This window comes from Emydura macquarii, unplaced genomic scaffold (genome assembly GCF_026122565.2).
Source record: "Emydura macquarii macquarii isolate MOO-44397 ecotype Brisbane River unplaced genomic scaffold, CSIRO-AGI_Emac_v2 contig_2966, whole genome shotgun sequence".
NCBI lineage: Eukaryota > Metazoa > Chordata > Testudines > Chelidae > Emydura > Emydura macquarii.
Genome location: NW_027133103.1, coordinates 1 through 61,281, shown reverse-complemented (window position 1 = coordinate 61,281; position 61,281 = coordinate 1). Strand labels below are relative to the sequence as shown.

At 48.2% G+C, this 61,281-nt stretch overlaps 1 protein-coding gene across 1 annotated transcript; it reads right to left on the bottom strand.

The window, feature by feature from the left end:
- Positions 1 to 2,701: 2,701 nt before the first annotated feature.
- On the bottom strand, positions 2,702 to 58,307 carry LOC137167691 (antigen WC1.1-like; the record flags this gene model as incomplete). Its single annotated transcript, XM_067569938.1, has 16 exons — positions 57,881 to 58,307; positions 39,460 to 39,473; positions 24,439 to 24,742; positions 20,025 to 20,339; positions 19,464 to 19,778; positions 15,757 to 16,074; positions 15,363 to 15,491; positions 14,609 to 14,920; positions 13,651 to 13,713; positions 13,250 to 13,564; positions 12,804 to 12,839; positions 12,298 to 12,435; positions 9,945 to 10,040; positions 4,886 to 4,969; positions 3,807 to 3,896; positions 2,702 to 2,845 (listed from the first exon to the last, which is right to left on the bottom strand). Coding segments are annotated over exons 1-16 (3,100 nt in total), but the record flags the coding sequence as incomplete, so codon positions are not given.
- Between the last annotated feature and the right edge of the window lie 2,974 nt (positions 58,308 to 61,281).

Genomic DNA, 61,281 nt, shown 5'->3' with positions numbered 1-61,281 from the left:
TTTAGGGAGCTGGAAGCCAGGACAGCTCAGGCTGCAGCAGCCCTGAGAATCAGCTCCCCTGTGTGCCCCACCTCGCAGAGCGGTCTGGGGGAGAGAGGAGAAGCTGCTCTAGCTGCTCTGGCAGATCCTTCAGTGCAGTGGTTCTCAGCCAGGGGTACGTGTGTCCCTGGGGGTACGTACAGATCTTCCAGGGAGTAGATCGGTGTTTTTACAGCTTGAACTGGCTCTGCTACAGTGCACGTGTCTGAGCTGGTACCCACACGCCAACATGGCTGAAACACGCAACTTCCCCTCCTGGGTGTTTCCATGCCCCCCGTTCCTTTCCATGGGGTGCTGGCCTGGCTCCTCTACGGCCAGAGACCCTGATGTGCAGCAGTTAGTGGTGTTGGGAGAGGATTTGTTTTCTCTGGCTAGTGACTGCCCCCAACGTTATTCCCACCAGCACCTTATTGCCTTTCGCTGCAGCTACCGTTCCCCAAATACGAGGAGGTGACTAGGTTGGAACGAGTGACCACAGATCAGACACTGCAACATTGCAGCCATAACATAGATGTGCAGATTTTAAGACCAATGGAGACAATGAAATAACCCAGTGTAACCCCCATACACAACACAGGCCACCAAAGTCACCCTGCACTGAGCCACAACCTGGATTAGAGCAAAGCCTCAGAGCCCTCAGGAGACTGAACTAGTGTGTGTCACAGGCAGAGAAGAGGAAGGACCGAGGTGCACCAATATCTGAGGCCCCTGCAATGGCAGGGAATTGAAAAGAAAGCCATGTCTGGGAAATTGAGATGTACTTTGCTTGTGTCTTGGCACCGATTTCACTGAGGATTCATCTGGAGAACACTTTTCTGGCTTCTCCACTGCTCCCAGTGCTCAGCTCAGCATTCATTTTAAACTCTTATCTGTAGATTGCCATGGAAATGAACATCCCACTGCATGAACACGATCGGTTGTACTGGGGTTTCCCATAACAAGTCATTGACTTGTCACTTTTTGTAGCCGTATTGGTTCAGTGGAAACCCAGACGCTGATTGACCCTCCCCTTTTCACTATTATTTATAAAATGTATTTATCATCCTAGGCAAAATATTTATGCTCTGTATTTATAACTAACAGGGAATTCTTTTCAGCATTTGTGAAATTTCAGGTGTGAATCATCCAGGGAGAATTTCCTATTTATCTCCTTGGAGTCAATGAAAGTTTCAAGTCTAAATTAGGTTTAGAAACAACCTTCTTGGTCATCTCCGAACGTTCTCTTGCTGGTTGCTAATTTTCACCACATGATGCTGAACTTTCCACTTAAACCCTCGCACCATCAATCAGCCTGCCATGCCCACTGGTGGCCCATCCTTGTCTCTGGGATTTGTTCAATCTCAGCGTCTCCCAGAGATGAGCCCTGGAAACGGCTCAGTTCATCTGGCAAGAAAAATGTACACTGCTGGGCAGATTTTCAGAAAAGATTTATTAAGAAAAAGGCACAAATTCAAGCAGGGATTACATTACAGGGATAAAAACTTCTACCCCATCCGATCAGTGGGAAATTACGCAGAGGAAATTTCTGAACCTTTTCCCACTCACAGTTGTATTTCCTGCAACTTCACACAAACCCTAATAAAACACCTGCTGTGTCTATCCACCTGGCAGGGACTGTCTCTGGGCCATCATAGCAGAGGGAGCTTTTCTGAGAGAAAGAGGACAAGCGTTTAGATCATCACAAGCTTATTTGGTCCAATCAAATTGTTCTGATGCTGATCCCTCAGTCACCATGTCCCACATCATCATAATGTGTGTCTCCAGGAGGCAGGAATGGGGTTTCCTTCTCCATCCCAGGGATGCCGTCACTCCTTGATGAGTGCAGATGCCAACCTGAAAATACCAAGGGAGACATACAGTCAGTGAATCCATTCTATGGCTATGTGTGGCCGCACACAGCAAGAGTGGATTGCACTTTATAGTATGGGTTAGGAAATGTTCCCTCTTCATTCTTCTGATGGGGTCCATGACAAGTTCTAATCTCTCATCTCTGTGCATGTTCTGGAAATAAAATCTTTGGTTTCCAAGCCAGTTAAAGTTGCCAAGTGACAAGTGTATTTACCTGTCACTTCATGTTCAAAGCCCAAACTCTTACAAGCAGGGAGCTCTTAGTTAAGGACATCCTAAAATTCACGCTGCCCTAACAATAAACATAAATATATTCTTATCAAGTACTAAGCAATGCCCATTTCATCACCACTCCATTTCCTCTGAGTTTAATGATGGTGTCTCTCCTCATGACACAACGGTGAGTGGAGATTATGGCCATGGATAATGGACAAGGCCCAGTTTTACAGAAAGTGTCTCGGCTCTTTAACATTTGCGCAGCGGGAGCAGGACTTTGGTTTATAAGATTCTGCCCAAAGGACACACATGCAGTAAATGGCTGGGAATCCAGGACATCAAGGGTGTGGGCAGCCACCCCAGGATTTACACCTAGAGACTGAGGGATCCCAGGTATCTTGCTGATTTCACCACTAAGTACCTCACAGCAAGGACCCTGCTTTTCCTGACACCATCGAGGCGCTGAGGGAATGAAGAGAAGGAGAGTTTTTCTCACAGGCATCGGCTTGGCCAGGGTTGTTCCCTTCCTGTGTAACCCACATTTCCAGCCATCCCATTCTGGAGAGAAACCGTGAAGTGCAAACAGTTCTCCACTCACCTGTGTGTGAATCCCTGTTCCTGTCACTCGTCCCAGGGCCTTCCTCATCATTCTGCCCCCAAACAGGGTCATCTTCAGGGTCAGACACTTCTCTGGCATCATCATAACCATCCCCTGTGACATCTGCAGGCAGGGCAGAGGCACCTGCAGTGAAGATGTGAAATGATTAAGAGAAAATTCACGGCGAACTGTGAGCTGCAGTTATCCCAGCTACACCGATCTCTGGGGCTCCCTTAGCACTTAACTTCCACCTTCGAGGCAGTAAGGGGAGCCCTTCTCTGCAACCCTCAGTCTCAGAGTGATTTTACATCTCACGTTTATTTGATACATTGCAATAGCTGATTGTGAGGATCCTGGGGCTCGCAGATGACGAGGGGGGGTTCTAGAAAGAGGTGACTGGGATCTAGTCCAGAGGAATCGCTCCACAAGGCCTTTTGTTCTAATCATTAGAAATAGAAATGGAATTGTCCAGAGAGTTTGTCCCCAGCTTCCAAAACTTGACATTATTTTAAAACGTCTTTTCAATGCCTTCTCCTGCTAAAGTTTACCTCATAAACTGCCATCCGTCTCCAACACACTGACAGCACTGGGAGCTGAGCTACCTAGTAAGGGTGAGCTATGGGCCTTTGGGTGTCGTATCTGTATGTCCCACCCACCCCATCACAGCGTGTCTGAAACTGATGTGTATACGCTGCAATAGCCACAGGCCAGGAAAGGCTGGCGGGGAACATTGCTGCACTGCAGAGGTCTCTGCTTCAGTGTGTTGTCTTTACAAATCGTGAGTAACCTTAGTGCTCACGGCAGTGAGGGTCACAGAGCAGTGACCTGAGCCAGGTACAGCGTGGGCAGCTCCTGTGCGAACTGCTCCTTCCGTCCCTGCAATGGGTCTGTGTCATGACCTAGGACATCACACGCTTCCCTACATCTTGTGCTCCACACAGCTCTTGTAATGCACCTGATCTGTGCCCCCAGCGTTACGCCAAGAGCAAATACTGCTTGGTGAACTAGTAGTTTTCTTAACAAACCACTATCGTCCCTACTGGGAAATACATGTAGTTATTTCAACAGGGTAACGTTGCTCCCAGGAGGGGGATTCACTGCTCACCTCGATCGTCCGGAGTCTGCGGGACGTCGTTCAGGGCAGGCTCCTCCACGTTATCGTAATCCAACTGAGACCCCCCAGGGGAAGCTCCCTCTAGAACAGCAAACACCACACTCAGCCCGTGTCACCAGGAGCCTCTCTTCAGTGCAGGTGCCCTTATAACTAGAGCTGTTTATCATGGCATGTGTGAGGAAAGGCGCAGGGGGCCCACGCTGAGAAGGGCAGAGCTCAGAGAACTGCAGTAGAACAGGAGTCCCATAAATAACGAGGGGCCAGGCCTGTCCGTGCTGAATGGAAGAGCAGCTCTGTTCTGTGTTTCAGTGGGGGCAGGATCTGGGCTGGGGCTGAGGTAACAGCTTGGAACTCGGGCGCTGCCAAGCCAGACCCGGCCTTTGTGAATCCAGCTGATCTCTTCAGACTGGTTTGAATTTTCCTTTTACGCTGGGGAGGGGAACCTCCCGCTGCAGGAATTAAAGCTCCCGCTGGAGGTGGCTGGCCTGGGCCTTTGTGAGCTGCTGCTCTACACCGGCCTCTCAGGCAGCCCAGGGCTCAGCGTGGCAGCGCTCCAGCCTGTCCGTAGAACTGGCTGCTCTGCGCAGTGTCTGCTCCACCCAGCCACAGGATAAACTCCCAAAGGGCCCGAGTTCATGGACCCCTTTGAGAGCAGCTGGGGTAGAAATGCCGCCAGGCTTATAATTAGAGATGGGCCCATGCCAGGAAGTTCAGATCCAGGGTTTTCTTCAGCCTGTTATAGTGACAGGTGCCAGCTGTCTGAGATCCCAGAACTGGGGTGAGAATTGGGAAATCCCCTCCCCCAAAGTTCTGGTGGGTTCTCAGTGAGTTGGGCTGAGCCCATCTGTAATTATCACACAGGACAATCTTCCCTCTCTCTCAGCGGTGGAGTGGAGCTTCATCCACGGACAGGGCCTTCTCATCCCACCTGAGATTCTGACAGGAATTTTGTCAGTCGGATTAGACATTGGGATCTCTGGCTGCTACTGCAGAAAGTGTCACAGGAGGAGAAATTCTGTTCTCTGCCAAGATTTGGGGTTCTCATTCAGAGTCTGCCCCTCCCCCATTACCTTGTTCTGATCCAGGCTCGTTTTCCCCCTCGCTGTCACCAGTGTAATACTGCAGCTTCGTCACTGAATCATCTGAATAGGAAACTGGAGAGACAAAATACATCACGTTGAGAACAGCAGAACTGTGGGCCTGGGAACACGTCCAGGCATCAGAGCAGCATTTCTGGTCTCAGTCTAGACCTCCTTCCAGAGAAGATATTGAATCACAGCAGCTCTGAGCCTTGAGAGGCTGATGCAGCCTTTCCAAGAGAAATCACCACTTCACTGTGGTAAATGGGACTGGGAGGATGCTACAGTCTGACCTGAAAGATGCTGGGAATTCCCATTGCCCGTGGAGTGAGTGAAGGACACGTCTCTTGGTATGCGTCCAGGGAAGTTCCACAATGGTTTTGGCCTCCTCAGTCACAGAGGGGACTTCTCCTTCTTAAGAGTAAATACCCACTTCCCCCATTAACCAGTGGATCAGCTCTCCCTGTTGTTTCTTGATTAGGCCTTCACAATGGCAGACCAGATGCCAGCTGAGAGCAAGGCCCCAAGATATCACCTGAACCCTGACAAATACAGAGCTGGAACCAGTCTGGCTCTCCTCTGTGTCAGTGTTGTTACAATAGGTGTCAGCATTATAAACATGTGTGTAGACTTTGTGGAATGCTTGGAAGTTGCTGCAGGCATTAATCTCACCTGTAATATCCTGTGTTATAAGGTAATATTTAAGTGTTTTCTCTGTAACTGTGAATCCCAAGGCAGGAGAGAAGCATTAACAAGTGAGAAATACCAGTTTGCCACAGGAGCTGTTATCTCCCGCCCAAGGAAAGAAGGCCCATCAACACCAGACAACACACCATGACACATCAGAGGAGAAAGGATTTTGTTGCTTGTTCTTCCCTCCCCACGGAAGAGGAGACTTCCAACTGAATTCCTCCCAACAGCTGATTTTGCAACTCCAATCAGAAGGGGAGAAGGAATAAAGAGTCCTAACAAGGAGGAACTGCATCTTTATGCTGCTTGGACTCTAAAAAGCAAGGATTACTAAGCATAAGCATAACATCCCCAGTGTTTGGCCTGGGTTAGCCCTAAAGGAAATATAGAACTTGCTTATTATGGAAGCTTCTATTACTTTTTGAAACTTCAGACTAACTTATTTGTGTGTGTATGTTTACATGCATTAGCCTTGTAAATAACTCTCATTTCTTTTCCTAGATAAATCCTCAGACAATTTATTATAGGATTGGCTACAAGTGTCTTTAGTGTGGGATCTAAGGTGAAATTGACCTGTGGTAAGTGACTGGTCCTTTGGGACTGGCAGTGACCTGAATACTGTTGTGATTTTTGGTGTAAGGGACCATCTATCACAAAGGAAAGCTTGCCTAGCTGACAAGATAGATCAGAGCACCCAAGGGGACTGTCTGTGACTCCATGGTGAGGCTGTTATAGTGCCTCAGGAGTTTACACTTGATGCTTGATGGGTGAAATCTAAGTATAGAATTGACAGCCAAATTGGGGTTTGTGCCCTGCTTCTTCACAGGCTGCCCTGAGTCTGGCACTCATGAGCACATGAGCCAGGGCCAGACAACTTGACATCGGCCAAGACAAGTTCTAGAGCAGAGCCTGTGATTCACTCTAACCACCTTGGCAGTGGTGCTGGGGGATGGCCTGAGAATGTTCCCAGAACCACACCACAGCACAGCCCTTGGGCAGGAAGTTCCCATCTGCCATTGAGACAAAACGGCACAAAGGATAAAAAGGGCCATAACTCAAAGTCATGAGGCTCTCCTGGGCTGATCTCTCTGCTCTGGGGGCAGGAGGGAGCCCACCCAGAAGACAAGGGACTGCGGTGGCAGGGGGCACAGAACATCCCCTGCCTCAATGTTCCCAAGTGGTTTTCAAATAATAGTTTAGCCTGGCTTCCGACAGTCGCTTTCCTGGCCCCTCACTGGTCACATGCAAGGCTGCAGGACGGGCAGGGTGACATTAACTGTCCCTAGAACTCGGATTTGCAGAGTATGGTGGGGAGGAAGCCCCTCTTCATTGGTCTACATGAATAACTGCTGGTCTCAGCAGAGACCCAGCTCCTACAGCATTCACAGCTAGAGCTGGAAGAGACACAGATTTTTTGGTTTGCTGGCGATTTAAAAAAAAAACAAAAATTAAAGAATGATTTACTATTGAGTCAAAAATGACTTCTTTTTTGGAAATTTTTGGCAAAGTCAAAAGTAAAAAAACAAAAAAAAAACCCAAAAACAAAAAAAGAGAAAGAATTCATATTGAATGAAAGAGTTTGGGATTTTTCCAAATGTTATTTAAATTTTTCTAAATAAAATTAAAGAAAATTTCTAAATGAAAAGTAATTTCAAATTGAAAAAAACAAAATGTTTTGTTTAGAAAATGTTGAAACAAACCAAATTTGTGTCTGTCTGTACACATGCATGCATTTGAGATAGTTTGGTGAAATTGATGTGAATTTGTAAAACGTTTCGTTATCTCTGAGTCTGTATTTTTCACTCTTGTATTTGTGTGGTGAGGAACACGTGTAATCACTCACAGTCGGCAGCAACATTGAACTCTTCTATTTTGTTTGTCAGGAGCAGCAAAACTACAGGCGAACTCCCCACTAGCAAGGAGAAAGCGGAACTAAACCCCAAGCAAAATCTCTTCCTCCTAGACAATAATTGGTGGATACTAACAGCAGCATCACTGGTGAGTGCTTTCCCCTACATAAAACTACAGTGCCCCCAAACATACAGAACACCCTACCCCCTTAGACAACATAATCATCCAGTCATCATGGGTGCTTTCGGCTGCATTGTGATCTCACTACAAAACTGGGCCGGGCAGGTGTTTTTGCTGACTAATTGAGCATGAACACTTGGCAAGACAGGAGGATTGTCCCCTTTGAGTAATGGCTTCTGAGACTGCAGAGTGTCAGAGGCTGGAGGCTGTACCAACAATGAAGAATCGATGGTTGGCTCTAGACAAGGCATATCTGCAGGCTCCTCTGGAGTAATGATGCTTGGAGATGAGCATCTTCTCAGCTGGTTGATGTGGTGATGCCAAACTTATCAGTTGGCAATCTGGACCTTATATGAGATGGCACCAGTGACCTCAATGATTGTTGAAGGAACCCACCTAGGTCCAGCTCCATAACTTCTAGCATATACATTTTCTTGTGGTATGAAGGAATGCAGGGTAGATGATGACAGGGAGGAATTGAGAGCCTGATCCTGCTTGTGTTGCAATTCCTCAGAGAGGTCACAGTTGAGACAGTCGAGACATGTCTTAACATGTTGTCCCATGGGTAGCTGGGCTGGGCTAATTCTGGTAGTTGGGCATGGAGTGACACGTTGAGCAATGACGAACCTGACGAGCCTTGTCGACCAGTCTCCCTTGATGAACCTCATCACAGGGTCTTTGGTTGTCTGCACCATCTGTTCGGCCTGATCATTTGCTTGAGGATGGCATGGTGCAATGGAGACAGCTAGAATGAGGTTGTTTTCGGTGAATTCCTTGAACTCGTCAGAGGTAAAAGCAGTTCCGTTATCAGACACGATAGTATCTGGTGACCGATGAGTCATGAATAGTTGATGCAGAGCAGTGATCATTGCAGTAGTAGTCGTAAGCACTTAGCATGACACTGCATCATTGCATTTGTGGTGACGTGATTGGAGGTGTTGGCTTGTTATTGGAGGGAATTCCTTGAAGGGTTTTGTCATCAGTACAAACCTCAAACAGAGACTGTAGATGTAATTGTAGAAATTCTTGACTGCAGCAATGGTAGCGAGAGCTTCTTTATCACTTTGTGCATAGTTTCTCTTGGTGGATGTTAAGGTTTTTGAATAGTAGGTGACAGGTGCCTCATTTCCCTCTGGAATGGGTTGGCTGAGAATGGCTCCAATGCCATCAAAGATAACAATAAAAGGCTGCTGTCTGTCGTAGTGGATGAGGATGGAGTCAAACGTCAGTAACTTCTTGACATTCTTGCTCGTGGATTGCCCGTACCTTGTTTTTGGTTGGGTGGATACGTGATGCATCCATAGCCTGAGAAGGTGACACTTGTAGCTCCAAATTCACATTTTTCCTTCTTGACTGAAATACCTGACATTGCAAATCAGTGCAAGACTTCTCGAAGTTGCTTTGCAAGTTCATCCTCAGCCGATACCATAATCAGGATGTCATCAAAATATGCTACCGCACCTGGCAATATAGGCAGTGATGCCTTCGTCAGCTCATTGATTTTGTTTAAGAAATTGAAATCTCTCAACAATGACAGACTGCATAGGTGAGGAATGTGCCTTCAGCACAGCTACGATTTCATCGTATGTCTTGGTCTTGGGCAAAGCAGGTACAATGAGAGACCTTATAATGTCAAATGTCTTGGACCCACAGACAGTCAAGAGAACAGCCCATTTCTGTCAGGGATCATCAGTCTTATTTGCTTTCTGAATAGGAATGCTGACTGAGGGTGACTCATGTCAAAGTCCTCAATATGTCCCAGCGTGGCCATTTCACGTTGCAGGAGAACAAGGTTGGTTCAGATTCCAAGGTGGCCCCTTTGCACTCGAATGCTTGCTGTTCATTTTTGAGATCATGGTTTTCTACTGGAGTGGTTCCAGAATCCTGCTGCTTGTGTTTAATCTACAATAGGATGCCCTGCTCATGGCCGGAAATGAGAGGTGTTGCATTTGTGTGGTGATGAACACATGTAATCACTCACAGTCAGCAGCAACAACTAACTTTTTGTGTGTAAGGAAAAGTTAAACCAGACATGAACTGCCCACTAGCAAGGAGGAAACTTCACTGAACTCTAAGCAAAATCTCTTCCTCCTAGACAGCAACTGGTGGGCACTAACAGCAGCGCCCTGGAAAATGCATGTTTCTGTATATAAATATGTTCCCCCAGGCGTACAGAACATTCACCTAAACTTTTTTTAAGAAAATGTTTTGCCCAACTCCAGTCACAAGCTCACAGGGCTGGAGCTGCAGTGATTTAGCTCTGGGTCAGGGCCTTAGAATGGAAAGTGCCTTACATATTTGCTCCCTGTTAGCATTGAGAAGCACAAACCTGAGCGACTGAACATCTCCTGCTTCTCTCTCATCAGGTTATAATCAATCTCCTCGTACACAGCCTCCAAGAAGGGATCCAAGGGTCTCCTGGAATCTGAAAACAAAGGGCAGTGTTTACACAGGGTGATTGAAACTAGAGATGGGAAACACGATGAGATCATCCACCCCTCCCCTGGGGCCAGGCCAGGACTGGTCCCTACAGCACAGTCCTACTGCTCTGTCCAGGCTAGATTTAAATGTCCCAGGTGACGGCGAGGACCTCCCTTTCCACAACACCCCTTTGATGATGGCTCCAAGGGCTAGTTCACTGTCAGGAAGTTTCTTCACATTCAGACAAAATGTTCCCTTTTTAATCTCAACCCATTATTCCTGGTTATTCCCCTTTGGAGCCTCTTCAATAATTCTTCCCCCAGGCTGGAGTTTACACCCGTCTGCAATATGATGATAACACTTTTTCTCATACACTTTAAGGCCAGAAAGGACCATCAGATCATGTAGTCTGACCCCCTGTACAACACAGGCCATCACATTTCACCCAGATACCCCCACGCTTGAGCCCAAAGACTCTGTTAGACTAAAACATTTCAGTCCTCAGGAGAATAAGTTGTCGTGTGCCACAGGCAAAGAACAGGAGGGACTGAGATCCCAGTACTAATGTCCAGTGCCCCTGCAATGGCAGGGAATTGATTAGCTGAGAGATGCCGAGATGATCCTGGCAGGCGATCCATGCTGCATGGTTCAGAGGAAGATGAAAATCCCCCAAGATTCCTTCTTTGCCAGTCTGACCTATGGAAATTTCCTTCCTGATCCTAAATCTAGTGATCGGTTTGATCCGAAGCATGTGGAAAAGATACATCATTTCGGTGTCTCAGAAAGATTATTCTCCGCACCACCTCAGAGACTCTTCCAGTCCATCCAGCCTGCCATTTCTAGCTGTGGCCAATCTTTAATGCTACAGAGGACAGCAACCCCTCCCCCGACAGATATGCGAGCAGGGAGGTCATACTCCTTCCTGACCCCTGAAGATGCCTATCTGAAACCTTGAAGCAAGAGATCTGGTTATAGACAGTGCCCTAATGCAAAACGTGGACTGTTTTGTGTATGTTCATGGCAATCCTGTTCTTTATCTGCTTTCCAAGGCGCTGGTAGCTAATACTTGTACAGTGTTTTAGAGACGTAAATTCCTCTTTAAGTGCCACTTATGGGTATAATACAGTGTGATGCCCCTTTCCAGGAGTTCTCCTTCCTCAGATTGTGCTTTCCACTGGATTTCTCTCTTCAGAACCATTCCACCCAGCTCCATTTTTGTACCCTTTTTGGTCTGACAATCTCCAATCTCTCTAGGTCCCTCTCCATGATGTCTTTCCTCACTGATACTCAGAACACATCCCTGTGACAGATATTGCAACCCCATGCATTATCTTTGGGAACCATTGTATTGAAATTGTGAATGGTTCATGTATGATTGAGTTTTACTCCAGGGAGGAGAGTTATCCCAGATCCTCTAGGAAGAAAAACCAGTGGATGATTATTAAGGTAAATTACTCAGATTGTGAGCAATGCAGAGAGGTAGCACTGCTTGGGGTGATTGGCATGGACTGGTTCAAACTAGGTTACCAGAGACCAAAAGACAAAGAAAGAGTTTTGGTATAAAGGGCTGAGTTTAAGTAGACTCAGGGCCTTCATTTTGATTCAGCAAATGGGCAGGACCTTCTGTCCTCCCAGCACCGAATGGTTGGAGGGACACTGGCCTACCAGGCTCCCCGCGTGGAAGATGGTGATTTCTGGTATATTCAGTAAGCGTGGAGGAATTTTGTTTTGTTTTACAATGTTTTCTCTGTGATGCTTTTTCCTAAGAATACGGTGTAATGTGCTGAGGCAGAGCTGGGTGGTAACTGGTAATTGCTGGCAATGCACTGCTCAGAGCCCTTGGGGAGAAACAAGCACAGCGCGGGGGCTGGCCTTTAGGCAGACTGGCTCCTGGGGATCTCACAGTGTAAGGCAGGGGGCTGTGCAGCCTTCAAAATCCCTGGTCAGAAGGGCTGGGACAGGGCGTCCTACCCAGAGACGGGATGGCTGGAGGCCTGAGGCCTGACTGGGCACTCCTGGAGTGGACCATGGGCGGATACAGGTTCAGTTCCCCTGAAACTGGGATGCTCCCTAGTTAGCATCATCTCCAGATTTCATGGCAGGGCTGTTCCACTGCCAGACAGTTAATGAAATATCAAATAAGAGAGGAGTTAACGGGCTCCCTTGGCCACCCCTCCTGGCCCGGTAACGCCCTCACTGACACCCTGCAGCACCCTGCTACTGCCGAGGCATTTCACACAGAGACACCAATCGGGACCCACCTCTGCGCTGGGCCCTGGCGCTTCGCACCTGCGCACCCAGAACGATTAAGACGAAGCAGAGCAGGGCCCCCAGGATAATGCAGACGACCACGGGCACCGTGACTCTCCCGCTGTCGGTCGCAGAGCGGCGCAGGGCAGCTGGATGGAAATAAACACACAACAGAGAGAGATTATTCTGTGAGAGGCAGGAGAGCCCCGGGGAGCTCCCCAGTCACTCATTGCACGGCCCAGGACAGCAGGTAACGGGCTGGGACACAGTCTATGCGCCATGGGGGCAGCTCACAGGCTGCTGTTTAAATCATGGGCCCAGCCCCGACAGCTAGAACCAGCAGACAGGAATAGCTCCCTTCGTACTGCCTGCAGCTCCCACCCCTGGGTCATTCCCCCTTCGATTTCACAGGCCAGGGAAAGGAGCTCCTTCCCTCAGGCTGCAGCCTGCAGCTCATCCCTCTGTCACCCAGCACCAGGGACATTTCACCCTGGAAGGGAGGAGGGGGATGTTTTACCTGTTGTAGTCGGTGATGCTGTCGTCTCTGTCACACCTGCAAAGGGAAGGGAGGAGAGTTGGAGTCTGGAGTGAGGGGCAGGTGACGTGTTTGTTACCAGGGGGAACGTCTCCTCTGAGAGTCTCTGGGGTCTCCATGTGTCACCTCTACACACTCCCTCCCAGCAGCACAGGGTCTGTATGTTAGTGACTTAGGCCCAAGTCCCCTGTGCTGAGGACTGTAGTAACAAACCAGCAGTGGGACCTGGGATGGATGCAGGGAACATGTGGGCTGATGCCTTAGTCAACCTGGGCCAATAAAGGTTCCACCCCACAGCATCCATGATACTCCTGCACACAGGGGATGGGAGGGGCTGGTCTGTGACCAAGTGGGTAGTGGGGGGCAGGCGGATCCATCCTCCTCCCAGATAATTACAGCACGGGGCAGAAACATCCCCTGTCACTCACCCGAGCAATTCACGGCAGCATCTTCCTTATGACCACAGTTGCTCTCACCCCAGGGCGTGGCAGGACAGTCCCAGAGAGATGACTCTGTCCCTCTGCAGTTCACCTTCTCCACCCAGATGGGACCAGTCCCCTCGCCGAATGCAGCCTCGCCCGGGGCAGATACGGCAGATCCACAGCCCAGTTGTTTACACACAACGTTAGCGTCTGCCAGGTCCCAGGAGTCATCACAAACTGTTCCCCAGGAGCCACGGTGCCAGACCTCCACTCTCCCCGAGCAGCTGTCCTCTCCTCCCACGACACGCAACTTCTCCTTGTCTGGAAATGCAGAAACCTCACATGTCACTGGGACAGCTGGGAAAGTCCTTAGGGACCAACAGGGAGACAGAGAGAAGCAGAGATACCTGTGCAGCTTGTAGAGTTCGGGCATTCGACAAACGGGATCTGAGTTGTTTTCCTTTTCCTTCCTATGGAGATAAACACAGAGGTGAGTGCACAGGACAGCATGTGAGACGCAGGCACTCCCACCATCCTGGGAGGGGGTAGGAGTGGGTGTGTGTGTTCCCATCTTGATGGTTCAACCCAAAAGGATTAATAACTACAGAGCTGCCTAGGGATGGTCTCAAGAGAGGTATGGAGGTGGAGGTGGATGGGGAGTGGCCAGGAAGGAGGCAGGCAGGCCGACCAGCAGGACCCCCAAGCAGCAGCAGCAGCAGGAGCTCCTCTGCACCAGCAGTGACTCCCATGGCATCTGTAGGAGAATGGAGATAGGGAAGCCCCAGAATACTCAGGGCTCTGTTCCCAGCAGATTAGCCAGAGTCATTAGAGGGCAATTAGGAGCAGCTGAGGCCAATTAAGACCCAGCCAGGTGCCTGATTAAAAACCCTCTGCCCCAGACAGAGAGTGGGGCTGGGTTGGGCCTGAGTGAGAGTGGGGCACTGGGAGAAAGGAGAGGAAAGGGGCCCTGACAGGACTGAGATACTCCCCCAGGCACAGGGGCCTGGGAAAGGAAGCAGGGCCTGAGAATCCAGAAGGATGGAGGGGGGAAATTAGCCCAGGGGAAAGACTACAGCTGTGAGTAGGGTGCCAGCAGCACATAGCTGCTACTCAAAGGGCCCCTGAGCTATGACCCAGAGAAGCGGGAGGGCCTGGGTCTCTACCCCCCCTCCCTGGGCAGACGGGGTAACTGGTGACGCCCTGGCCCACTACAAGAGGCAAAAGCGTGAGACCCACTACGGTGAAGCCGGCCGTTTGACACTACAGTAACAAACTGCAATAATTATATGAAACCCTTTCAGTGACCTAGACCTGACCATTGAGAGTGTGTGTGTGTGTGTGTGTGTGTGTCCATTTGCTATTTACCTTGGCAGGAGAGGTGGGTTTCTTCTGCTCTGCTACACGACTGTGGTTTCCAAGGGTCTGATGGACATTGCCACAGCGAACTGTGCTGCTCATTGCACCGAACACCATCCACCCAGGTGGGGCCGGAGCCGCTTCCATGTGGAAGGTTTCTCAAAAAAGTCACTGCGTCTCCACAGTCCAAGTGTTTGCATATAAGCACCATGGTGACTGCATCCATAGGACTGCTGCAAACACTGCCCCAAGTCCCATTGTAGAAAACCTCCAGCCGCCCAGCACAGTCACTGCCATCCACCAGCCTCAGATCCGTGAACTCTAGGAGGAAATGCACAGGTTGGGTGTGAGGTTTTCTGAGTGTGACACACACTGGGGTGTGACGGCTGAAATCCCAGAGATCACTAACAAACCTGCCCATTCTTCTACAGCAGCAAGATTCATCTGAGGAATCAAAGAGATTCTTCCAAAGACCAGTGACAGGCCCATGAGCACTGGAATTGTTATTTAAAAGACACCATTTACCAACAGTGACACACAGCGGTACCCAAGATTCACAAATTACTCCATGTTCTAAGGCTAAGGAAATAATGTGACATTTCCAGTCCCTCTTAGTATTAGCTGTTGGCAGTGCTGGTGGGTAGGTGGGGGTGAAAGAGAAATGAGATCAATTTTCTGTCATCTTTGGCTCACTGCTCAAACACCCCTATGCTTCATTAAGTCCCCTGCTGACCAGACTCACAGGAGCATTCAGAGAACAAACCTGAGCAGAGAACTCCTGCGTCCTCTTTGTGTCTGCAGTTGTGCCGGCCCCAATTCCTGGAAGGACACTCCCAGAGATATGATTCATTCCCAGAGCAGTTCACATCATCCAGCCAGATCGGCCCAGATCCTGGCCCATAATGAGCAGAGATAGTTGCATTGATGGCGTGTCCACATCCCAGTTGTTTGCAAACGACGTTGGAGTCTGGTAGCTCCCAGGCATCATCACAGATTGTTCCCCAGGTGCCATTGTAATAAATCTCCACTCTCCCGGCACAGCGACCTGCCCCATCCACCAGTCTGATCTGCCTGCTCCCTGCAGGGAGAGAGCCCAGCTGTTAATATGTATTTTCCCACTGAACAGAAAATGTTTGTGAGATTTGGAAATGAATCACCTGAGCAAACGACACCGACGTCCTCAGCAATTCCTGCCTGGGCTGTCTCAGGTGTGGAGATGTTGCAGAGAGTCAGATTAGCCTCATTTCCTGCACACTGGACCCTTCTCAGCCCCACGGGGCCCGTTCCTCGCTCAGACTTAGGGAGGGTATAAGCTTTCTCAGCGACTCCGCACTGGAGCTGCCTGCACACCACGGTGGCGTCGTTCATGTCCCACTGGTCATCCAGCACTCTGCCCCACACACCACGGAGGGAAATCTCTACTCTCCCGTCGCACCGGCTTTCCCCATTCCACAGTCTGAGCGACTCCCGACGACCTGGGCTCAGGAGAGATGGGACATACACTGAATAACACTCTCTGTGTGCACTAGAAATATTCCAGAGTGCATATGCAATGCTGGACCGTTTCTAAGTGAGAAGGAACAGCCCAGTGAGAAGAGTGTGTCCCAGTGTTAAAGGGAACAGCCTCTGGCAGAAGATACTTTTCATTTGACTCTATAAGTGGAAGGTGCTGTAAGGATTGCAATACTCTGAGTTTGACAGATGGGCTTGCTAGCAGACACTGTAAATGAGTGAGCGAGGACATTCCTGGGGATCACTGATTGAGAAAGACAAGCAGCAGAGTCAGTTCAGGACACACCCAGCTGGCTGTGTCTGGTACAGTGTGTACCAGGGTGGCAACCTGACGGAGGCTGTGTGTGTGCACTAGGTCCAAACAGCTCAAGGATCTTGGAAGCCAAATAACATTTCAAGTCTAAGAGTGAAATCCTGGCCCCACTGAAGGAAATGGTAAAACCTGCATTGACTGCAATGGAGCCAGGAGTTCACCCTAAGCCTGGACCAGGGGAATGTGTCCAACTGGTTACCACAGCCCCGCAGGAAGGACAGACGGGATCGTGGCAGATGGAGCTTGTAAGGAAGGGACCAGGTGGAGGAGTTGTACGGTATGTTAGAGAGCAGTATGATTGCTCACAGCTCCAGCATGAAACTGGAGAAAAGCCTTTGAGAGTCTCTGGGTTAAATTCTGAGGTGAGAGTAACCAGGCTGATGTCATGGTGGGTGTCTGCTGTAGCCCATTAGAGCAGGAGGATGAGGTAGACGAGGCTTTCTTCAGGCAATTCATGGAAGTTTCCAGATCACAGGCCATGGTTTTCCTGGGGGAATTCAGAGCAGTGCACAGACGATCCAGGAAGTTTTTGGAGAGTGCTGAGGACAACTTCCTGGTGCAAGTGCTGGAGCAACCAACTAGCGGCCATGTACCTCTTGACCTGCTGCTCAGAAAGAGGGAAGATTTGGTAGGGGAAGTAGAAGTGGGTGGTAACCTGGCAGCAGTGACCATGACATGGTCAAGTTCAGGATCCTGACAAAAAGAAGAAAGTAGAACAGCAGGATACGGACCCTGGAGTTCAGAAAAGCAGCCTTTGACTGCCTCAGTGAGCTGATGGGAAGGATCCCCTGGGAGGCTAGATGAGGGGGAAGGGAATCCAGGAGAGCTGGCTGTATTTAAAGAAACGTTATTGAGTGTGTAGGAAGAAACCATCCCGATGTGCAGAAAGAAAAGCAACTATGGCAGGCAACCAGCTTCACTTAACAGAGAAATCTTCCGTGAGCTTAATCACAAAAAGTAAGCTTACAAGAAATGGGAGCTTGGACAGATGACTAGGGAGGAGTATAAAAATACTGCTCAAGGTTTCAGGTTTGAAATCAGAAAGGCCAAAGCACAATTGGAGTTGCAGCTAGCAAGGAAAGTAAAGGGTAGGAAGAAGAATGGTTACAGTATGTTAGCAACTAGAAGAAGGTCATGGAAGTGTGATCCCTTACTGAATGGGGGAAGTAACCTAGTGACAGACGACGTGGAAAAAGCAGAAGTACTCAATGCTTTATTTGCCTCTGTCTTCACAGACAAGGTCAGCTCCACTGGGCAGCACAGAATGGGGAGGAGGTGAGCAGCCCTCTGTGCTGAAACTACAGGCTCAGGACTATTTAACAAAGCTGGACATGCACAAGTCCATGGGGCCGGATACAATGCATCCGAGAGTGCTGAGGGAGTTGGCTGATGTGATTGCAGAGTCATTGGCCATTATTTTTGAAAACTCGTGGTAATCAGGGGAGGTCCCAGACAATTGTAAAAAGGCAAATAAAGTGCCCCTCTTTAAAAAAGGAAGGAAGAGCATCCGGGGAGCTACAGACCAGTCAGTCTTAACTCAGTCCCCGGAAAAATCATGGAGTAAGTCCTCAAGGAATCCATTTTGGAACACTTGGAGGAGAGAAAGGTGATCAGGAACAGTCAGAATGTATTCACCAAGGGCAAGTCATTCCTGACCAACCTGATTGCCTTCGATGATGAGATGACTGGCTCTGTGGATGTAGGGAAAGTGGTGGAGGTGATATACCTTGACTTTAGCAACCTTTTGATACGGTCTCCCACGGTATTCTTGCCAGCAAGTTAAAAATGTATGGGGTGGATGAATGGACTATATAGAAGCTGGCTAGATCATTGGGCTCTAAGGGTAATGATCAATGGCTCAATGTTTAGTGGGCAGCCGGTATCAAGTGTAGTGTCCCAGGGGTTGGTCCTCGTGCCGGTTTTATTCAACATCTTCATTAATGATGTAAGGTGGATTGCACCCTCAGGAAGTTTGCAGATGACACTAAGTTGGGGGAACCGGTAGATACACTGTAGGGTAGGGATAGGATACAGAGCGACCCAGATGAATTGGAGTATTTGGCCAAAATAAATTTGATGAGGTTCAACAAGGACAAGAGCAGAGTCCTGCACTTAGGACGGAGAATCCCATGCACTACTACAGACTGGGGACCAACTGGCTAAGCATCAGTTCTGCAGAAAAGGACCATGGCATTACAGTGGACAAGAAGCTGGATATGAATTAACAGTGTGCCATTGTTGCCAAGAAGGCTAATGGCATATTGGGCTGCATTAGTAGGAGCATTGCCAACAGATGGAGGGAAGTGATTATTTCCCTCTATTCGGCACTGGTGAAGCCACATCTGGAATATTGTGTCCAGGTTTTGGCCTCAACTACAGGAAGGATGTGTAAAAATTGGAGAGAGTCTAGTGGAGGGGAAACAAGTATGATTGAGGAGCTGGGACACATGACTTAGGAGTAGAGGCTGAGGGAACTGGACTTGTTTAGTCTGCAGAAGAGAAGAATGAAGAGGGATTTGATAGCCGCCTTTAACTAGCTGAAAGGGGGTTCTAGGGAGGATGGAGCGAGGCTGTTCTCAGTGGTGGCAGATGACAGAGCAAGGAGCAATGGTCTCAAGTTGCAGTGGGGGACGTCTAGGTTGGAAATTGGGAAACACTTTTTTACTAAGAGCGTGGTGAAGCACTGGAATGGGTTACCTAGGGAGGTGGTGGAATCTCCATCTTTAGAGGTTTTTTAGGCTCAGCTTCACAAAGTTCTGGCTGGGATGGTTTAGTTGGGGTTGGCCCTGCTTTGAGCGGGGGGTTGGACTTGATGACCTCCTGAGGTCCCTTCTAACCCTAATCTTCAAAGTTTTTATGAATTTTACTTAGAAGGGATTCTCCTTCTAATAGTAGTAAGAAGAAATGTCCTCATGTATGGAGGGCTCCAAGAACCAGGGTATGGGCTGGGTAGCCAGTTAGGAGAGGCAGGGCATGGCTGCAGGGAATAGAGTTAGGAATTCAGTTAGGTCATTAATCCAACATTTCTGCTGCACTTACCTGAGCAATTCACACCGGCGTCATTGTCGTGTGAGCACTGAGAGACCCCCAGGGCAGTAACAGGGCAATGGCCCAAATGGGGTTCAGTCCCTTTACAGTGAAATGGGTCTGTCCAGACAGAGCCAGTTCCCTTCCCAAAATACCCTCCTCCCGGAGCCGATACAGCGAATCCACAGTCGAGCTGATGACAGAGAACGTTGGCGTCTGGTAAATCCCAGTGTGAGTCACAGACAGTTCTCCAGGCACCAAGAACCTGGATTTCCACCCTTCCTGAGCACGCTGAGCTGCCGTTCACCAGCTGGAACCCTGTGTATCCTAGGGAGAAGGGAGAAGGTGTTTAGAGAGGGAGCCCTGGAGCTATTTCATACCAAATAGTGAAAGAAGGGAAAGTCAGGGGGCATTTGATCCATTTCTAGTTACCTTGGATCATTTGGGTTTTACCAGAAGCTGATGCCAACCCTATTATCCTAGCTCACTACACAGTGAGATCATTATCTTTTCTGCATGCTAATCTAGAATACACATCACTGGGGGTTTAAAGACTTAGCACTGAATTCTTACGTGAGCATATGACTCCAACATCGTTTGCATGTGAGCATGTATGACTGATGTTCAGTATCCTGGGACAGTACGCGTGGTGTGACTCATTCCCCTCACATTGGAGTTTTTCAGTCCAGATCGGTCCATGTCCTTCTCCAAAGTGAGCTCCTCCTGGGATAGCTAGAACCGTTCCACACTTTAGTTCATTACAGATAATGCTGGCAGCTTTGAAATCAAAGTGGTCATCACAGACAGTGGTCCATGCTTCTCCATCTCTTATCTCCACACGTCCTGAGCAGGCACTATGTCCTCCAACCAGCCGGGGTTTAATGTGTCCTAGAGAGTAAAAGAAGGCAAGAATTTACCTAGGGATTTAGATGCCATGGGATTTAGATGCTCCACTGCCATAGAACTTTGGCTAAAGCTCATCCTGGTTCAGTGGCAAAGTGTAGGCAGCAATTAGAAACAAAAAATCAATATGTAACAAATGGAAAACAGTAGAATAGAGAGAAATCAATATACTATAGAAGTTATGATGTGTAGAAAATTTATAAGAGAAGCACATCAGGGAAAAATTCATGGGTGGCAGGGCTAAGGAGAATCAGAAGTTTTTAAAGTGTATTAGGAACAAACAAAACATCATAACAGTGGTGTAGTTCCACTACAAATGGAGATGGTACAATTATTAATAATGATGCAGAAAAGGCAGAAGTATTCAATAAACATTTCCGGCTTTAGATAGAAGCAGGATGTGTTTTCATATCATGTAAAGAGGATGAACTACTCTTCACTCTATTGGTAACTAAGGAGGAAGTTAAACAGCATTTACTAGGTATGAACAATTTTTAAATCAGCCGGCCTGAATAGCTTATAAAATTATGGTGTAATAAAAAAGCAGGGTTGGAAGAACTTCAAGAGATCGTCTAGGCCATCTCCATTCACGAACACAAACTTAAGTATACTTAAGCCATTCCTGACTGAAGTTTGTGTCATCCATTCTTCAAAACAACCAATGACAGGAATTCGACAACCTCCCTTGGTAATCTGTTCCAGTACCTAACTACCCTTACAGTTCAAAAATTCTTCCTAATATCTGACCTGAATCTCCCTTGATGAAATCTAAGCAGATTACTTCTTGTCCTACCACAGTGGACATGGAGAACAATTGATCACTGACCTCTTTATAACAACCTTTTATATATTTGGAGATTGTTATCGGTCCCCCTCAGTTTTCTCTTCTCTAGACTAAGCATGCCCAGTTCTTTTAACATTTCCTCTTTGGTGATGTTTTCTAAACCACTTATCATTTGTGTTGCTCTCCTCTGGACACCCTCTAATTTGTCCCTCATTCTTAAAGCATGATGCCCAAACTGGATATGGTACTACAGCTGAGACCTCACCAGTGCTGTGTGGAGTGAGACAATTACCTCCTGTATCTTACATTTGACATTCCTGTTAATACAACCCAGAACGACTTTTTTTTTCACAGCTCCATCATGCTTTTTCCATTTGTGATCCACTGTTACACCCAGATGATTTTCTGCAGTACTGTGGCCTCGCCAATTATTCTCCATTTTATTTTTGGGTATTTGATTTCTCCTTCCTAAGTCTAGTATTTTGCACTTGTCTCCATTGAATTGTAACGTATTCATTTCAGACCAATTCTCCAATTTACCAAGGGGATTTTGAGTTCTAATCCTTCTTCCAAAGAGCTTGCAACTCCTCCCATCTTGGTGTAATCCAGACATTTCATGTATGTATTCTCTACTCCATCATCCAAGTCAGTAATGAAAATATTGAGTAGTGCCAGACCCAGACCAGTGGTAATATTTATTTATCCACAGGAACATACTGATCAGAAAGAAAAGGGTTAAAGCAACTAAAGGCCTACAGGCCTATGTCTTACTAAAGCTCAGCATTGCCCTTGAAACCTGGGCTGGCCCAAACTATCCCACGTACCCCCGTTTCTGAGGACTGGTTTCAGTCTTTTTTCCTGCAGACTGTGCCCCTTCCTCTCTGTTAATCAGGGGTCCCCATTTAACAATTCCCAAGCTCTCTGTTGAAGATTGGAGCCACTCCCCAGGCTCCTCTCCCAGTCTTTTCTCCTGCTCTCATTCTGGTCTGCTTCTTGCCACTTCTACATTCAATTCAGGGAGCTTCCCTTCTGTACTACTTGGGCCCAATGGGGGAAGACAGACACTCTGTGACAGAGTGCCTGGAGTGAGCAGATGAGCCTGCACTCTGATTGGACACTGATAGGAAGCAGCCCAGGGCAGTGGATTTAGACTTCCTGCTGAGAGAGCCACCCCGTTCAGGGGCTGATGCAAACAGGGCCTTGGGCTGGGGCCTGGTGGAGAGGGAGGGCCTGGGTTCTCCTACCCCACCGCCTGAGACTGGGGTACTCGACTTGGAAAATGAGAGGCCTGAGATCAGGCGCACTAACCACTAAGGTGCTCAGCCCCTCAAACACCTTGTTACAAACCCAAATGTTATTCCCACTGTAAATTTGTAGCTCCAACTCAGATGCAGGTGCAGTTGTACAGAAAGGTGCACAGAAGGGACGTTTGCTGTGATACCCCTTGGTGTGTGTGCATCTTCCTGGTGAGGTTCTAAGAGAAGGACTCCCTCTGGTGCACTTGCTAGGTGTGAAGTACAAGCATCGCAGTTGTTATTACCAGGTTAGGGAGGGTGGTGAAGCACTGGAATGGGTTACCTAGGGAGGTGCTGGTATCTCCATCTTTAGCGGTTTTTAAGCTGTGGCTTGACACGAGGTTAGTCCTGCTTTGAGCAGGTGGTTGGACTAGATGACCTCCTGAGGTACCTTCCAACTCTAATATTCTATGATGACACTGGCAAAGGCCAATCTGTTTTCTGCAGAGTTTCGAAGTCCTAGCAATGAAGCTCATTTTTGTAATGTTCCCACTCACCCCATCTTTTTTGTTAGAAATACTAGGAAATTGCACACAACCCCGCTTCCCCCATCCCCAGGTGACGAGAACGTTAAGGTTTCTCACTGAAACACTCAAAATCCAGGAAAGGCTTACAATTAAACAGTACCCTTAGCTCCCATAGCCAGAGGGAGCTGATAAACTCTTGGAACTATAGGAAAATATTCTACTCTTCCTTATCCTGTTTTCAGGGGAGTATATTATTACTACTAAATGTTAAGAAAAGAGGAATTAAAACTAAAACGTAGGGGTCTGTAGTTGTAATATTAACTATTGCGTCACAATAAATGCCTCCATAATATGGTGTTGCTGTGCTGTGTAGGGCTGAGGTATGTTCTGACTGAGCCCTCTATGCTGCGCCAGACCTACAGGGTATCAGAGATTATAAACATTTCTATTATTGCTTGGTCCAAAATGTGAAAAGTAACAGAACAGACCAGGGAGTGCCCCAGGTTAAATCTAATTCTGGCCAAGCTGGAAGAATCCACCCATTCCTTGGTCACCCCATGAGGGTGGGAAAGGAGCTACATAAAATGCCCCCACATATCTGTACATCTGTGGCTGGGTGTCTAGGTCTGGATTTTAGGGTCAGGGTAACATTTTCAAAGGTGCCTCAGTGACTTAGGAGCCCACGTGACATTTTCAAAAATGACTCAGGGCCAGATTTCAAAAGCCCTGGCAGGTGCCTGGAAATGGAGACAGAGGCTTAGTGGGATTTTCCGAAACTCCTGGGGTTTGGCACCAGAAACATTTGAAAATCCCACTGGGCATCTATCTGCAGTTTTAGACACCTCAACATCTTGAAAAATCTGGCCCCTAGTCATAGTCTCAATGAAAGTCAGTGCAAGTTGGGCACCAAACTCCTGTTGGCTTCTTTGGAAATCCCATGGTACATTTATATACAGTTTTGTAAGACAAAATTAATCGTTATTAACAGACACATGATTTGCAAGCAGGCAAGTTCACTTATTAACTGAGTCTCATTAATTTTTCTAGGACAATGATGAAGTTTCCCAAATATTTTTACCCCAAAGCGGCGACTTCCAACCGCAGCCACAGACCCTGTGGGGCAGGTGACACCAGCACTACTAAGTCTCAACTCAGTAAACTTAGAAAACTACTGCATTATTATGAAACCTTTAGCCCTGCACAGCAGGCAAGCTCCTGGCCGGATCAGAGATCCCTCCCCCATGAGCCCCGACCCCTGGCCACGGGTCCCACAGCTGGGACCCATTAAGAGGAAAAGGGAAAGGAAAGACGTGGCATTGAAACAACTGGAAATACGATAATGAAAATGTTTCACAGTTACACGGGGGATCTTCCGTGGCCAGTGACATGAATAGTAATAATTACAGCTCAGCAATGACAGGACTTGCTCTGGTTTCTGTTCACTTCTCATTAGGCTCACGGGCACACGAAGTCCTCTGGGTTGAAGCCTTTTTGTCTCCGGGAATTTGCCTGTCAGGACTGAGTTGGCTGATTCTTACCTGAGCAGGTCACTCCAGCATCCTCTCCGTGATCACAGTTTTGCTCACCCCATCCCTTGTTCCTGCAGTTCCAGAGAGCAGGCTCAGTACCATCACAGGCAACGTCATCCAGCCAAATCTGTCCAGATCCTGATCCAAAATAAGCCAAAAGATGTGCACTGACAGCAGATCCACATCCCAGCTGCTTACAGACAACCTCAGCATCTTTCATGTCCCAGGAATCATCACACACCGTCCCCCACCGATCCTCGTGTTTAACCTCCACTCTCCCAGCACAGGGGCTGCCTCCATCCACCAGCCGCAGCTCGTCAGCACCTGCAAAGAGACACAGAGCAGGGTCAGAGCGAGCAGGGAGCCCCTCCCCAGCCTTGTCACAGCAGAGTCCGCGCCCGGCAGCAGGGATCCGCGCCCAGAGCCATGAGACGGGGACGTGCCCAGAGCTGCCTCGTGGAGCCACCTCCTCACTCTCAGGGCCTCACACGGGCTGTCAGTGCTGCAGCGCTCGCCATTTTATCACCACGCTGCCATTTGGGGGTTCACCTGTCTCGTGATAACAGGATGGAAGGCGCCAAGTCACCGAGTTTCCCTGAGTCCAAATGGCGCCAGCTCCTGTCACTGTCAGTGGGGCTGGACCTGGTGAGATGCCGCCATCTCCCCACAGTCTGTCAGCGTGTGGGGGAGTCACTCCGCCTGAGCAAAGATGGCTGCCAGCTCCCTCTGTTTGCAAGGGGACTGAAGCCCACAGGGAACATGGCTGCCCCTGTGTGGCTCAGGGGCTGGACAGGACCCAGGGACTGAGATGGGCAGCAGAGACCCTGTGAAAGGAGGGTGGGGAGTGAGGGGAGCAGGGCAGTGGGGGCAGGAGGCAGATTCAGGGGTTGCAGGGAATGGGGTGCAGACAATGACTGGGCAGGAGAGAGGAGAAGAGGGGTTTGGAGCAGGGGGCAGGAGGCACCGAGGGGAGAAGGTCTGCAAAGGGGGAGCAGGGAGGCAGAGTGAGCAGGGTGAGTCTGGAGTGGGGGGCGGCAGAGAGGTCACAAAGGGGGCAGACGGGAGTTAACAGGGAGGGAGCAGAGAGGGTCGGGGGGAGGGGAGGGGACAGGGATCTGGAATGGGGCAGGATGGGGCAGTGCAGATGGAGCAGAAGGGGTCTGGGGTGCCGGGAGAGGAAGGAGTGTGGGGTAAGAGTGAGCAATCAGGGGCAGGCGGGAGAGAGGAAAGGAGAGTGGGGTGGGGGCAGAAGGAGGGATGAGGAGAAGAGGGGCTCTGAAAGGGGGAAGGAGCAGAGGGGTGGGGACGGGTGACCTTGTGCAGGGCAGGGGAGAGGGGGCCTGCAGCAGGGCAGCAAGAGTGTGGGGAGGGCAGAGGGTGTGGAGCAGGGATGAGAGGGAGGGAGACAGGCTGGAGCAGGGGGCAGGAGGGAGGAGGGGTCTGGAGGGGGCAGTCTGGGGCAGCTGGAGATGGGGCAGTATTGGGGAGGGGAATGGGGTCAGGAGCAGGGAGGGGAAGGGTCAGGAGTGGGGGCAGGAGGTGGGGGTGGAAGGAGAGGGAAGGGGCTCGGGGGGGGATGTGCTACCCAGACTCCGGCAGAGAAGCTGAGCAGTCAGGCAGGGAATTGTGGCTCTTTGCAAAAGGCTAAACCAATCCCGCCCATCACGGTGCAGGACAGTGGAGGTGAGCGGCTGGTGTCCGTGTGCAGGTCTCCGATATCTCGGCCTGTAACTCACCCCGAACAGCAGCACAAGTTGTGTGTGCGAGTGTGAGCCCGGCTGTGTTCATTAGCTCAGTGGGTCTCCAACTCGTTCCCAGCCAGCCCTACGTCTGCCAGAGGCAATGGAGCAGGAGGGGAGAGTGAAGGCAGCGCTGGGCCATGGCCGGCAGTGCCCATCTCCGGGTGAGCTGAGGGTAAGCGCAGTCTGCAGCCGAGCAGCCAGGCAGAGTTGTGCAGTTTGGGTGCATTGAAGGTGACGTTGCAGCCTGCGATTCGCACCCCGCTCTGGCCGAGGAGCCGAGGGGAGTTCAAATGTCCAGAGACAGACTGAATAACGGGAATGGCTGGTCTTTACAGGCTCATGATTCTTGATCTGTGGAGCTTGGCAATGCTGCCTTGTGCGCCCCACCGGAGCTTCGTCCCCCTGCCTGCCCCACGCATTTCCCTCTGCCATGGGGCTCTACCCGCCCTCCTCCCATGGACTCTTCCCTCTTCTCTTCTCCCCTTTCCACCTAGCCCCTCTGCCCTGCATGTACAGGCTGCTCTCACCCGGATGAGCAGCACACTCTGCCCCATGCCCTGCCAGTGGCTTTTCTCCCAGTAGCCAGCTCTGAGTTCCACACACACCCCAGTTGTCTCTGGAGCCGTTTCCACCTCTGGGGGTTGTGGAGAGGCCAAACTGGCTGCTGGGAGAGAGGCAGTTAACAGGCAATGTGAGCATGGACCACTCCCTGCCACACAGTCCTGTGCCTCTGGCTGGGAGAATGGTCCCCAGGACAGATGTGAAGACCCAGGACTGTCCCTGGGAGTGGGAACAAGTGTGGGCATCATTGCAATGGCTGTGAGTGATGGCTACATGCTGATTTCCACCGCCACCCCTGGAACAGGCTGGATGCAGCGGTGGGTGGCTGAGCCAGGGACATGGAGCCTCCATGGAGCTTAGAGAACAGAGCAGTTCATTGCATAGCTCAGTGATGCTCCTGGGTGGCAGGGCCCCGGCTGTGACACTGCTGTAACTAAGTGCACACAAAGTCCTGTTTCCCTGCACACAGCAGAAACTAACAACAATCTGCAGTTTACTTGCTCAGAAATCCCCCAGCCTGCCCCTGCAGCGAGCTCCAACAGGCTTTGTTTGTTTGCTCCCTTCTAGGATCCTGCTCACAACTCCTTCCCTTGGCTTCTCCCTCCAACAGACACAGTCTGACTCCAGTATCCTAGCCCCTGCATGGCACCAAGGGAAACCTCTGGGTTCGCTCTGCCCGGACAAGCAGCCAGTGCCTTGGGCAGTATCCCCACTGCTTGCAACCATAGTTTGTACATACAGGATCTTAATTGCTCTGTTGTTGGAGACTAAATGAGGGTACTTGGCCCTGCCATTGGCTTTCCCGAGTGTGTGATTCTCTTTGGATCCACGACCCCCAATGGCAGCCATGAGCACCTTTCACGATCACAATCACAATTATAGACTGGGCATATCATATACCTGCACCATTTCTGTGACCCGAAATGGAATAATGACCCACGCCCAGAACTCTGAACAGCGGGGAAGTTCAGATCTGGGTCGGGGAGTGAGAACCATGGCTTTCCTCCGTCCCTGATATTTTCTCATTTGTTTGCCAGGACCCCACATAAATACACACGTTTGTTTTTCTGCACAATTTAAATGGGTCAGTAATTGTGAAACTCGATCGTCTGGCAAAGACTGACCTGGCCTCTACTCAGGGCTCACGGAGGAGCATTGGGGCACTGAAGGAAACAGAAAAGTAGCTACACGGTGATGTCCCCTACACTGTAAACTCCCCAACATCACTGTGTCTGCGTCACATGAAGCAAATTCAGATTTCCCACAGAATATAAAAAAAATCTCTAGGGGATCACGCACATTTGCTCATAAATCCAACAATAATTCCTCCAAGCTAAACATGTGCTTGGCATCTCTATATGACACTATCCCTCAAATAACTGCAATCATTTATTCCTCACACAGCAGCAATTGTCCATCTCCTGCACGGTCAGTCTGATCACCCCCGAGTCACCGTAGAATTCTTCACTTTTCGGTCATGTGCAGCTGCACCTGGGCTCTAACCCCAGCACCTTATATCTGAACTTTTGGGAAATTTGAAATACAAACACCAAGTAACCTGCCGGATGGTCTGTTTACTCAGGATTTTCTGGGTATCAGCCCCCTACTCAGTGCACCGTTACTGAGCTGTCTGTGCAATACACGTTAGGGCAGGTTTTTCTCTGACAATAATTGAGACTCATATTTCTGATGATAAACTTCAGCTTCAGTTTCTGAGGCTGGTGCAGCAGCACATGGGGTTCCCATAAACCAGCTACAGCTGTGCAGTTCACTCTCCTGCCCTGCCAGCACCTGGGTCATTCTCCTGCTGTTAACACCAGCCCAACAGGTTCCAATCGCTGCATTATTTAAATCAGATCTGGGACCCACTTTAGTTCCAAGCCAATCTTGGATCAGTTTTGGAGTCTTTGGGCCAGATTCATTTCCTGTGTTGCACCCACCTGTGCTGCCATAGCCCAGGGTCTGGGTCCACTCATTGGTGTTACGTCTGCCCGGAGTTGGGACACAGCTTGGCAAAGAGCCTGCAACCCCTCCCCACCCCCCAATCCTGTGCTGGGGGAAGGAGAGCAGCCCTGAAACTGGGCAGGGGCAGTCTGGAGGGAATGAAGCCAATGTGGCCGTGAGATGCCCTGTTACAGCACCTCTGTCGTGCAGCTTGTGCTGGTCGGGCTTCTCTAGGCTCCAGCTAGGATTCAAAGCTTCTCTGTTGCCACAGAAACCCTGGGGCAGGGAGGCAGGGCTCCTTCAGGATAAATCTTCCTGCTGGCACAACTTCCAGTACCCTTGTGTGCACAGGGCATTGCACACTGCACCCCAACACACTCACACTCACACTCACACAGCATCCCTCTGTGGGAGGAATCAGCTCTGGGCTCATTTGGGTCAAATCCTGCTCACCTCACACATGCAAAACTTCCACTGACTGCAGTGAGTGACTGGGGGAGTGAGGAGCCAGGACTTGGCCCTTGGAGCTGTTGGCTTTGGACCAAACAGACATTTCTGTTGGATCCCAAATTACGGATGTATTTATTTGGAGTTAAAAAACTAAAGCGAGGCCTAGCCAAGGCTCTAGGCACCCGGACAGCATTGACAGCACACGCAAATCCCAGCAGCATTGACCATATCAACAAGAACTCAGCCAGCCGGACACCTACAGAAACTCCTTCCCACCCCTCTCTCGTTATGTCAAGCGAAGCCTGGGTCCTCCCCAAATGCCCCATCAGAAACCTGTGTTTGCCAGTGTGCCAGGAAGTCATTAAATCTGGGGTATTTTAGCCAAAAGGGAAAAGCAAGTTCCCTAGTCCACTCACCCCTTTCTTTATAAAAGGGGAACCGGCCCGGCCATCCCTGCTGACCGCAGATGTGGCAGTACGTCACAAAGGGAGAGAGATGATCCCTCAGGGAGGCCAGGCCAAGGTCATTTAGGACTTTATAAACCACAACAAACACCTTAACCTCCACCCGGAGATGGGCAGCTGGAGCAGATCCTGTAGCAGTGCTGTAACACGCTCCCAGTGAGACACTCACTCAGTAAGTGAGCCGCATGCACCAGCTTCTGTCTCTGAATGGTTTTAAAGTGCAGCCCCTTGTAGAAGTCACTGCAATAATCTAAATTGGAGGTAACGGAAGCCTGGGGAACAGTGGCAAGGTCTGCACCTGACAGGAAAGGTCACAAACTCCTAACCAGACACAGACGGTCAAAAGCTGACTGTAAAAATTACCATCCTAGTTCCCGTTAACCCAGCTCCCCATCTGAACGAAAGAGGAGACTTACCTGCTGTGTCCTGACTTGTGAGGAGAAGAAGCCACAGCACCGCAGTGCAGAGATGTCCCTTCATTGCCAGCCTGACGTGCTGTCCCCTCCTCTCACTGCACTGGCTGCACCTGAACACCCGGCCAGGGCTCCTCTGTATCTGACAAGTGATAACAAAGCCACGGAAGGGAAATATATAGATTCAGAGGCTGGCACCAGCTGCCAGAAGGAACCAATAGCAAACCCACCTGCCTTTTTAGTTATTATCAGTGGTTTTATCTGAGAATTTCTGCAGCTAAAACATCCAATAAAACTTGAAAGCAACAAACATCACCATATATGAGTGATGAGCCCCCTCCTGACGTCAGCTTTACCACAGCCTCAGAGCATCGTGTAACCCCCCCCATCTATGGTGCAGGAGAGAAAAGTTCTGTACAAACTGTATCTGTGCTGTGTCTCACTCCGATAGATTCTATAGTGTAGTAAACATGAACAGGGAGACATTAGAGGCTGGTAATTTCATAAACTAATGAAGAAATCCCCGTGCCACAAGTGATCATTACCAGAGCAACTCCCGGTGTAGGGCACGGCCTATTGTAGACAAGGACAAGTCACTAGAACTAGGTTGTGCTACTCAGATCAGCTGTTGTAGAAAAGGAATTACCCCAGCGCCATCTGTAACACTGATAGTTCTTAGTGCTGTGTGCACAGTCCATGGCCATGTGTGATAGCCGTTGTCTTTGAGGTTTCCTGCCTGGACCATGATCACTAGTATTAGAAAGAGAGCTTAGTGCTTCCTGAGTAGGCCATGACTCTCTCTTGCGGTAGCAGGCTGTCCTGCACACACCAGGCCCTACAGTGCTGTCAGGAAGAGGAAGTCTCCTTGGAAACAAGTTGACTTCATTCACGTGAGACAGACAATAAATGAGCAGATGCAAAGCAAGGGGCGTTTAGAACAGAATCACGACTGGCTCACACCACACTTACCTCAGGCTGTTCTCTGAAGAGAACTCTTGAAAATACTTGAATTAAGGGAAATGTTTTTAATTCTTTACCTTTGAATTTTCTCCCATACTGCCCTTCCTGTATGCTTGCAGTGTTTACCTGATCCTCCTTCAACTCCGTCCTTGACACTCAGTTCAGTTGTGATTCTGGGAAATGACTCAACAAAGAATGGCTTGACAGGTGACTGGGTGTGGATGTGCCTCTTCCTTCCCTCTCCTTATTTTTACCCTCCTCCCTGCCCCAGTCCTACCATTCCCCCTCACTCTGCTTTTCCCCTACTTAAAAAAACAACAACAACAAAACATGAAATTGACCCAATTATCACCATGAGAATTTGTTTCTGTTATTTCTCCCATCTTCAATCCTGGATGTTCTTGAGGAAGCCTGACAGTAAACTTTCTGGAGCTGGGAGTGTATCTGTATCTGTGAATGAATGGGCCTTTGCTGTATTACCAGAAGGCTTAAAGAAGAAAGAAGCGGGCTGAACAAGTTAAAAAACTAAACCAACTTAGCTTAGCATGGAAGTGAAGGCATAAATAAAAATTATATATATATGGCAAGTTGTAGACAGGTTAGGTGATAGTAATGAGTGTATATGAGCAGTTAGGAACTGTAGAAAATTGATAAAGGAAGCAAAGGCCTATAAGGAGAAATCTATGGCCAGCAGAATTCAGAACAATTAGAAGGAAAGTGTAAAGTATATTAGCAACAAAAAGAATCTTAAAAATGGTATAGGTCCATTACTGGATGGAAATGGTAGAATTATCGTTAGGAATTCAGAAGGAGCGGAGTGTTGACTGTATATTTTTGTTCTGTATTTGGGAAAAAGGTCAGATGATTTAATCATATCACCTGAGGATGAGGATGATAAAGAAGAAATCCAGAAGAATGTTAAAAAGCAATTGCTGTTAGACATTTTAAAAGCTGCAGGTCTGGAGACGTTGCATCCAAGAGTTTTAAAAGAGGTGGCCAAGAAGCTTATGAATCATTAAGGTTGGTTTTCAATAACATTTGGAACACTGGGGAAGTTCCAAAAGACTGGGAGAAAGCTAATGTTGCACCAATAATTAAAAAGTGTAAAGCGCATGATCAAGGTAATTGTAGGCCTGTCAGAGTGACATCATCCAGGCAAAATAATGGACACTTCTGATATAGGACTCAGTTAACAAAAAATTAAATGAGTGTAACAGAATTAATGCCAATCAACATGGATTTATGGAAAATGGATATTGTGAAATTAACTTGATATCTGGTTTGGTGAGATTACAAAGTTTGTTGATAAATAGTGTCATTGTGGTAATGGATTAAACACTGGCCAGCTGACAGGTGTAGCCTTTGATAAGTTTAAGGTGAAAATTGCACAAGTCACTAATAGGAGGTTCTTTACTCAGGCAGCTACCTAAGATTACTATCTAGTGAGATTGGTGAATCACACAAATAGGAACAGGGAGACGCCAAGCAAATCCAAGCATAAGCACAAAAACAGATGCATATAACAAAACACTCCCAAGGCTGACATAGTCACAACCTCATGGAGACCATTAGAGATAAAGATGAAGAGAACAATAAGTGGCGAGCACCATAAGAGGCAGTGACAATCTGATTCCCACCTTCCTGTCATACCGCTGTCTCAACTAGGGTTGGTCTGACCACCTTTTTATAGGAGACACAAGGTAGGTGAGGTAATATCTGACACTGCAAACATCTTTTATCCCCTTTTTCCTTACATCCTCCACACATCCGGGACCATTTTATATTTAGGTCACAGCTCCATCCTCTGGTGTCCTTGTGTATTCCAAACTACATATTGCAAACTATTGCTAAATCTTATAACCTTTGGTTAATCAGTCAGGCTAATTCCTTTGCTACATAGACTATTATAACTACTACCTGGCCTCAGCTTATTGGCAAGTCTACCTTGGTTGTTATACAGCTTCTTATGTACACCTACTTGCATGTCTTGCATTACAGCCCTAATATCTTCTATTTTACTATCCTGAAGCATTTTAATATTCCTCAGTACATGATACATAAATTTAATATTGCACCCTCAGATCATGGGTTATGGGTAACACAGAACTCAAAATATAACTGTAAATAGGGATTTATCGTCGAGTGAGTGTGTTTCTACCATCAATGACCTGGAAGAAAAAATAAAGTTATCAATGATAAAGTTTGCAGATGACATAAGATTGGGGGAGAAGTAAATAATGTAAGGGGCAGGTCACTGATACAGAATGATCTGGGTCACTTGGTAAACTGGACACAAGGAAAGAATGTTTGTTTCAGTAGCGTCAAATGTGAAGTTATACATCTAGGAACAAAGAAACTAGGCCATACTTACAGGACCAGGGTCCTTATCCTGGGAAGCAGCGACCCTGACAAAGATTTGGGGGTCATGGTGGATAAGCAGTTGAACATGAACTCCCTGTGCGATGCTATGACCAAAAGAATTAATGCATCCTTTGATGTATAAAGAAGGAAATATCGAGTAGGAGGAGGGAGGTTCCATTATTTCTGTAGTTGGCACTGGTGCGACTGCTCCTAGAGAACTGTGTCTAGATCTGGTGCCCCATATTTAAGAAGGATTATCAAAGAAGGTTAGGGGGTGACTTCATCACAGTCTACAAGAACCAACATGAAGAATAAAACTTTGATAAGAGGCTCTTAAATCTTGCAGACAAAAGTATAACAGGATCCAATGGCTGGAAGGTGAAGATAGATAAATTCAGGTTAGAAATAAGGCACACATATTTAACAGTGGGGATAATCAAGCCCTGGAATGACTTACCGAAGGCTGTGGTGAATCCTCCATCATTGGCAAATTTTTAATTCAAGGTTGGATTTTTTCTGAAAGTTATGCTGTGTTCAAATGGCAATTAATTCAGGGAAGTCCTGCGGCCTGTGCTGGATAGGTCAGGCTAGATGAATGCAATGGTCCTTTCTGTGGTCTAGACAACATCCTACGTGATCAATGGAATTTTGCTTCACTTCTGCCTCACAGGAGACCAATGTCTATAATCAGTGAGGCTCTAGGAACGAAGATGCATGTCATATTTCCTACCTCCTCTCCCTGAAAAGAACGGGAGGCAAGGAAAGGGACTTATCACAGAGTGACTGGCCCCTGTTAGTGGAAATGGGCCCAGCCCCACCTCTCACACAATGAGCTCACATTCCCAGGTGGGAAGACTGGAAAAGGTCAGGTGACAAGTGGGTCATATGACACAATTAGTTTTTATTTAGCCCAGCAGCTTGTACAGAAAAGGGTGTAGCAGTGGTAGATGGCTGCAGAAACTGCAGAAAGCAAGAAGGCTCCTGCAGGAGACCCTGAGGTGGAGCGGGGAAAGGACTCCAGCTATGGGTGTGACTTGCTAAGGCAGAGAAGAGGCCAGGCTCCAGGAAAAGTCCTGGGAGTCAGCGCTCTGGCAGGGAATGAGAAAGACATTGTTTAGTGGAGTGTGAATCCCAGGGGGGTGAAGGAGACCAGTTTTGTTTGTGTTGTACTTGGACTCCCAGTGGGAAATATCCCAGAGAGTCAGTTCTCCCCTGAGAGTGAGCACAACTGGGAGCTGAGCGCAGGAGGGGCGGAAGCCCTTTACTTTATATCAAAATGAGACTTCGTATTTCCCCAGGTATTTGGACATGAAGTATCCTGAAGGCTGCTGAACTCAGAGAGTGACCCAGCCAGAGGGTGAGCGACACGAAACCTCGGGAGAGACAGAAAACCCAGTTGAGGAGACACAGAGGCAGAGGCACCTGCAGAGCCATCCCAAGCCATGCCACGGTGCTCAGGAAGCAGCGACCGTGTTGCAGGGACACTGGGAACACGCTGACCTGAATAGTAGAGCTGGGTGGGAAGCGGTTTTCCCATCCTGCAAATTTTCAACATCTAACATTTATATCCCCTCCCAGATTGGGACCATGGACTGGTGCTGCCCCCTCCTGGCCTGGGCGTGCACTTGTGGTCTTGGGTGGCCTTCAGTTTCCCTTCAGTTTCCAGCTGGGGTTATCAGAAATAATCCACTCCGCGGTGGTGGAATTAGGTGTCAGACGTGTGCCCCTGTTCTCCTGCCCCCAACACAATGCGTTGTCCACGGTGCATGTGGCTGTACAGGCTGCGCAGGTTGTATGCAGGTGGCCTGCTCAGGACACATCTGCCTGTGCCAGCTCATGCAGTTGTCCACTGAACACACCACGGCAGAGTTGTCCAGGGCCTGCTCTGGCTGCAGGCTGTGGTGCTCTGGAGAACAGTGCAGCCCTGGAGCTGACGTTTGTGCTTGTGGAGCTGGTGCTGTACTGGGCTGTGCACTGGTCATGGAGCTGGAGGTTGCCCCCTCTGGCCACTGGGTCTATCAGCAGCACCAACAGTAACTGCTCCTGATCCTTCTTCCTCTGGGCATGCTTGAGGAATTGGCTCAACATTCTCTCCTCCCACTGAGCGCCCCATTCCTCCTTCGCCTGCTGGTACTGCCGGGCGCCATCGGTCCTGCAGTGCGTGTTGCTGGACACCTCATCCCTGGCCCTCTTCCTTTCCCCTTGCTGAGTGAGGGTCCTGTCCCAAAGATCCTGCGGGAGAGGGCTGGTCCAGCTGAGGTGCAAGTGCCGGCCCAGAGGATGAAAGAGCATATCATACCTTTGTCCACTGGGGGAAAAAGCATCTCCCATTTTATGTTTTGCATCATGGCCAGGCCACAGATTGGTGCTTTCTGAAATCTTTGTATCCACAATAAACGTGGTGTATTGCCTTGTCCCTCCGAATAAGATCCTGCTGTTTATTTTACAAGTATAACACCAGGTGAGGGGAGCGCTGATTTCCCATCCCCTTGAGTGCATCAAGGAGCCTGCACCGGCCCTGTAGCCCCACAGCAACGCGCTCCGCCTGGTCCTTAGGCAGCAGCTCCCTTCTGCAGCCAGCGGGAGAGCAGCAGTGGGCCACTTTGAAAGTCCACGTGGGCCAGTTTTGGTCCCTGGGCCATGGGTTGGTGTAGGTTTATCTGTGGTCTTTGTAATAGGCCAGCTGTCATGAATGAGAGCCAACTGCTCAAGGAATCCCAGCTGAGAAGAAAGGGGAGGGGCTTCCCTAGTTCATTTTACTTCTGGCAAGAAGCCCATGAGCACAAAGATTGCCCCTAAAGGAAGCGTGAAGAATGTGTGGAGAACCCTTTGTGGTGAAGGTCCCAGTTACAGTAGGGGTGACTGAGGTTTTGGGCCTGGTTGATTCAGGTTTGGGGCAGACATTGATACCAGAGCATTTTAATCGCTCCCAGATTCCTAAAGTAGCTGAATTGTTCAAGTATTTTCATGGAGTTCTTCAGTCCTACCCTACGGCTAACTCAGGTTAACAGTGGGGGGTGGCAGGTTGAAATGTCAGTGCCCGTGGGCTGACACCTACCTCCACCACGGTATTGAGCCAGGACTGGGGACGCATGGAGACCTGTAACCAGTCTTCTGAGGGTGTCTGGGAATGCGGGTTTGGCACTCAACTTCAGGAACCAAGGAGAGATGCAGCTAGAGGAAATTTTCCCCTTTTCCGACCCCGAGCTGTTTGGTTCCAAACCAAAGTCCTGCCAGGGAGAGTGTGGTTTGGAGCATCCTAAAGAGCAGCCAGAGTAACAGCCTCCTCCTCGGGACAACCCGCTGGTCTTAGATACGGGGCTCAACTTCATCCAGAGTCAGAGGGAGGAGCCAATCTTTAGTCCATCGTATGGCCGGTTGGCCAGGGGAAACGGGGTGTTGGTTGATCTTGACCAGGATGCCTAGTACCCCCATTTTGAAGGTGGTGAGGGTGATCTGGGACAAACAAACTGGGGCCCACCAAACCCAAATCCTGGTCACCAGTTGTATCAGAACAAGGTGTTAAAACTGACCCAGGATGTACCATGGTCCTGTCACTTGGGAGCAGAGAACACCCAAAAGAGGGTACTGGCCCAGTTCATTTGGGCTGGGGTTTATTGCCATTGCAAAGATTATTGTGCATCCTGTCTATAATGCCGACTATAATGCCCCCCACAGTCCTCTTCCATAGGTGAGCAGCACTTTAGACAGAATTGGATAAACCTCTTGGGGTCTTTGCAACCAAGTTCAGGTGGGTGTTGGCTTATGTCGGTGATTATGCCAGTTGGTACCCCAAAGCTATAGCCCCGTGCTCACCAGTGTCACAGACATTGAGGATCTTGCTGCTTTGATCACTAAGTACCACACAGCAGGGACTCCGCTTTTCCTGTCAGCCCTGCAGGCACTGACACCTCTGCTTTGAGGGAATGAAGAGAAGAGAAAATGAGATCTTTTCTCACACACATTGGTTTGGCCAGGGTTTTCCCTTGCTGCGTTACCCATTCAGTAGAGACACTGTGAAGTGCAAACTCACCTGTCTGTGAATCTTTGTTCCAGTCACTCACCCCAGGGTCTTCCTCATGATTCTGCCCCAAAACAGAGTCATCTTCAGGGTCAGACACTTCTCTGGCACCATCATAACCATCCCCTGTGACATCTCCAGGCAGGGCAGGGGCCTCTGAAGTGAAGATGTGAAATAATTAAGTGATTATTCACAGCAAAGACAGAAAAACAATATGCTGCACATGCACCAGCTACACTGGTCCCTGGGGATCTCTTAGCTCTTAACTTCCACCCTGTAAACATTCTCCGGCGTGTGTTAGAGTGGTGGCCCTCCTTCGCCGTCAATCTCCAAGGGAGGCTGCACCTCCTGGCCCCTATGTCCTGTGGGGAGTTCTAGAGAAAAGGGGGAGGTTAGCAGTTCTGGGTCTCTGTGGCCCAGCTGGGCAATCCCACCGTCCTGAGCTCCCCAACCCTCAGGCAGGGCGATCCAGTAAGTTGGGGCCCGGACCCGCAGTCGGGGCGAGGCAGGCCAGGTAGGAGGTTTCTAGCCTCTGCAGGACAAGTAAACAGTTCAAAGCCCAGGTACTCAGGTGGGGCGGGCAGGCAAAGTGAAGCAGTCTCTCTCCCTCGACCGGGCGAGCAAACAGTGCACTGCCCAGACCCTTAGGGAGGGCGAGACAGGCAAAGGGGGAGCGGTCTCTAGCCCTTGGCAGGAGGAGTGAACCATTCCTGACCCAAGCCCTTGCCTCCTCCGTCCATTCTGCACCCCATGTACACCCTTATGGAGTGACTGGTGTATCATTCATGTTCACCCTTACAGTGTAACTGTGCATTGTCCAATGCAGGATATGTCATGGAAGGTGTTTCTGGAATGCTCATGACATACTGAACATTGTTGTTATGGTAGTGCGTTTCCTGCACTGTCACAGATGTACAGCTGTGAAACTCTGCTGTGTGATATTCCCAAGTGTGTGTCTCACATGGCTTGAATAGATCCAGGCAAACACAAAGCAAAGTGAGGGTTCACGCCTTGCAGAGGCATCACACAGGAACAATGGACTGGCCTGAGCACCTGATAAGGCAACACACCTTTGACTCAAGTGGAGGAAATCATGCCCGTTGTCGGACATGGCTGATCACCTGACCCCAGAGGGTGACGAGGAAACATGTTAAAGACAAGAGCATTTATTGTCTCAGGAGCTCTCCCTTGGAATCCATCTACAAAGCAAGAACAAGAAACTGACAGACGACCCAAGGCGGGGGCGGGGGAGCCCTGGCTGAGGGAGTCAGCCAGTCTGTGTGGGAAGATTAACCATCAAAACTGTCTGGCTACTGAAGTGTTACATGTAGCTTAGTATGCAGTTTGCTTTATTTCTGACTGATCAATCTGACTCGTATTAATCTGGCTGATAATCATTTAAAATCTCTCTGTACTTAACACAATTATTTGTTTCTTTTATCTAAAGCAGTGCATGTGGTTTGTCTGTGTGTAGAGCATCCGCAGGCAGGGACTTGAGGAACCACCTCCCACGGGGGTGCACACATCCCAGCTCCCGGAGAGGTGAGCGAGCTGAGACACCCCCACTAACCTCGCACAGGGAGGAGCCACGTCCCCCCGTTCCCCACGTCTCCCTCGTTATCACTACTCCAATGCAGCAGCAGCGCCAGGAGCTGGAGCAGGACACCCAGCCAGTGAGAGGAGCTCAACCAACCAACCAGGTCCTCGCAGCTGCCTGATAACCCTGTTGTAACCTTCCCCGAGGCAGTTTGAAAACCAATATGCTCAAGCCCCCAGCTGTGCAGGCTGATGGTGGGCTTCCAGTTCCCACGTCTGTACCTGGGACTCTGCCGTGCTCTCATGCACGGTCACCCCCTCCCCACTTCCTGCAGTGTGAAAATGAGACACTCCACGTTGGGGAGTGTGGCACGGGGACAGTGGGCTCTGTGCTCAGGGCAGCAGTGAATGCCTGGTCAAGTGCCTCACAGCAAGTGGATGTAGAAGGCATATTTCAGGGCCTGTGGTTTGTACCCGTGGCTAGTGGCACAGCTGCTTCAGAGGCTTGATGCTCTCCCTGCACTGCCCACCAGCCCAGTGGAAGCCCCCCTCCGCCAGCCTCTTTGACGTGGTCTCACAGAGGTGGATGTTCCTGGAGCTGCTGCTGAAATCATGATCTTTGCTGTGCTCACACCAGGGGTTAACCAGCTCCTTGGAGTGCTGCTCCTGCCAGCCAGCAGCACCTGGTGGGGTGGGCATCTTCTAGGCAGCTTGGCAGAGCTGGACAGACCCTGGAACAGGCCCTGTGGGAAATGCAGGGTTAAATGCCCACCAAGGACATATAAACCAATAAGGCTTCTGGGGTTTGGTGAAGACACTAGAAATTTAGCAGATGGTGGCTGCAGATGTCCTTGTAGATGGCACGAAGAAAATCAGTCTGGGCTGGGCCTAGTTCTGAGAATTCACGCAGAGGATGCGGGACGGATAAAGCACAACAACCAATATGATTGCAAGCAGAATCGTTTATTCCATTTTGCTTTCCAGCTTATATACCTTTTAATCACCTTTGCTTACAATAACCACGCAATTGCTGATTGGCTATTATATGATTTCACCTACTTCACACGGGAACAGCTTACATATTACTGGTAGCTTCTTAGCTCACACAACTATCTTGTTTACGACCTTGAATACTTTCTACTATCTAGTGGATAGCGGCCAAGTCCCGGGAACTCGCCGCCAGTGAGGCGCCTGAGTGAAAGTGGCCACCTTCCAGCTCCCTGTAGGCAGCCTCACTTGACCCGGTGTCCAGCACCAGGCCTGCTGTAAGTGTCCACTTAGGTAGCCATCAGGTCAGGGTACAAATAATACACTCCCACATCTCCCCCCTTTCTTTTAAATAGGCGCTCAACAAAACGCTCCAGACTACCTTGCAATAAGCAAATAAAACAGGGGACACAAATAAGGAAGAAAAGTACAATTCCCAAAATGATTATCCCCATATAACAAAATAAAACAAACCAAGAGGGCCAGCCAAAACTGCTAAGCCACTCCCATAAGGGATTATAAATTTGCATAATCTTATGCATATGATTTGCAAGGCATTGCAATAAAGCATGAACAAAATATAAATGATCTAATAAATTCATACAACACATGCCTTCAAAATCCTCACAACCGTGTCCCTGTGCCAACAAAAAAAAATCGATAGCTGCACGATTCTGCAGCCGTTAGGTCAGCATATGGATAATATACCCCCACAGCTCCCCCCTTTCTTTTACACTTCCCAGCATGTGGTCAGTGTGAGACCCCGAAGACATGCTCTTTTACATATTTATACAAACAAAACAAAACAAAACAAAAAAAATACATATACATAAATTCTTGATGCTTATAGATATATACAAAATATTACTACTATTACTATTAACTTATACATTTCTATTTTAAAAAATATACATAACAAATAACATATTAACAAAAAATTTCTACTTTTCTATTAAAATTGTCTGATCTCTCTCTCAGAAGGCTATATAACTAATTAAAACTAGTTGGCTCTCTCCTTGCCCTTTCTCTGACCCTGGCAAAAAATCAAACACCATGGGAAAGAGAAGGGGGGTGATTTCAGCAGAGAGCAAAACACTCAAAAAACTAAAATAAAATAACTATGGTTAAACAGACAATATTTTCCTACAATCCCCCCTTTGAGCCATACTGTAATACCAGTGTGGCTCACTTATAAACCTGAGCTAGCCTTTGCGTAAATTTAATAATTACAACTTAAATTAACATTAGCACAACAGGCACCCTGGCCTTAACAAACCAACTAAAAGCAAAGCAAACAGAGGGCAAAGTACCCAAACACTAAAAACAACAACAGGTAAAAATAACAATAAAACAAATTATGCACACAAACAATTACTTAAGCCAGAATAAATTTGGTAGCCATAAAATTAAGGCATAAAATAAATCTGTGACCCCATGAAATATCATCTTGGAAAATGGTATGGAATAATGATGTGATTTGTAAAATGTCATGTGCATTAAATTAGTAGTTCTTTCAGTAATTTTGACTGAATTGTCCATAGTCAAATGATTTAAATCAGATTGTCTATGAGCCTGCAGCAATTAATTACAATTGATTATTTACATATTTACAGACCAATTATTTGGGAGAAGGGCCTGTTTTTCCTTCAGAAGGCTACAAAAAAAATTCAAGAATTCTCTTCCTATAACACTTTTCACACTTTCAACTGTCCCTCCAAACTCTGTAGTGTTAACTTCTCACTCTCTTTCCTACATGGTGTTTAACACAATCAGAACCACGGGTATACCTTCTTCAAAATGCAAGCGAACATGACTACAAATCCAACAGTTAGACACATTGAAATCTGTTTGTAATTGATTAATTAATTATAAAGATGTGTCAGTATAGTCCAAGAAGCATTGTCTTTTATGGTTTAGTTGCTTGGGTTGTAATTGTACCTCAAAGTCATCAGGTTGTTGGTCTTCTTCCCCATGGACCTTGGGGATTTTCTCGACAGGTGTACCGTTAATCAGGAACTTGAATCAAAATAAAGTCATCCAGATAAGGCCAATACAGAACATCCAAAAGATCACTAGCCATACCCATTTAGGGAACCAGTGATCTGGGGAGTTTTTAAGTCTTTGGTGGTAGGGATGACATCTTGGTATATCCTCTTCGCTCTGGAGTGGTTTCAAATCCTCTTCGCTCTGGAGTGGTTTCAAATCCTTTTCACTCTGGAGTGGCAAATCCTTTTCTTGAGCAGGGGAGAGGTTACAAGCACTTGCACCCTGTTCCACTGACCTTGTCATTACAGGTGCAGAGGTTCTTTTACAGTGTTAGGCATGTATTCAGGACTGGTAACCTTGGCACTTTACAACAGTGTTAGTGGTGAGAAGTACCTGGAGTGGGCCTTTCCAACGCAGTTTCAGGGCTGTCTGTCTTGGTGGACCTTTACGTGAATCCAATCACTGGGCTGTAGATCATGACATGCTTTTTGAGGGTCTTGGGGAAAGGCTTCTTGGACCTGTGAACAAAAGGCCTTAACACACTTCATTAATGCTTGACAATAAGTCAAATCAGTTTCATTAGCTAAATTAATATCCATTAGGTGAATTGATACTGGTGGAGAGCTAGAAAGCCTCACGGGTCAGCCCATTAGGATCTTGTGTGGTAAGAGTTCAGTCTTTTAGTTACATGATGATTTTATACTTATAAGGGCTAAAGGCAGGGCATCTGGCCATTTGAGGCTGGTTTCATGACAAATTTTGGCTAGTTTATTTTTTCAGAACACCATTCTGTCTTTTCACTGCCCCTGCAGACTGAGGGTGATGTGGGCAATAAAAGTTCTGTTGGATATCAAGAGCCTTGCAAACTTCTTTTATAACTTGACCTGTTACTGTTGGTAGACAGACGGATCCCAAAGCAAGGGATAAATTCCTTCACAAGCCTTTTGCTGACTATAACAATATCAGCCTTTGCACATGGGTAAACTTTTACCCATTCAAAAATAAACATACAATTACTAATACATATTAGACTGGACCAATATAAACACAAAACAACATAAATATGGCCTAAAATGCAGAAAGGACTGCAGCCTTAACAGCAGAGTCTGTTACAACATACCAATAAACTAAACATTTAACAACAACAATAATAAAAAATAACTATACAACATTTATAAAGCAGCAACATAAAATTCATTTAATATGGAAGCCTCCCAAAGTGGGGAAGCCTTTTGTTTTTAGAGTTAACCATAATTATGAACAACACCAAAGGCATAATGGGAATCATTAACAAATTTACCTTCGGTCAGGATACAAACTGTAGTTACAGGAAAAAAATTAGCTTCTTGATCAGGGTTCACAGAAGGGAAAGGGTTACTTTTAATTACCTCATGTTAAAAACAAACAGCATAATCAGCCACAAGAATACCTTTAAAATTTCTTTGACAGGAGCCAATAACATAGAAAATCAATTTTGGGTTCTACAAAAGGTGGATAACAATGAGGCAGGATTAAAAACTGGACATCGGGTGAGTGTAATATGACCTGCAAACAACAAAAGAATTTCATATTTTGTTAAACAAATATGAGGTACAAAAATAATAAGTGGAGAGCCAAAAATCAAAGTTTCCAAGGTTTTACCCAAGGCAGCTACAGCTGCAATGGCACGGAGACAAGGTGGAAGCCCTGCAGCTACAGGGTCCATGGCATTATTGTAACAGGCAATAATCTTATACTTATCCCCACACAATCTTACACAAAGCAATAAATATTTTCCAGGTTTTCTAACAGGAAAAATTGGGGTGTTTTAGAGGATTCAAATAGGCACAATAATTCCTTGTTTAAGGAGAGATGTAATTACAGGACATATTCCTTTTGTATGCTGGATATTTCAAAATCCTGTCCCTATTCAAAAAATACAGCCAAAATAGAATTTTCATTTTCACAAGGAAAATAACAAATTAATCCCATCTGGTAAACAATAAATAGTACAATCAAATTTTACAATATAAATGTCTACCTACCAGGTTAACTGAAAAATAAAAACTTAAAAGAAAAGCATGCTAATTAAAAATAGATCTCAAAGAAACAGATAGTGGTTTAGACACTAGATGAGGCATTAATTGGTTTACATTCTTCCTTGATAAGGGAATAGAGAAAACTCCTAAACTTTTAAGGTGGATCTGCTGACTTCAGTGTCTAGAAAGTGTTTATAAAACATTTTACTGGTTTTCCATCAATAAAACAAAACACATAAAAACCTGATTAATCTATTAACAAAAAGGGTGCATTAATGAAGTTACTATTTCTCAAACTGTCCTAATATAAAGGTTGAGTCTGGTCTCGGGGAGGAGGTGGTGGTGGCCCAAACATCCACTTCGACTGGCCAGATCGTCTTGGACATTCTGCTTTCCAGTGTCCCAACTGTCCACAATAGTGGCAGGAGGAATCTCCTGGGGCCAAAAAGGTACCACGTCCTACTCCCCAACCCCGGCCTCAACCTCTCTATATACTCTTTATCTAAATTTTCACTTTTTCCTTTTTGGAGTCCTTTAGACTCCTTACCCGGGACTTATGCAGTCTTTCTTTAGAGTTTTCACCCTGTTTGCATTTTATCTTTGGCCCCCCTTTCTCCTTTTGGCCATAAACCATGTTGTTCGAACCAAAATGCTTAAGGGCCCGATCCTTATTTTTTACAATTTCCCATTATGTTTACCCACTCCCTCCCCCTTTCTCAAAGGTTTTTAGAAACAAGAGAAGAGAAACGGAGAGAGAGATAAGGAGAGAGAAACAGAGAAAAAAAGAAAAAAAAAATCTCTCTCTCTCTCTTGAAACACTTAAGGTAGCACCTAATTACAAACAGTTTTTAAGATCCTTTTCACACACTTATTATACCACATAAGAGAAGTCTGACTGCCACTCAGTACTTCTGTACTTCTTCAGAGAAACCTGCCACTTAGTATTTCTTTCATTTCCCATGGTAGAGGTCTCTTTAGGAGTCTTATTTTCCTATGTGCCAGTATTTATCACACGCTTCGGCCGTCACCGACCAATCTCCTCGCGGAGGTATGGAACTGCGGTCCAGGTCTCCACACTCACTTCGTTCCCTACTGGCAATACATGAGGCGTCTCATTTCCCACTTGAAATATTTCTCTCACTGCCGCTTGTACCCCCGCTTCAGCCGCAAGGTTCTTCACCATCCTCCTTGCCTTATTCCAGGTCTGACTTAAGGCAAAGGCTTCCTTGTTGCCATGGGCTACCGACTCCCATAGGTCGGAGCCCAAGTATTCCCAGACAGTCTTATCAAATACAGTACTTGATTTTACAAAAAATCCCCTTCTTAGTTCCCACTTCAATAAGCAAGATAATTTATCCGGGGACACCTTTTCCCCTTGGCGCTCCGTGATACATATAAAAAATTCAAGCACCGTTTTTTCTTCAGCTGATGCAGCGTTTCCCATACTTAATTAATTAGCCGCTCACCTTTGAGCTCAAACACGTCCCTCTCGGACGACCACGCCTCTGGACGACCACGTCTCTCTCGGACAACCACGTCTCTGGGCGAACACGTCTGCCTCTGGGCGACCACGCCTGCCTCTGGGCGACCACGCCTGCCTCTCTGGGCGACCACGCCTGCCTCTGGGCGACCACGCCTGCCTCTCTGGGCGACCACGCCTGCCTCTGGGCAACCAGGAGCTGCCTTCACCGCAGTATCTCCTGTGAGCTCATACACGTCCCTCTTGGACGACCAGGAGCTGCGTCCAGCGCAGTACCTCCTGCAGCGGCTATAACTCCCGCGTTTCTTCTCCCTGCCCGACGCACAATCCAATCCACTTGAATTGCAATCACGTCGGGGTCACCATTTGTCGGGTTCCAATGCTGATAGCAGAGGACGAGGGAGGATTCCACTGCTGATGGCAGAGGATGCGGGACGGATAAAGCACAACAACCAATATGATTGCAAGCAGAATCGTTTATTCCATTTTGCTTTCCAGCTTATATACCTTTTAATCACCTTTGCTTACAATAACCACGCAATTGCTGATTGGCTATTATATGATTTCACCTACTTCACACGGGAACAGCTTACATATTACTGGTAGCTTCTTAGCTCACACAACTATCTTGTTTACGACCTTGAATACTTTCTACTATCTAGTGGATAGCGGCCAAGTCCCGGGAACTCGCCGCCAGTGAGGCGCCTGAGTGAAAGTGGCCACCTTCCAGCTCCCTGTAGGCAGCCTCACTTGACCCGGTGTCCAGCACCAGGCCTGCTGTAAGTGTCCACTTAGGTAGCCATCAGGTCAGGGTACAAATAATACACTCCCACAGTGTCGGATATTGCACCCCCATGCTGTGTCTTTGGTGCCATATTGTATTGGAGGTTTGAAGCATGAAAACTTGCAAAAGCCATTGCACTGAAATAGGCCAGACAGCCTGGGCTGTAGAACATTCATACCCCTTTAAAATGAGGCAATTTATGTATTACTATCTGTAGTAGCGTAGAGTTCCGAAGGCCCCTGAAATGAGCAGGGTGAAACCTTGTTATGGGTTGAGTTAAAACCCCACTGAGATAGATCAGTGTGAACTCACCCTGCAGTTAACGCAGCTGTAACCATAAGCACCCCCTGAGATAAAAGGTGTCTGTGAACCCACCCAGGAGCTTTTAGCTGAATAGTGTATTAGGTAGGGGAGTTGGGGGAGGAGAGTTCATACAGAAACTGAGAACAGACAAGAACAGAGGGAGAGGCAGAGACAGAAGAGCCGAGCAGTAGCCTGTGAGTGAGCACAGTGTGACCTTGGGAAAGCAAGAGAGAAATACTGAAAATATGGTTTTGGATGTGACACACCTCAGAAATGTTCCCTTCAGGAAGAGTTCACCTATCTCCCTGTCAGGCCATTTGCGTATTGGGTATTGTCTGCCTCACCACAGAGGCCTATCTGCAGGCAGAACCAGAGCGAGTCAAAAGATTGTGAAATCTACAAGGGAGAAAATCTGCAGAAAGAAAGAAAACAGCAGAGGTGTTAGACGAGAGAAGTTGGGAGCAGGCCTCAGAGGCCTACAGCAAGCCCTGCAATAGATTGCGGTGTGCAGTTGCTCTAGCAGGACACGCCCCATGGCCACGATGCACAGCTCAAGCCTGTCTTGGACTGGTCTCCATCTTCCAAACCTCAAGGGTTCAAACATCCCGGGTCAGGTCCCAGAATCATGAGACTGGCTTACAAATCATGAGATGTTTTAAAACAATAGTTTGGGTTCTTGTCCTTTGCCTTCTGTGTCGGAGACTTTCAGTGGCCTCTCGGTGTTCCAGCTTCTCTCCAGAACCACGAGGGCTAGACCATCGCTGTGTTTAAATGAAGGCTGAGACTCTCATGCAGTCTCTGGACTCCAGGAGCTGGGACTATATAATCATGAGCATTGGCAACACTGCAATGTTTTCTTCCTACAGACACTCGAAGTGCCAGGACACAGGAGCCATGCTAACAGCAGAGGGGTCTCCTGGGAAAGGATTCAACCCCCGCTTTAGGGAGCTGGAAGCCAGGACAGCTCAGGCTGCAGCAGCCCTGAGAATCAGCTCCCCTGTGTGCCCCGCCTCGCAGAGCGGTCTGGGGGAGAGAGGAGAAGCTGCTCTAGCTGCTCTGGCAGATCCTTCAGTGCAGTGGTTCTCAGGCAGGCAGGGGTACGTGTGTCCTTGGGGGTACGTACAGATCTTCCAGGGAGTAGATCGGTGTTTTACAGCTTGAACTGGCTCTGCTACAGTGCACGTGTCTGAGCTGGTACCCACACGCCAACATGGCTGAAACACGCAACTTCCCCTCCTGGGTGTTTCCATGCCCCCCGTTCCTTTCCATGGGGTGCTGGCCTGGCTCCTCTGCGGCCAGAGACCCTGATGTGCAGCAGTTAGTGGTGTTGGGAGAGGATTTGTTTTCTCTGGCTAGTGACTGCCCCCAATGTTATTCCCACCAGCACCTCATTGCCTGTCTCTGCAGCTACCGTTCCCCATGTATGAGGAGGTGACTAGGTTGGAACGAGTGACCACAGATCAGACACTGCAACATTGCAGCCATAACATAGATGTGCAGATTTTAAGACCAATGGAGACAATGAAATAACCCAGTGTAACCCCCATACCCAACACAGGCCACCAAAGTCACCCTGCACTGAGCCACAACCTGGATTAGAGCAAAGCCTCAGAGCCCTCAGGAGACTGAACTAGTGTGTGTCACAGGCAGAGAAGAGGAAGGACCGAGGTGCACCAATATCTGAGGCCCCTGCAATGGCAGGGAATTGAAAAGAAAGCCATGTCTGGGAAATTGAGATGTACTTTGCTTGTGTCTTGGCACCGATTTCACTGAGGATTCATCTGGAGAACACTTTTCTGGCTTCTCCACTGCTCAGTGCTCAGCTCAGCATTCATTTTAAACTCTTATCTGTAGATTGCCATGGAAATGAACATCCCACTGCATGAACACGATCGGTTGTACTGGGGTTTCCCATAACAAGTCATTGACTTGTTACTTTTTGTAGCCGTATTGGTTCAGTGGAAAACCAGACTCTGATTGACCGTCCCCTTGTCACTATTATTTATAAAATGTATTTATCATCCTAGGCAAAATATTTATTCTCTGTATTTATTGCTAATGTGGAATTCTTTTCAGCATTTGTTAAATTTCAGGTGTGAATCACCCAGGGAGAATTTCCCATTTATCTCCTTGGAGTCAATGAAAGTTTCAAGTCTAAATTAGGTTTAGAAACAACCTTCTTGGTCATCTCCGAATGTTCTCTTGCTGGTTGCTAATTTTCACCACATGCCTCTGAACTTTCCACTTAAACTCTCGCACCATCAATCAGCCTGCCATGCCCACTGGTGGCCCATCCTTGTCTCTGGGATTTGTTCAATCTCAGCCTCTCCCAGAGATGAGCCCTGGAAACTGCTCAGTTCATCTGTCAAGAAAAACGTACACTCCTGGGCAGATTTTCAGAAATGATTTATTACGAAAAAGGCACAAATTCAAGCTGAAAACATTACAGGGATAAAAGTCAGGAAACATCTACCCCATCCGATCAGTGGGAAATTACGGAGAGGAAATTTCTGAACCTTTTCCCACTCACAGTTGTATTTCCTGCAACTTCACACAAACCCTAATGAAACACCTGCTGTGTCTATCCACCTGGCAGGGACTGTCTCTGGGCCATCATAGCAGAGGGAGCTTTTCTGAGAGAAAGAGGACAAGCGTTTGGATCATCACAAGCTTATTTGGTCCAATCAAATTGTTCTGATACTGATCCCTCAGTCACCATGTCCCACATCATCATAATCTGTGTCTCCAGGAGGCAGGAACTGGGTTTCCTTCTCCATCCCAGAGATGCCTTCACTCCTTAGTGAATGCAGACGCCAACCTGAAAATACCAAGGGAGACATACAGTCAGTGGATCCATTCTATAGCTACGTGTGGCCGCACAGCAAGAGTGGATTGCACTTTATAGTATGGGTTAGGAAATGTTCCCTCCTCATTCTTCTGATAGTGTCCATGACAAGTTCTAATCTCTCATCTCCGTGCATGTTCTGGAAATAAAATCTTTGGTTTTCAGGCCAGGTAAAGTTGCCAAGTGACAAGTGTATTTACCTGTCACTTCATGTACAAATCCCAAACTCTTACAAGCAGGGAGCTCTTAGTTAAGGACATCCTAAAATTCACGCTGCACTAACAGTAAACAAAAACATATTAAACAGTAAACAAAAACATAAGCAATGCCCATTTCATCACCACTCCATTTCCTCTGAGTTTAATGATGGTGTCTCTCCTCATGACACAACGGTGAGTGGAGATTATGGCCATGGATAATGGACAAGGCCCAGTTTTACAGAAAGTGTCTCATCTCTTTAACATTTGCGCAGCGGGAGCAGGACTTTAGTTTATAAGATTCTGCCCAAAGGACACACATGCAGTAAATGGCTGGGAATCCAGGACATCAAGGGTGTGGGCAGCCACCCCAGGATTTACACCTAGAGACTGAGGGATCCCAGGTATCTTGCTGATTTCTCCACTGAGTACCGCACAGCGAGGACCCTGCTTTTCCTGACACCATCGAGGTGCTGAGGGAATGAAGAGAAGGAGAGTTTTTCTCACAGGCATCGGCTTGGCCAGGGTTGTTCCCTTCCTGTGTAACCCACATTTCCAGCCATCCCATTCTGGAGAGAAACCGTGAAGTGCAAACAGTTCTCCACTCACCTGTGTGTGAATCCCTGTTCCTGTCACGCGTCCCAGGGCCTTCCTCATCATTCTGCCCCCAAACAGGGTCATCTTCAGGGTCAGGCACTTCTCTGGCATCATCATAACCATCCCCTGTGACATCTGCAGGCAGGGCAGAGGCACCTGCAGTGAAGATGTGAAGTGATTAAGAGAATATTCACGGCGAACTATGAGCTGCAGCTATCCCAGCTACACCGATCTCTGGGGCTCTCTTAGCACTTAACTTCCATCTTTGAGGCAGTAAGGGGAGCCCTTCTCTGCAACCCTCAGGCTCAGAGGGATTTTACATATCACGTTTATTTGATTGTGAGGATCCTGGGGCTCGCAGATGACGAGGGGGAGTTCTAGAAAGAGGTGACTGGGATCTAGTCCAGCAGAATCGCTCCACAAGGCCTTTTGTTCTAATCATTAGAAATAGAAATGGAATTGTCCAGAGAGTTTGTCCCCAGCTTCCAAAACTTGACATTATTTTAAAACGTCTTTTCAATGCCTTCTCCTGCTAAAGTTTACCTCATAATCTGCCATCCGTCTCCAACACACTGACAGCACTGGGAGCTGAGCTACCTAGTAAGGGTGAGCGATGGGCCTTTGGGTGTAGTATCTGTATGTCCCACCCACCCCATCACAGAGTGTGTGAAACTGATGTGTATAAGCTGCAATAGCCACAGGCCAGGAAAGGCTGGCGGGGAACATTGCTGCACTGCAGAGGTCTCTGCTTCAGTGTGTTGTCTTTACAAATCGTGAGTAACCTTAGTGCTCACGGCAGTGAGGGTCACAGAGCAGTGAGCTGAGCCAGGTACAGCGTGGGCAGCTCCTGTGCGAACTACTCCTTCCGTCCCTGCAATGGGTCTGTGTCATGACCTAGGACATCACACGCTTCCCTACATCTTGTGCTCCACACAGCTCTTGTACTGCACCTGATCTGTGCCCCCAGCGTTACATCAACAGCAAATACTGCTTGGTGAACTTAGTAGTTTTCTTAACAAACCACTATTGTCTCTAATGGTAAATACATTTAGTTATTTCGACAGGGCAAAGTTGCTCCCAGGAGGCGGATTCACTGCTCACCTCGATCATCAAGAGTCTGGGGGATGTCATCTGATGACTGGGGGACGTTGTTCAAGGGAGACTCCTCCACGTTATCGTAATCCAACTGAGACCCCCCAGGGGAAGCTCCCTCTAAAACAGCAAACACCACACTCAGCCTGTGTCACCACAAGTTACTGTAATCCAACTGAGTCTGTCATGGAATCGTAGAATAATAGGGTTGGAAGGGACCTCAGGAGGTCATCTAGTCCAATCCCCTGCTCAAAGCAGAACCAACCCCAGTTAAACCATCCCAGCCAGGGCTTTGCCAAGCCAGGCCTTAAACCTCCAAGGGTGTAGATTCCACAGCCTCCCTAGGTAACCTATTCCAGTGCTTCACCACGTGCCTAATGAAAAAGATTTTCCTAATATCCAACCTAGACCTCCTGCACTGCAACTCAAGACCATTGCTCCTAGTTCTGTCATCTGCCACCACTGAGAACAGCCAAGCTCCATCCTCCTACACTTCAGGTAGTTAAAGGTTGCTATCAAATTCCTCCTCATTCTTCTGTTCTGCAGACTAAACAAGCCTAGTTCCACAGCCTCTCCTCGTAAGTCATGTGCTCCAGGCCCCTAATCATTTTTGTTGCCCTCCTCTGGACTCTCTCCAATTTGTCCACTTCCTTTCTGTAGTGGGGGCCCATAACTGGACACAAACAGAGCAGAAATATTACTTCCCACAATCTGTTTGCAATGCTCCTACAAATGCAGCTCAGATATGCTGTTAGCCTTGTTGGAAAATCAGGGCACACTGTTGACTCCAGCATCTTGTCCAGTGAAACACCCAGGTCCTTTTCTGCAGAACTGCTGCTTAGGCACTCGTTTCCCGGTCTGTAGCAGTGTATGGGATTCTCCATCCTAAGTGTAGAAACTCTGAACTGTCCTTGTTGAATCTTGTCAGATTTATTTTGGCCCAGTCCTCCAATTTGTTTAGGTTACTCTGTATCCTATCCCTACTCTCCAGCGTATCTACCACTCCCCCCATCTTAGTGTCAGCTGCAAACTTGCTGAGGATACAATTCCTCCCATCTTCCAGATCATTAATGAAGATGTTGAACAAAACTGGCTTGAGCACCGACATCTGGGGAAGTCCACTTATTACCAGCTGCCAACTAGACATTGAGCCATTGATCACTATCCATCTGATAGTCCATTCATCCATCCTGTGCCTTCCCCCATTACCTTTTTCTGATCCGGGCTCATTTTCCCCCTCGCTGTCCCTAGAGTAATGCTGCAGCTTTGTCACTGAATCAACTGAATAGGAAACTGGAGAGACGAGAAACAGAAATTCATCATGGTGAGAACAGCAGAACTGTGGGCCTGGGAACACAACTGGGCCCTGGAGCAGGATTTCTGGTCTCAGTCTCGTCCTCCTTCCAGAGGAGATGCTGAATCACAGCAGCTATGAGCCAGAAGAGTCTGACACAAAATGTGATAAAAGTGACAGGAGATGCTACAGTCTGACCTGAAAGACGCTGGGAATTCCCATTCCCCAGTGGGTGAGTGAAGGACACTCGTCTCTGGCTATAGATCCAGGACAGTTCCACAATGGTCCTGGCCTCCTCAGTCACAGAGGGGACTGCTCCTTCTTAAGGGTAAATACCCACCTCCCTCATTAATCAGTGGATCAGCTCTCCCTGTTGTTTCCTGATTAGGCCGTCACACTGATAGACCGGACTTTATCTGTGTGTGCAGGTTTACCTGCTTTAACCTTGGAAATAACTCTCATTTCTTTTCCTAGTGAATACATCCTTAGACAGTTTATTACAGGATTGGCTACGAGCATCCTTGGTGTGAGATCTAAGGTGCAATTGACCTGGGGTGAGCGACTGGTCCTTTGGGACTGGCAGTGACCTGAATACTGCTGTGATTTTTGGTGTAAGGGACCATCTATCACAAAGGAAAGCTTGCCTAGGTGACAGGATAGATCAGAGCACCCAAGGGGACTGTCTGTGACTCCATGGTGAGGCTGTAATAGTGCCCGAGGCGTTTACACTTGATGCTTGATGGGTGAAATCTAAGTATAGAATTGACAGCCAATTTGGGGTTTGTGCCCTGCTTCTTTTCAGTCTGCCTTGAGGTTGGTACTGACACACGTGAGCCAGGGCCGGAGACCTTGACGTCAGCCAAGACAGGTTCTAGAGCAGAGCCTGTGAATCACTCTAACCATCTTGGCAGTGGTGTTGGGGGATGGCCTGAGCATGTTCCCAGAGTCACAGCACAGCACAGCTCTTGGGCAGGATGTTCCCATCTGACAGTGAGACAAAACGGCACAGAGGATAAAAGGGTCGTGACTCAAAGTCATGACACTCTCCTGGGCTGATCTCTCTGCTCTGGGGGCAGGAGGGACCCCACCCAGCAGACCAGGCACTGCAGTGGCAGGGGACAGAGAACATCTCCTGAATCAATTTTCCAAAATGATTTTCAAATGACAGTTTAGCCTCACCCCCGACAATCACTTTCCTGATTCTTAACAGGTCACACTCCAAGGCTGCAGGAGGGGCAGAGTGACATTAACTGTCCCTAGAAATGGGACTTGCAGAGTATGGTGGGGAGGAAGCCCATTTTCATTGGTCGACATGAGTAACTGCTGTTCTCAGCACAGACCCAACTCCTGCAGCATTCACGGCTAAAGCTGGGTGAGAAACAGAATTTTTGGTTTGCTGGAGATTGTAAAAAAAAAATTTTAATGATTTTGTGTTCAGCCAAAAATGACTTTTTAATTTTTTTTTTGGCAAAGTCAAAGTAAAAGAAAAACGAAAAATTCATATTGAATGAAACAGTTTGCGATTTATCCAAATGATATTTAACTTTTTAAAAATAAAATTAAAGGAAATTTCTAAATGAAAGTAATTTAAAATTGAAAAAACAAAATGTTTTGTTTAGAAAATGTTGAAACAAACCAAATTTGTTTGTGTGTGTGTGTGTGTGTTTGGAACAGTTTGGTGAAATTGACATGAATTTGTAAAATGTTTCGGCATCTCTGAGTCTGTATTTTTCACGGTTGTATTTGTGTGGTGAGGAATATTTGTGATCACTGAGTCAGCAGCAGCAATAAACTCTTGCATTTTGTTTCTCAGGAAAAACAGAACTATAGATGGACTGCCATCTAGCAAGGTGGAAGCTGTACTGAACCCTGAGCAAAATCTTTTTCTCCTAGAGAAGAACTGGTGGGTGCTAACGGCAGTGCCCCTGGTGAGTGACTTCCCCTTCATAAAATTTCAGTGGCACCTGTGCGTACATAATATTCACCTAATTTTTGTGTAACCAAACATTTCCCCCAGCTCCAATCACAAGCTCACACGGCTGGAGGTGCTGTGATTTAGCTCTGGGTCAGGGTCACAGAATGGAAAGTGCGTTAAATATTTGTTCCCTGTTAGGATTGAGACACACAGACCTGAGTGACTGAACATCTCCTGCTTCTCTCTCATCAGGTTATAATCAATCTCCTCATACACAGTCTCAGAGAAGGGATCCAATGCTTTCCTGGAACCTGAAAACAAAGTGCCGTGTTTGCATAGGTCATTGCAACCAGAGATGGGAAATACAATGAGATCATCCCCTCCTTTCCCCTGGGGCCAGTGCTGGACTGGTCCCAACAACACATTCCTACTGCTCTGCCCAGGGTAGATTTATATGTCCCAGGTGACGGTGAGGACATCCCTTTCCACTGCACCCCTTTGGTAAAGGTTCCACAGGCTCGTTCATTGCCAGGAAGATTTTTCACATTCAGCCTAAATGTTCAGTTTTTAATCTCAATCCATTATTCGCGGTTATTCCCCTTTGGAACAGCTTAAATATTTCTTCTCCCCCATGCTGGTGTTTGCCCCCATATGCAAAATGGTGATGAAACTTTTTCCCCATAGAGTTTAAGGCAGGAAGGCACCATTAGATATTCTACTGTGTTTTTTAAATGTTTTCTCGGTGATGCTTTTTCCTAAGAATACGGTGTAATGTGCTGAGACAGAGCTGGGTGGTAACTGGTAATTGCTGGCAATGCACTGCTCAGAGCCCTTGGGCAGAAACAAGCACAGCGCGGGGGCTGGCCTTTAGGCAGGCTGACTTCTGGGGATCTCACAGTGTAAGGCAGGGGGCTGTGCAGCCTTCAAACCCCTTGGTCAGAAGGGCTGAGACAGGGCGTCCTACGCAGAGATGGGACAGCTGGAGACCTGCGGCCTGACTGGGCACTCCTGGAGTGGAGCACGGGGGGATACAGGTGCAGTTTCCCTGAAACTGGGATGCTCCCTAGTTAGCATCACCTCTAAATTGTATAGCTGAGCTGTTCCAATGCAAGAAAGTTAATGAAATATTAAAAAAGAGAGGAGTTAACAGGCACCCTTGGCCACCCCTCCTGGCCTGGTAACGCCTTCACTGACACCCTGCAGCACCCCTGCTACTGCTGAGGCATTTCACACAGAGACACCAATCGGGACCCACCTCTGCGCTGGGCCCTGGTGCTTCGCACCTGCGCACCCAGAACAATTAAGACGAAGCAGAGCAGGGTCCCCAGGATAATGCAGACGACCACGGGCACCGTGACTCTCCCGCTGTCGATTGGAGGGCGGCGCGGGGAAGCTGGATGGAAATAAACATGGAAGAGATTATTCTGTGAGAGTCAGGGGGGCCCTGGGGAGCTCCCCAGTCACTCATTGCACGGCCCAGGACAGCAGGTAATGGGCTGGGACACGTTCTGTGCGCCATGGTGGCAGCTCACAGGCTGCTGTGTAAATCATGGGCCTGGCCCTGTACAGGGAGATTTTGAATAGAGCAGTAAAAGAGCCAAGGACCACATAATCGTGTATCATACTTGTTGCTCAGAGCAGCCAAAAATGATAGGCCTTTCAGCAGGTCTGTGCAGCTTTGGCATGACTAAGGCAGGAGGGAAGAGGAGCCCCTTTATAACCTTTGCCTGACCCTGCTCTCCCTCCCTGCTGCTCTGGTGGACGTGCTGGGATCTGTGCTTCAGGAAAAGACCAATAAGCTTATTTATGCATGTCCTGTGGGAGATGTTTGTCCTGGCCTCAAGATACGCAAATTCTGTCAGAACATACCTGGCTAATTAAGTACTCTGGTAACCTTAGGTCTTGCTTTTGATTTTCTTTTCGTGTTCCTTGTCCTGTGATTGTCTGCTAACGAGGATAAATGGGGGGGAGGGGATCTCTGCTTGGACTCAGTGGTGAGTGGGTGAGTGTGTTTTTTGGATCCTACAACAACAGCTGGAAGATCTGGACAATCAGAAAGCCGTCGCTGTTCCCACTCGAAAGCTGTCCCAGACTTCGGTAATTGTTAAGGGTTGAGGGTTGGGTGTTTTACTAACCTGTTGCGGACGTGTGTAAGTGCTTGAGCCTAAGTAAAAGTATTCTTCAAAGTAAGCGCACGCTCGTGTGGGGCTGGAGCCTGAGTAAAGGTACAGCTTTGTAGTAAGAGCACTGCTGTGTTACACTGTTTCTACCAGTCCAGCTATCGACTGGACGCCGTGTCTCCATCTGACTTATTTCCTGACACCACCTCGCACAAAGTAAAGTTACCACGAGCTTTGGGTTGGCAGAACCCCAGGTAACGGCCCCGTCAGCCAGAACCAGCAGACAGGAATAGCTCCCTTCATACTGCCTGCAGCTCCCACCCCTGGGTCATTCCCCCTTCGATTTCACAGGGCAGGGAAAGGAACTCCTTCCCTGAGGCTGCAGCCTGCAGCTCAGAAAGGATGTGGACAAATTAGAGAGAGTCCAATGGAGGGCAACAAAAATGATTAGGGGGCTGGAGCAGATGACTTATGATAAGAGGCTAAGGTAACTAGCTTGTATAATCTGCAGAAGAGAAGAATGAGGGGGACTTGATATCAGCCTTTAACTACCTGAAGGGAGCTCCAGAGAGGATGGAGCTAGGCTGTTCTCAGTGGTGGCAGATGACAGAACAAGGAGCAATGGTCTCAAGTTGCAGTGTGGGAGGTCTAGGTTGGATATTAGTAAAAACTATTTCACTAGGAGGCTCTTGAAGCACTGGAATGGGTTACCTAGGGAGGTGGTGGAATCTCCATCTTTACAGGTTTTTAAGGCTCAGCTTGACAAAGCCCTGGCTGGGACGATGTAGTCAGGGTTGGCTCTGCTTTGAGCGGGGGGTTGGACTAGAGAACCTCCTGAGATCCCTTCCAACTCAAATCATCTATGATTCCATCCCTCTGTGACCCAGCACCAGGTACATTTAACCCTTGAAGGGAGGAGGGGGATGTTTTACCTGTTGTAGTCTGTGATGCTGTCATCTCTGTCACACCTGCAAAGGGAAAGGAGGAGAGTTGGAGTCTGGAGCGAGGGGCAGGGGGAAGAAGTTTTGTTACCAGGAGGAATAAGTCCCTGGGGTCTCCAGTTGTCACCTGTTCTGATTCCCACACCCTCCCTCCCAGCAGCACTGGGTCTGTATGTTAGTGACTTACGGTCCAAGTCCCTCATGCTGAGGACTCTAGTAACAAACCAGCACTGGGACCTGGGATGGATGCAGGGGCCATGTGGGTTGATGCCTTAATCAATATGCACCAATAAAGGTTCTACCCCACAGCATCCATGATGCTCCTGTACACAGGGGATGGGAGGGGCTTGTCTGTGACCAAGTGGGTAGTGAGGGGCAGGCGGATCCATCCTCCTCCCAGATAATTACAGCACGTGGCAGAAACATCCCCTGTCACTCACCTGAGCAATTCACGGCAGCATCTTCCTTATGACCACAGTTGCTCTCACCCCAGGGCGTGGCAGGACAGTGCCAGAGAGATGACTCTGTCCCTCTGCAGTTCACCTTCTCCACCCAGATGGGACCAGTCCCCTCGCCGAATGCAGCCTCGCCCGGGGCAGATACGGCAGATCCACAGCCCAGTTGTTTACACACAACGTTAGCGTCCGCCAGGTCCCAGGAGTCATCACAAACTGTTCCCCAGGAGCCACGGTGCCAGACCTCCACTCTCCCCGAGCAGCTGTCCTCTCCTCCCACGACACGCAACTTCTCCTTGTCTGGAAATGCAGAAACCTCACATGTCACTAGGACAGCTGGGAAAGTCCTTAGGGACCAACAGGGAGACACAGAGAGGCGGAGATACCTGTGCAACTCATAGAGTTCGGGCATTCGACAAATGGAGTCTGCAGTGGTTTCCCTTTCCTTCCTATGGAGATAAACATGGAGGTGAATGCACAGGCCAGCACATGAGATGCAGGTTACGTAGGGTTTATTGGTATTTCATACGGCTAGTGGCAGCACTTTACAAATTGGCTTAAAGCCTAAATCTGAGATACTGAATAATTAATTAGCTACTGAGATGTTACTGTGGATTTCGCAGTCTTTAAGCAGCTCCCTGCTGGCAGGTGTGTGTCTTTATGTAACTGGTAAGACAGTATCTGAGTCTACTCTAGTTGTCCCTGCAGACAACACCCCTGAATCCACTGCCCAGAGGCTGGAGTGTAAATAGATGCCTGAACTGAAACTCACCCTCATTAGCGCCGGAACCAATAGAAGAGGGCTGGTAATATTGAGAGGGGGCATTACAGGAGTCCCAGGTCTGAATTTCCCCACATGGAGAGGCAGTGTGTTGCAGTGGTTATGGCACTGCAATAGGACTCAAAAGACTGGGGCTCTATTTCTGTCTCTGCATCAGACCTGCTGTGTGACCTTGGGCAAGTTACTTCACCTCTCCGTGCCTCTGTTTCCCCTCCCACTCCTCTTATCTATCTCAGCTGTGAACTCCTCATCTTGGGTGGCCCATATAAGAGGCTTGGGGAGGCAAAGCCTCCCCAGAATAAAAAGGCTGGCTGTGCAGGAGGCAAATGCCAAACGTGGGTTGCATCCCTTTGGAGACCTTCGCAAGCTCCATAGAAGTGGGGGGGCCACCAGCACCCAGACTGTGGCCCCGCCCCCGCTCTGCCCCTCCCTCCGAGGCCCTGCCCCCACTCCACCTGTTCCCTTGAGGCCACACCCTTGCTCCACCTCTTCCCCCCCAGGCCCTTTCTACCACTCGCCGCTCTGCACCCCTTGTCACTCACCCTTAAGGCAGGAAGAAGTTGCCTTAAGGCTATGCCCCCCACATTATAAAGGTGGCCTTCTTCCGGTGGCCCTGACATGGGGGAAGAGGTGGAGTGGGTGGGGCAGGGCTCTGGGGGAAGAGGCTGAGCAGGGGCAGGGCCTCGGGGCAGAGCAGGGACAAAGTACAGGCAGAGCGCTGGTGGGGCATCAGAGGAGAGGGTCAGAGCTAGGACTGCAGCTGCACTCAGGCACCAGTGGCCCCCCACACCTAGGGACCTTCTGCCACTCCTGGGTGCAGCCGCCCCAAACGAAAGACACACGCTGCCTGTGCTCCTTCTGGCCGGGATCCCGCGATTTGCGTTTTGATAGTGCCTGGGGCAATGAGGCGTTTGGGGAATTTAGGTGTTCCAGTAACATAAATAATACTTCAGACACAGCCTAGAGATGAGCTTCACAGCCCAGACCTCTGATAGTTATTCCCGGTAGGATGTGTGACCATAAGGGCACACTAATGATGTTCTTTGATGGATAACGCTCCCTGGCTCTCACTAGGGGCTGATTCAATGCCCACTGACAGCACAACGTGAGAAAGGATGGTCTTGGGGTTAAGGCATTGGACTAGAACTCAAGAGATTTCAGTTCACTTCCTGCTCCTCTTACAGGCACCTTGGGGTACTTCATCTCTCTGGGTCTCCGTTCCCTGTCTGTGAAATGAGGATAATAATGCTTTCATGAAAGGCCGTGTTGCTGTGTGTGGGGTGAGTTTTCCGTATTAGAGATCCAGGTTCTGATCCCAAGTTTTTCAGTGTAAGTATTGCTTTGAGGAACTGCTTAATAACAAAGATTGTGAAGGGCTTAGAATTTCTTCAGGTATGTATGTACCTACCTGAAGAGATTTCTGATAGCACACGGCTCTTCAATCTAGTAGTCAAAGGCATAACACAGTCTAAGGCTGCGAGGTGCAGCTAGACAAATTCAGAATGGAAATAAGGCACATTTTTAAACAATGATGGTAATTAACTATTGAAATTATTTACCAAAGGATGTGGGAGCTTCCCTGTCACTGAAAGTCATTAAATCAAGACTGGATGTTTTTCAAAATAAATGCTCTAGCTCATCTAGAATTGACGGGCTTAATTCAGGAATTTTATGGCTTTTCACATGCAGGGGTCAGATTAGAAGATCATAACAGCCTTGAAGAGACTTAAAAATCCATGATTTGGTGACATCACTGGGTGTTGGATTAGGCCCTAACTGATGGTGCTGCGAAATGTATGTTTTTTTAATAACGATTTCCATGTTGGTTATTAACAGACCACATGACCATTTCTGGAACCTCAGACACTGAAAAGAAGATTGTAGCATTACTGTGAACATTAAATATATATATTGATACATAGATGTGTATGTGTCTAATAAAAAAACTAGTGAAGAGTAACAAACTGCAATAATTATATGAAAGCCTTTCAGTGACCTAGACCTGACCTGTGTGTGTGTGTGTGTGTGTGTCCATTTGCTATTTACCTTGGCAGGAGAGGTGGGTTTCTTCTGCTCTGCTACACGACTGTGGTTTCCAAGGGTCTGATGGACATTCCCACAGCGAGCTGTGCTGCTCATTGCACCGAACACCATCCACCCAGGTGGGGCCGGAGCCGCTTCCATGTGGAGAATCTGTTAAAAGACTCCCTGCATCTCCACAGTCCAAGTGTTTGCATACAAGCGCCCTGGTGACTGCATCCATAGGACTGCTGCAAACACTGCCCCAACTGCCACTGTAGAAACCTCCAGCCGCCCAGCACAGTCACTGCCATCCACCAGTCTCAGATCCATGAACTCTAGGAGGAAATGCACAGGTTGGGTGTGAGGTTTTCTGAGTGTGACACACACTGGGGTGTGAAGGCTGAAATCCCAGAGATCACTAACAAACCTGCCCATTCTTCTACAGCGGCAAGATTCATCTGAGGAATCAAAGAGATTCTTCCAGAGACCAGTGACAGGCCCATGAGCACTGGAATTGTTATTTAAAAGACACCATTTACCAACAGTGACACACAGTGGTACCCAAGATTCACAAATTACTCCA